Source organism: Leptinotarsa decemlineata, unplaced genomic scaffold (genome assembly GCF_025532065.1).
Source record: "Leptinotarsa decemlineata unplaced genomic scaffold, Ldec_3_MD MMD2_tig00000026_RagTag_RagTag, whole genome shotgun sequence".
Taxonomy (NCBI): Eukaryota; Metazoa; Arthropoda; class Insecta; order Coleoptera; family Chrysomelidae; genus Leptinotarsa; species Leptinotarsa decemlineata.
Genome location: NW_027412539.1, coordinates 79,690 through 151,778, shown reverse-complemented (window position 1 = coordinate 151,778; position 72,089 = coordinate 79,690). Strand labels below are relative to the sequence as shown.

Below are 72,089 nucleotides of genomic sequence, written 5' to 3'. Positions count from 1 at the left end.
AAACATTGATCCTGGCGCCACCTATGAGTCACTAGCTGAACTATCTATGGGTTGAAGAAGGATATTGTAAACACTAATCCTGGCGCCACCTATGAGTCACTAGCTGAACTATCTATTGGTTGAAGAAGGGCACTGTAAACACTAGACATATGGGTGTTGTCATGCGACGCAGTGTGCGCAGTTGCTGGTTTTATGACGTCTGTCAATACGGATCGGTGTCTGTGCAACTGTCAAATGTCAATGAGGGTGTGGGACGGTGTCTATGAGGGGGAAACGTCAAGGCTAACAAATTGACCTTCATCGGCTGCGGAATTAAGGATCGTGCACGCCACCTATGAGTCACTAGCTGAACTATCTACTGGAAGGCGTAGGACGGTGCATCTGTCAAATGTCAGCGTAGGACGGTACTTCTGACAGAGGGGGCTACGTGGGACTTTCCTACAGAATTGCTTGTATTATGTTGTCTTCTGACTCCACCTAACCTATCGGCCCCCTTGGTACTCCACCTAACCTATCAGCTCCCTTAGTACTCCGCCCTCGGCCCCCTTAGTACTCCACATCACCGCTCAGGCCCCTTTGTGACTCTTCCTCACCCCTCAGCCCCCTTGTCACGTTCCAGTCACGTGATTTTAATTGAAAAAAGTTTACAGTTATGAGATTCGAACCTGGGTCGTCCGCGCCGTAGACATTGTCCTTAGCCTCTACACCATCGTAAGATATTGAAGTTAACTGCGAATGTTGGGTATTTATAGCGTTAGTTTTGTCGGGACCAAAACTGACTCATTCATTATACTTGACAGCATTTTTATTTTTGATTTCCGTAGAATGTAATCGTCATTATCATATTGAAAATAGGAAAATATACTTAGATTTGGGAAATATTAATATTTCATGTAAAGATGTGCATGTGTGTGTAAGAGCGAGAGGCGCGTGTGACGTAATCGATGCAAAGAGAGATGGAGATCGAAGTTTTACCGGTTGCTAGTGCAAGCAGGTGTTGCCAGTTGTACAATAAATCAATGTTTATGGAGTAATGTAGCGTTGCCGGTTTGAAAATTAAGTTATAGAACACACAGAGTCATCTATGAGTCACTAGCTGAACTATCTATTAGTTGAAGAAGGACACTGTAAACACTAAACTCTTAAGACTTGCATCTGTCAAATGTCAATACATGCCAGCATGGCAGGTTCGGCGTTGCCAGTTGTACAATAAATCATTGTTTATGGGGCAATGTAGCGTTGCGGTTTTGGAATTAATCGTGAACTACTCGACGAAAATTGGAAGCGCGAAAATGATATATTAATAATGATGAATCAGATTTAAGGTAAAATATGACAACTTAACCTGCGATCCGTCATTGTATACGGGGTGTCTCAAAATACATCATTGAAAACAAACATAACGTCGAAGTGTACAGGGTACGTCAAAATATATTTAAGAAAAAACATGTCGGTTTAACAGAAGTCTAGCATTCCAACATGTCGGAAGTCTCGTATCTTTGTTAACCAAGTTAGCATCATCAGGAGAAAAAGTAGATCCAAAAGTGTCGAGAGGTTAAGCTTTGTGGACTCAACGTGAGGGCAATGGGGGAGCGAAGTATTTGACAATGACATTTAAAAATACGTGGTTTTCCGTGCGTTTTCGATCGTTATTCGTGCGTTCACGATCGTTTTTCGTGCGTTTACGATCGTTTTTCGTGCGTTTTCGACCGTTTTCCGTGTGTTCATTCGTTATCGTTTCATCGTTATTGTCGTAACTGTTTTTCGTGTTTCAATATGACAGTCATTTCCATGCTTTGTCATATGAAGATTCATTTTGCGAATTTTCAGACTCTTGAACGGAACCTTGTGGAACACCCAACCTAACTTCTGTTACAGAGTAGTGTCGGTCAGCCAATCAGAATGGAGGAATCAAATATCGCTCGATTGATTGTGCTAGATGAAATTGAACTGGAGAATGAGGGTCGAATAATGATAATAATAGTGATAAAACATTAAACGCTTGAAAGTGACGTAGTCAGCGTGATAGGTGGTGGCGTGTGTGACAATGAATGAGTTATTACAAAGAATAATAGCGCAACTGTCAGAAGGGCACTAATAATGATCGGATCGTCGCATACAGCACGTCAAATGAAAGGATAAGAAATGGAGAATTCATCGACAGAGAAAAAACAAATATGGTTTAATGAAGATAATATCCAACGCCTAATGTGAAATAGCATAGGAAGAATTGCAAATTCAACAAAAATCAGTGAACAAACTTGGAATTAAAAAATGTTGGGTTATCAACAACTATAAGTTTATTCCAATTGCAGAAGCTTGATTCAAAATGCAGAATTTATTGACAAAGAAAATGAAAAAAATCATCGTATACTGAAACATAGGATATATTTGGATTTCTTAGGGTGAGAAGGTTTCGAATCCATCAAAAAACGACCACTTCCGGTTTTCACTTCCGGTCCTCCGATTTCGATGATTTCGATATCAATGCATTCGTTTAGATGCCAAAAAACATTATTAATCATTTTACGAAGTCAAAAGGACCGTATAACCTATTTTCATTATACTAGCAGCAACAGACCGATGTGGGTACTCATTTCAAATGATTTCATTTGTAGATTATGAAAAGTATAATATCTAGCGCCTAATGTGAAATAGCATAGAAAGAATTGCACATTTAAAGAAAATCATTGAACATATTTGAAATTAAAAGTTGTTGAGTTATGAACAACTACGAGTGTAATGTAATTGCAAAAGTTTTATTCAAAACACATAATTTGTTGATAAAAAAAATGGAAAAATCATCGTATACTGAAACATATGGTATTTTTGGATTCCTTAGGGTGAGAAGGTTTCGAATCCGTCAAAAACAGGTCACTTCCGGTTTTTACTTCCGGTCGTCCGATTCCGATGATTTTGACATCAATGGATTCGTTTAGATGTCAAAAAACATAGTTAATCGTTTTACGAAGCCAAAAGGACCTCATAACCTATTTTCGCTATACTAGTCGCAACAGGTCGGTGTGGGTACTCATCTCAAATGATTTAATATGTAGACTTTAAAAAATATAATATTAAGTGCCTAATGTGAAACGGCATAGGGAAAATTGCAAAGAGAATCATTGAAAAAACTTCGGATCGTCACGTACATCATGTCATATATAAAGAAAAAAAAAAATCTGGCGCAACATTTCAGAAGGGCACAAAGCCACATTTTCGTTAATAATTGTCGAATCGTCACGTACAGCACGTCAAATGAAAGAAAAAGAAATGCAAAATTCATCGACAGAGAAAAAAAACGGAGACGTTGTGCCAAGAGGGCACAAAGTTGTATCTTCACTAATAATAGTCGCATCATCACATGTAGTACTTCGAATAAAATGGGGCAGAATTCATGTGTTTGTTGCGCTATTCAAATCCAAGGTGACATGGATCAATGTCTACGCTGAATAGGCATCTAACAAAGACTCTTTGATTTTCTTTTGTTTCATTTCAGAATATGTCATCACTAATTTTTATATTCAAACCCAAGGTGACATTGATCACTGCCAATGCCGAATCGGCATCCAAAGATATGCAGTTCTAAAAGCGAGGGAACAAAGGCTCTTTGTTTCATTTTAAAATATGTCACCACTTATTTCACTATAAATACGTTATGCATGGCGAAATGAGTTATTTGCATCCGTTGAAAGTGATACCAGTGACAAGTGCACCGATTTCTATTTGAAAGTAAGTGTTTTAAGTTTGACTTTTCCTCAGATGAATTTATTCAAATGTAATTCAATTGAAAGTTGTTGAGAATTGTTGAATCCTTTGATTTCCACAATTTTTCTCGATATATATATGTTGGATGATTTCAGTCGAATGTTTTACATGTCGTGGTTTGTTTGAGATAGTATTCGCATATATTGTGGATCAAAACATAAAGCTTTCATTTTTTATTTTTCGCAGATGGATTTACAAAAGTTGAATGCAAGTTCGATCGTGAAGAGAAAGCCAAGTATCAAAGTAGCAGATTTGCCTGTGGAGATGCCGCAGAGGATATTCACTGCCAAAATCGTGAAAGGAAAATTTGGTGAGGCGGTCTTGTTGGATTTGGGAGATAAAGTTTCATTTCTACCCCACCGAGTGACGAAGGCGTATCGTCCTCCCTTAGACGAATTTTCATCAGGAAAATACGCTATTGTATTCAAAGGGTTAATGGACATTGGGAAACCGAATCTTGTCGTTTCATTTGAGATTGTACAAAATTAAGGTTATTATTGTTTCCAATTTTTTCTTTGTTTTATAGGCAAAGAGTTTTTGGGTGTATACAATATTTTTCTTTCGGGTCAAAAATTCTCATTCATAGATATGATCTGCATAAAGTAGTGTTTTCAATATTTTTCCTTCACTTATTACGTGCAGAATATGTGTTTTAAATTCATTATTTTTAATGACACTTGATTTTCTTTATTTTCATTATAAGTGTAGCAATTACTTCATGAAAGACATTACCCCCCTCTCTGTTGCCAAAAAAAATTTTTTTAGTGTATGTTTTTATTAAAAAATCGAATTCATTTCAGTGTATGTTTTTATTGAAAAATCGAATTTATTTCAGAATAATACATCAACGTGTGCAGTATCAGTCAGAGTCATCTCAACAACAACATTCAGAACCGTCGCAGCAACCTTTCCAGAACGAGTTTAAAATCTCAGCAGTTTCTATTTTTTTCAGTCTATAGTTGCACATTATGAGGCTATCAGGGATTTGTTGGACAGACTGCGTCTATTCAATATATACACAACCGTAGTGAATTTGAAAGACTTTGAAGATTCATGGTGGTGTATTCAAAAATTCAGAAAAATCGAATTTATTTCAGAATAATACATCAACGTGTGCAGTATCAGTCAGAGTCATCTCAACAACAACATTCAGAACCGTCGCAGCAACCTTTCCAGAACGAGTTTTAAATCTCAGCAGTTTCCATTTTTTTCAGTCTATAGTTGCACATTATGAGGCTATCAGGGATTTGTTGGACAGACTGCGTCTATTCAATATATACACAAACGTAGTGAATTTGGAAGACTTTGAAGATTCATGTAGTGTATTCAAAATTTCAAGAAAAACACGCCGTTCTGTATGGGTCATTCCAAAGGAAATTTGTTCAGCTGCAGTTTCGATAACGTTGATATTTTATATAAATGGCTTTATAATATACTACCAAAATAAATAAAATACATATCACACAAATCTTTTTTTGAAAATGAAAACTTATACAGGGAAAGTTGTCAAAAATATGCAATAACATAAAATTACATACCAGATTTTATAGTGATGAATAAACATCATATTGAAAGATACAAGGTTGACAAAAACAGGACATTTTAGAAATGAAGAAAATAAGTTTGTCTGTCATTTTAAATTCTGATTCGTTGGATCGATATAACAAAAAGTGGCATTTTATATCTTGAATTTTATTTAGGACATTATTATAGATGATTGACATTTGACATTAAATTTCAATTGTGATATTTGGAAATTCATTTCGTATTGTAGTTTTTTCGAAATTCCCATTCAAAATAGCATCCTTTGATATAGATACCGGACGAGTCTATTATGTGTAGATAACCTGAGTTTCAATTGTTCGGAGTTCACCACGCCACCACCTCCTACGCTGACTACGTCACTTTCAAAGTTTTAATATTTTATCATTATTATTATTATTTTTTGACCCACATTCCCCAGTTCAATATCACCTTACACAATTATTAGACCGATATTTGATTCCTCCATTCTGATTGGCTGACCGACACCACTCTGTAACACAAGTTGAGTTTTAATGTTTAATCACTATTATTATTATTATTCGACCCACATTCTTCAGTTCAATTTCATCTGAAACCATCATTCTACTGATATTTGATTTCTCCAGTCTGATTGGCTTACGACACCACTCTGTACCAGAAGTTAGGCTGATTGTTCCTCAAGGTTCCGTTCAGGAGTCTGAAAATTCGCAAAACGAACCTTCATACGAAAAAGCGTGGACTTTAGTCATCTCCTGATGATGCTTACTTGGTAAGCGAAACGCGTTAAGTGTTAAATGACTGTCATATTAAATAGGAAAAAAAAACGACAATAACGACGAAACGATAACGAATAAAGGCACGTAAACTGTTCGAAAACGCACGCAAAACCGTCGCACGCAAAACTGTTGAATACTTCACTTTTCTCAATTTCGAACGTTAACTCTACAATACGACTCAGCATTATTTCTGTCAAAATTCGATAGAGAAGGGTTATGGGGGGTTCCAAACGACGTATTTCAAATATTGATTCACTCTGTATGTATGCGCTTATATTTCGTAGAATTTTCAATACGATTTTCACCACACTATGGCAAAATTTCCAACATGTGTGGGAAACTCACTTTTCATATGTAACTGAAAAAATGAATCGCAAACGTGTTATGATTTCGATATATTTTGAGGTAATAATATTTAATATCGAACGAATAGTCATAAAGAAAATTATTTGCATTGTATTCCGAAAGCTTTGGACACCGAATGAATTTCTTAATACCTGTTGATGATCTTGACCTTCCCTAATATTTATAAACATTCATATTATGCTGAAGTTGTAACTTTTCCCCGGTCACCGTACTACGACAATATCTTTCAATTCATGTATTCACTTGAATGGATTTGAATTATTTTATGACGATTTTTCATATTTGTCTGTATCGTTACTTTGTTATGTTTATATGTACAAGAACTCAGAACTCCGAACAATTGAAACTCAGGTTATCTACACATAATAGACTCGTCCGGTATCTATATCAAAGGATGCTATTTCGAATGGGAATTCTACAATACGAAATGAATTTCCAAATATCACAATTGAAATTTAATGTCGAATGTCAATCATCTATAATAATGTCCTAAATAAAATTCAAGATATAAAATGCCACTTTTTGTTATATCGATCCAACGAATCAGAATTTAAAATGACTTATTTTCTTCATTTCTAAAATGTCCTGTTTTTGTCAACCTTGTATCTTTCAATATGATGTTTATTCATCACTATAAAATCTGGTATGTAATTTTATGTTATTGCATATTTTTGACAACTTTCCCTGTATAAATTTTCATTTTCAAAAAAAGATTTGTGTGATATGTATTTTATTTATTTTGGTAGTATATTATAAAGCCATTTATATAAAATATCAACGTTATTGAAACTGCAGCTGAACAAATTTCCTTTGGAATGACCCATACAGAACGGCGTGTTTTTCTTGAATTTTTGAATACACCACCATGAATCTTCAAAGTCTTCCAAATTCACTACGGTTGTGTATATATTGAATAGACGCAGTCTGTCCAACAAATCCCTGATAGCATCATAATGTGCAACTATAGACTGAAAAAAATGGAAACTGCTGAGATTTGAACTCGTTCTGGAAAGGTTGCTGCGACGGTTCTGAATGTTGTTGTTGAGATGACTCTGACTGATACTGCACACGTTGATGTATTATTCTGAAATAAATTCGATTTTTCTGAATTTTTGAATACACCACCATGAATCTTCAAAGTCTCCCAAATTTACTACGGTTGTGTATATATTGAATAGACGCAGTCTGTCCAACAAATCCCTGATAGCCTCATAATGTGCAACTATAGACTGACAAAAATGGAAACTGCTGAGATTTAAACTCGTTCTGGAAAGGTTGCTGCGACGGTTCTGAATGTTGTTGAGATGACTCTGACTGATACTGCACACGTTGATGTATTATTCTGAAATAAATTCGATTTTTCAATAAAAGCATACACTGAAATGAATTCGATTTTTTAATAAAAACATACACTAAAAAATTTTTTTTGCCAACAGAGAGGGTAATGTCTTTCATGAAGTAATTGCTACACTTATAATGAAAATAAAAAAAATCAAGTGTCATTCAAAATAATGAATTTAAAACACATATTCTGCACGTACTAAGTGAAGGAAAAATATTGAAAACACTACTTTATGCAGATCATATCTATGAATGAGAATTTTCGCCTTCGTCACTCGGTGGGGTAGAAATGAAACTTTATCTCCCAAATCCAACAAGACCGCCTCACCAAATTTTCCTTTCACGATTTTGGCAGTGAATATCCTCTGCGGCATCTCCACAGGCAAATCTGCTACTTTGATACTTGGCTTTCTCTTCACGATCGAACTTGCATTCAAATTTTCTAAATCCATCTGAGAAAAATAAAAAATGAAAGCTTTATGTTTTGATCCACAATATATGCGAATACTATCTCAAACAAACCACGACATGTGAAACATTCGACTGAAATCATCCAACATATATATATCGAGAAAAATTTTGGAAATCAAAGGATTCAACAATTCTCAACAACTTTCAATTGAATTACATTTGAATAAATTCATCTGAGGAAAAGTCAAACTTAAAACACTAACTTTCAAATAGAAATCGGTGCACTTGTCACTGGTATCACTTTCAACGGATGCAACTAACTCATTTCGCCATGCATAACGTATTTATAGTAAAATAAGTGATGACATATTTCAAAATGAAACAAAGAGCCTTTGTTTCGTCGCTTTTAGAACTGCATATCTCCGGATGCAGATTCGGTTGGGTTAGGTTGGGTGTTCCACAAGGTTCCGTTCAAGAGTCTGAAAATTCGCAAAATGAATCTTCATATGACAAAGCATGGAAATGACTGTCATATTGAAACAAAAAAAACCGTTACGACAATAACGATGAAACGATAACGAATGAACGCACGGAAAACGGTCAAAAACGCACAAAAAACGATCGAAAACGCACGAAAAATGATCGTAAACGCACGAAAAACGATCGTGAACGCACGAAAAACGATCGAAAACGCACGGAAAACCACGTATTTTGAAATGTCATTGTCAAATACTTCGCTCCCCCATTGCCCTCACGTTGAGTCCACAAAGCTTAACCTCTCGACACTTTTGGATCTACTTTTTCTCCTGATGATGCTAACTTGGTTAACAAAGATACGAGACTTCCGACATGTTGGAATGCTAGACTTCTGTTGAACCGACGTGTTTTTTCTTGAATATATTTTGACGTACCCTGTACACTTCGACGTTATGTTTGTTTCCAATGATGTATTTTGAGACACCCCGTATACAATGACGGATCGCAGGTTAAGTTGTCATATTTTACCTTAAATCTGATTCATTATTATTAATATATCATTTTCGCGCTTCCAATTTTCGTCGAGTAGTTCACGATTAATTCCAAAACCAGCAACGCTACATTGCCCCATAAACAATGATTTATTGTACAACTGGCAACGCCGAACCTACCATGCTGGCATGTATTGACATTTGACAGATGCAGTCTTATGAGTCTAGTGTTTACAGTGTCCTTCTTCAACCAATAGATAGTTCAGCTACTGACTCATAGATGACTCTGTGTGTTCTATAACTTAATTTTTAAACCGGCAACGCTACATTACTCCATAAACATTGATTTATTGTACAACTGGCAACACCTGCTTGCACTAGCAACCGGTAAAACTTGGATCTCCATCTCTCTTTGCATCGATTACATCACACGCGCCTCTCGCTCTTACACACACATGCACATCTTTACATGAAATATTAATATTTCCCAAATCTAAGTATATTTTCCTATCTTCAATATGATAATGACGATTACATTCTACGGAAATCAAAAATAAAAATGCTGTCAAGAATAATGAATGAGTCAATTTCGGTCCCGACAAAACTAACGCTATAAATACCCAACATTCGCAGTTAACTTCAATATCTTACGATGGTGTAGAGGCTAAGGACAATGTCTACGGTGCGGACGACCCAGGTTCGAATCTCATAACTGTAAACTTTTTTTAATTAAAATCACGTGACTGGAACGTGACAAGGGGCTGAGGGGTGAGGAAGAGTCACAAAGGGGCCTGAGCGGTGATGTGGAGTACTAAGGGGGCCGAGGGCGGAGTACTAAGGGAGCTGATAGGTTAGGTGGAGTACCAAGGGGCCGATAGGTTAGGTGGAGTACCAAGGAGACCCCTCTGTCAGAAGACAACATAATACAAGCAATTCTGTAGGAAAGTCCCACGTAGCCCCCTCTGTCAGAAGTACCGTCCTACGCTGACATTTGACAGATGCACCGTCCTACGCCTTCCAGTAGATAGTTCAGCTAGTGACTCATAGGTGGCGTGCACGATCCTTAATTCCGGAGCCGATGAAGGTCAATTTGTTAGCTTTGAAGTAAGCAACACCCCGACGTTTCCCCCTCATAGACACCGTCCCACACCCTCATTGACATTTGACAGTTGCACAGACACCGATCCGTATTGACAGACGTCATAAAACCAGCAACTGCGCACACTGCGTCGCATGACAACACCCATATGTCTAGTGTTTACAGTGCCCTTCTTCAACCAATAGATAGTTCAGCTAGTGACTCATAGGTGGTGCCAGGATTAGTGTTTACAATATCCTTCTTCAACCCATAGATAGTTCAGCTAGTGACTCATAGGTGGCGCCAGTGTGGTGTACTCGCGACGATGCATCTGGGTCACACGACAATTTGGAGCGCTCTGATTGGTGTACTCGCGACGATGCGTCTGGGTCACGTGACAATTTGGAGCGCTCTGATTGGTCGCAGGATCCAAAATTGCCAGAATGAACCTCCATAAGAAAATACATGGGGTTTTGATTTGGAAGCCCTGCTGTATATATACTCAGTTCTTATATTTCTTATAGTCAAACTTTGAATGATAATAAACACAAACTTTTAGAGGACCTAACTGAAGTTAAAATTCACCGGAAGTGTCGAGATGATTATTATTACACTGCCAGACGTGTTGCTACAATGCCAGAACCTTCTACATCTCGTTCTTCATCACGTGGCTCCGAGGATTTTGATTTTTCACAATTGTGTCAAGTATGAAGGTATCACAATATTAAAAGTTTTATTAAAATAGAATAAATTAAAAAAAAACACATAGTTACTTTTATTATAGAACAAAGTATTGAAAAATAAATAGAAGAATAATTTGTTTATAAAATTTTTTTTGAATAAACAATTAAAAAAAGAATTGAAAAAAAGTTTTTCCAAAACCTTGAAGAACAATAGAATTTATGATTAAAAAAAACGGTTCCTTGATTTTAATATATAGTTGCAAAAAACGATTGTTAATTAATAAACGCATTTTTTAGCAAAAAAGAAATGATTTTAAGAAACCATTTTTTTTTAAATCATGTTTTTTTTCAATTAACATAATGCAAAAAAAAATTTCGAATTGCTCATAAACAATGTATTTGTTTATAATAAATTTATTAACAATAGCTGTAAAAAATTAAAAAAAAATTATTAATTAGTTTTCAGCCATGAGACATTGAAACAATGAAAAATTTGAAAAAAAAAATTGTAATGTATTTTCTATAAAATTATAATTTTCAATTGGTGATACAAAAATTGAAAATGGGAATTTTTTCATTTTGGAAACGATAATCTATTTTTTTGCCTATTGAGGATAACTTCACCGAAGGAAAAAATGCCAGGGTTTCAGTTTAATAATTATAGGGATTTTTATATTAACTTTCAATTCAGAAAAAGTTATTAATTACAAATTTATAATTAACGTTGAAATTGGGATAAAAAATTTTTTACTGCGAATTATTGTTTATTGATGTATCCCAACATTACATGAATTTTTTTATTCCTCAATATGTACATTTAATATGTTTAAATAATTTTTTTTGTTTTTATGTCAGAGTGACGAAAGGCGCGCGGAAGCCAGACTACCCGCTTTTTGCTCTATTTTCAGGGCTCTGTAAAAATTATAAATAATCGAGATACAGTTTCGAGAGTCGTGACTTTTTTTACGCAAATTCATTGATCTTTTCGAATCTTTTTTTAAATTTCCAAAATTTTGAAAACTCTCCGAGATATTAGGAAAAAACTAAAGCCCAATTTTTTTTCACTTAATTGTTTATAACTTTTGTAATTTTTATCGGCGCGTTTTCGGACCTTTCCTTGAATTTTCTTGGCAAAAATACGAATCGAATGACACCTTGGTCGTAATTTTTGGACAGGGCTGAAAAATGTCACCAAAATAAGCTAAATCGAGCACATGTGAACCAGACTATATTTCCAAAATTACAATATCAACCTGAGATTTGGGCAACTTAGTGCTGGGAGAATAATTCGAGGGTGAAGGAACGTCATTGGTCAGACAATTGAATAGGCCCACCCCATTGATGAGAAGATTCACAAATACCAACTTAAATTTCTACAGCTAGATGTGAATATTCTTGAAAAGAAATAGTACCGAACCAGACTCAATCCTTTGGATAATCTTAGGAAAACCCAAAAGGGGAAATACAATAGGGTAGTTCAATAATTCTACTATTTTCAAATATTTCTTGAAATTTGTGATGGATTACGGAGCAATAAGGTGAACTGACCATTTAAAATTCTTTAAGGATTTTGAGGGATACAATCTTAGGTATAAAATCTAATCGAAATTTTCTAAAAGTAACAATCTTAAAGCTTGATATTTCATGACTCAAGGCACAATATGATGAAAATAATAAAATGTAGATTGAATAAAAATTGTACTAGCGATGCAATATTCGAGATGGGACTCAACATGCCGCCCCCCTTGAACTATTGAGTTCAAAGAAACGAGATGATTGGGGAGCCGTTATTCTATAGGCAGTGGGCATAGTTTCTTGCTGCACCGCTTATATTCGCCGTTCTTGGTCATCACGGTAGCAACTCGTATGACGCCATCTGAGCCCGGATGTGCAGCTATGATGCGGCCATCGGCCCAGGCCAATGGTGGCAGATTGTCTTTATGCATGATAACCAGATCGCCAACTTGAAGTTTAGTTACTTTGGTTTGACGGTGAAGACTGATGATATTGTTGAGATACTCATGATGCAATCGATTCCAGAAATGCTGTTTCAGCTTCTGAACGTGCTGCCAAGCTGAGAGACGGTTTGCAGGAAGGTCCGCGAAATTTGCCTGTGGAAAGGTAGTCAGTGGACCACCAATGAGGAAATGACCAGCGGTCAAGGGAAGGAGATCGTTAGGGTCGAAAGACATGGCGGAAAGTGGCCGGGAATTTAATATCGCTTCTATTCCGATAACGTATGTCTCCAGTTGATCGTAAGTTAATAGGGTTTCGCCAACGGTTCGAGTCAAATGTGACTTGAAGGATTTCACGGCAGCTTCCAAAGCCCTCCAAAATGAGGTACTCTGGGGGGTATGAAACGTCAAAATATACGTTCATGTTCAATAAACTTTTGCATAGCAGTTTTATGGTCTGCGGATTCGAATAACTCTTGAAGCTCGCGATAAGCTCCTACGAAATTAGCCACGTTATCAGAGTGAATCTCTTGGATTTTCCCCGTCGGGCGGAAAGATGCCTAAGGCTAGCTAAAGAGGCCCTGGTGGTAAGGTCACACACCAATTCTAAATGTACGGCCTTGGTAGACATGCATACATATATATCTACATAAACCTTTATCTTTCTTCGATTGCGGAAGCGCTTCTCTTTTATAAATAGAGGGCCACAATAATCAATTCCTGTTTTTAGAAACGGTCGCGAAGCTACTCCCGAGCTTCAGGCAGAATGCCGGAGCCGGTCAGCCAAGCGGGGTTTAGCACGAAAACGGGTATACAACGATGAAGTACCTTGCGCACGGTATTACGACCGTTAACAATCCAATAGGTTTTTTCTGGTAACTCCGAGAGTTGGAGTCGCTCACCAACCCTGAGTAAGCCAACATCATCGAGATAGGGGTTGAGTGGGATTAGCCGCTATCCGTGAAAAGACTTTCCTTTCTCTTGAGGCAATTAATTTATTTGGAGAATGTCGAGCACTAGCTACGCTTGATAATTAGCGTATGAGCCTTCGAAATTTCATTCAATGATGAATTTTCGCGACGAGGCTGGTTTTTATTACGTGTGTTGAAAATAAATCGTAGAATATATGCTACTACGCGCTGTAATATACCAAATATCGTTCCAGAATGCTTGCCCCTATTGACATTATTTTTTCAGAGCTTGTTGTGACCATAAAACATTTTCAACGAATTCGCTAGGTAGCTGGCCACGAGATATGTAATCGGAAGATATATAATCGGCCACTCCAAGCAAAAAAGACTCACCGTGCTGACGGGCGCTACGCGAGATTTAGAACATATGAGAATAATACGCACAATACCTTCGCAGTTTGTGATGCGCAAATAAATACTAGGCATTTTCACTCGCGTCACAGAAACCATGCATTTGAATATTCACAACATTCGGGCTAGTGAGGCAACGAGAAAAGCATAATTTTTCAAGGAGTGGAAGTTGTTTCTGATATGCGATCCATATATTATGTATGTTTTGAGGGATTGATTCATCCCAGGTAACCTCAGACTTCCAGCAGAGTTGGATAATTATTATCGCATATACTATCACTGGGCCTAGCAAACCTAGTGGATCAAACAATTTGGCAATTTGATTAAGGATCTATCGCTTGGTGTATGATCCTTACGCTGTAAAAAAGCGTATCTTCCCGAGCATTCCACCGTATACCGAGAGTTTTGATAGAATCTTCGAGGTCTAGAGACATAACTGTAGAAGTGGGATGTTCGGCACAATTAACGATTAGAGAGGGTGCGTTTGAGGCCCATTTGCGCAAGTAAAACCCTCCCTTTCTCGACGAGCTCGCCGAGTTGGCATGCAGGACGCCTCCTCATGGGTGTTAGCACCAGTGAGCCGCCAAAGGGTATAGATAACCTTCATCCTGTGCCAACCACAGCCAAATGAGATGCACAAGCTGTACCGTAAGTGAGAGTATTTAGGATATAGATGGTAATGACGGCCCGCGGATGGTCTTGATGAACAATTTTTTGATAATGAGCGTCAATTGGGTAGACGAGAATTTGCCTATACATCTTTTCGATGTCAGCGGTGAATGCATATATGAGATCGAAACCGAGTCAAGATAACAAACAAATCATCCTGCAGCTTGGGACCAACCATTGAGGTTTTATTTAGGGAGATACCGGTTGAAGCTTTGCTGATCCATCTCACACGACACGAATCTTGGTAGTGACACTATCTTGCTTAAGCGTGGCGTGATAAGGAGGGTAGAAACTGACACTATTGTTCTCATGCTCCAGGATTATCAACATATGATTGAGATCCTTGTATTCAGCTAAAAACGCTGAATAGTCTCGCTGCAGCTATAGGTTCCTAGAAAACTTGTTTTCTAATATGTGGAGGCGCCTGAGGGTAGCTGAATATGATGTACCCAAATTTTTAATTTGGTTATTGAAAGGTAATCTTACTACATATTTTCCGGAATCATTCCGCGAAGTAAGCTCCTTCTTCTGGAGAAAGGGCCTTGGATGAAGGCAGCTCTTCAATTTCCCAGAACCAAGTAAGATCTTGCTCTGACTATGTTGAATGAAGGCCGAGATGGCAAACGATGCTTCGAAATAAGGGTTGTTTTCTCAATTCCCCTGCTATAATCCATCCCAGCTGTGTTTCTTGTAGCACAGAATAAGGGTGATTTTTTTAGAGCTTTCTGACCTCAGAAGCTTATAGAAAAGCTTAACTCCGAACAAAGCGTCTACTGGCGACACTTTGTAGAACTCGGGATCTACCAGGTGAATATTTATTTGGAATTTCGAGGAAAGACTGATCAATAGTAATAGATGGCATAGCAGCGCTGATTTGAGGCACGATAAGAAATTTGATTATCCGTTGAAATTTGTTGTGACGAGATTTTGTGATTGCTGTAGTAGCCTGTTTTACGATGGTTGATGTAATATCAAGACCTGAGACTACGATTGTTATCGATTTGCGATCTAAATTCAAGAACCTTGCGATGCTCTCAGGAATGAAGTGAGCCTGAGAAGGCTTCATTTGTTTTCGATTATGTATTTTGAGATACCTTGTGCACATTGAGGGATTGCACGTTGAAAACTTACAGCCTCGTGGAACTGTTATGTTTTTTTCTTGAATGATGTATTTTGACGCATCCTGTACACTTCGACGCCATGTTTGTTTTCAAAGATGTATTTTGAGATACCTTACAACATTAAGGGATCGCACTTTGGAACGATACATCCCCAATAATCTGTAATGTTTTTTCTTGAATCTGATTCATTATTATTAATATATCACTTTCGCGCTTCCAATTTTCATCGAGTCGTTCACGATTAAATTCAAAACCGGCAACGCTACATTGCTCCATAAACAACGATTTATTGTACAACCGGCAACGCCGAACCTGCCATGCTGGCATTGACAGCGTATAACCTCGATACCATCTCCATTTCTCTTTGCCTCGATTATGTCACACGCGTCTCACGCTCTTACACACACATACACATCTTTATATGAAATAATAATTATTTCCCAAATCTAAGTATATTTTCCTATCTTCAACATGATAATGAGGATGACAACTTTCCTAACATTCTACGGAATTCAAAAAAATGCTCTCAATTATATAAAATGAGTCAATTTCGGTCCCGACGAAACTAACGCTGTAAATACCCAACATTCGCAGTTACTTTCAAAATCTTATGTTGGTGTAGAGGCTAAGGACAATGTCTACCACGCGGACGATCCAGGTTCGAATCTCATAACTAAAAACCTTTTTTTAATTAAGATCACGTGACAAGGGGGCCTGAGCGGTGATGCGGCGTCCCAAGGGGCCGAGTTCCATGCTTGAATCGCTACGATACTCGTTCCATCCTGCGTCGATGACGTCACACGTTTCCCCCACTCCTGTTTGAACCAAAGTTTGCAAAAAGTTTAGCTCCATAAGAAAATACATGGGATTTTGGGCTCGAACCAAGCTTGTTCATTTACTCCCATGCTCAATTCCTAAAGAGATGGAAGGAATCAAAGGATGCAATCTTGCCAGGATCACCCTGGGCGTCCCTGGGAAGCTGGCACCAGGAAAAATCTACGCTTAACATTGTGATTTCTGACCGTCCACTGTCTACTAAGAAAACGCCCCATAATACGGGGCTAGTGGACTCACCTCTATGCAGGATGTGTGAAAAGGAAGATGAGACTGTCAGGCATGTCCTATGCGACTGCCCGGAGTTATCGTCAATAAGAGTGTGTGTGTGTGTGTGTTTGGCGAGTCCTGGCCTACACCTGCCAATATAAAGGAGATGTTTCCCAGTGAAAACGTTTCTACAATATCTGTGATTTGTTATTTGTAATTTGAGGTGAATTTCAGAATACTCAAGGAAACTTGTGAAATTTTGTAAGTTCAATGTGTGATTTATGTGAAAATTAAAGCTGTGTGAATTTTGTGAGAAATACGTGATTTATTTATGAGTTCTTCAAAATATTCGAAATGAATTCGAGACAACTATCAGAGAATTGAAAAAAAATGGTCAATTTTTTGTTGTTTGTGTTTAGTCTAGGTTATTCTGTGAAAAATTTGGTTGATAATGCACAACTTTCTTTTTTCACACCGTTTCTTCGATATTTGTAACAATTTGAGATGAATATTCCGAAACTGAAGAAAATTTGTGAAATTTCGTGAATTTTGCGTTTGATGTGTGATTTATGTGAAGAACAGTGAATTTGAGTGAATTATATCAGCAATACGTGTTTCATTCATAGGTTTCTAATATTTGAAATGAATTCGAGTGAACTATTAAATATATTTTGGAATTTTTTTGTTTGTGTTACTTGAGTTTGGGTTATTTGATGAATAATTTCGTCAATAATTTAAGAAATACATAATTTTATCCTTGTAAGGTGCCGAGGGCGGAGTACTAAATGGTTGATAGGTGAAGCGGAGTATCAAGAGGGCCGAGTTCCATGCTTGAATTGCTACGATATCCGTTCCATCCTGCGTCGATGACGTCACACGTTTTCCCCACTCCTGTTTGAACCAAAAATTGCAAAAAGTTTAGCTCCATAAGAAAATACACGGGATTTTGGGCTCGGACCAAGCTAGTTCATTTACGCATGGTGTGACATGTGGCTAGTTCCGCCATTGTCGAAGTCATCAGGCCGCAGGTGCCGCTGGGTCCTGAAATTATTAGTCCAGCCGCTTTCTTGGCTAAAGAGTCGGCCATGCGATTACCTTTACTCCTGTCGTGCCGTTTAACCCACCTCAGGATGATAATGTTATTATCCACTGAGGCTTTGGCTGAATCTTGATAGCACTCTAGATAGCCCTGACGTAACACGTTGTCTGTTCAAGGCTAATAGGGCTTCTCTGCTGTCAGTGCAGATTGTTATGTTTTTGCCAGAAATTCCTTTCCTGGTTATTTCTTTTGTGACGATTCAGATACCAGCTAGTTCTGTTTGGACCACTAAGGATTAACTTTAAGCTTAGTGTTCCCTCTTAGCTCAGTTGAAAATTTGTGAAATTGAAAATTATACTCACAGATTGAGATTTGATTGTTGATACTTTTCCTTGGCTTGTCGGTTCAACTGTGTTCACTCGACAAACTTGGTTGGGAAGGAAAGTAAGGATAAGGAAATATGAGCAATTCCACAATTTCTTCAAATCGAAAGGACCAGCTAGCCGAATCTAGCACCGTTGTCGAACTTTTGCAATAACTCATTAAAAATAAAGAAAACCGTCGAAAAATGTACACCCGTTGTGCATTGATGATAATATAATATTGAATTGTTTTCCCACTGTCTGGTCAGCCGAAGAATACAATGTTGCCGGACTGTCCTTAACTAAAAATAAAAGAAAGGCGAGAACATACTCCCGACCCTGAAAAACGTTTATTCTTCACGAATTTGTGAAGAAAGAAAAAAAAAACAAAATAACACTCAGTTTTTTGAATAACCATAAATTATAAATTATAGATACCATTCAGTTCTACATTCTAGAAACCCATCTCCAGACCATCTGGAGAGAAAAATAATAATAATTTTTTATTAAATTTCCATTGAATGGACAGGCTTTTTACTGTGAGGTCAGTGGACACAACTTTAGCACCGGTCACGTAAGAATGCCTTTGCTCGTTTTTAAAGTTACGTTATGCACAACCCCATCGTTACCCTGGTGAAACGCGATAACTACGACTAACGGCCAATGCAATGGAGGCGAGATATTGGGGGGTTGATTATTCCATCTTTTCCGAATTTGTGAACTACCTAAATATTCCAACCTCCAACGGTTCCAAAAGTCTTGAACCATTCGATAAACTAGTTGAAATCTGTCTAACCGGTTGATAGTAATATTATCGACTTTTTCAGAAGGAAAGCCGCGTAGAGGATCCAATGTCAAAAAATGTGCGGGAGTTAAAACCTCTGGAGCAGTTATATCCGCTGATAACTGGCACAAAGGCCGTGAATTTGAAAGTGCTTCAATTTCCGTCAACAATGTTGAAAATTCTTCGTATGTTAGTAATTGGTCTCCAATGACCCGGTATATGTGATTTTTGACGGCCTTGATATTGCTTTCCCATAAACCTCCTTGTTCGGGCGCGAAAGGGCAATTGAAATTCCACTCAATTCCGTGAACAACGAGCTCCGTTTCAAACGCACTAAAATATTCTGGAGAATTAACAAAGTTATTGATATCGGCAAGAACCGATTTAGCGCCGACAAATTGGTACCTCTATCCGAATATAGAGCACGAACAGGGCCTCTTCGAGATATAAATCTTTTAAATCTCTGTAGAAAATGATCGGTGGACAAAGAGCTAACCAGCTCCAAATGTATTGCCTTGACAGACATACAAATGAACAGACTCACATAACCCTTATATATTGAAGCATTTTTCCGCTTACCGAAAGCAATTTTGACCGGCCCAAAATAGTCCACCCCAGTGTTAGTGAAAGCTTTGGCTTTTTGTACCCGTACTGAAGGTAAACTAGCCATCAATGGCTCTGAAATTTTGGGTTTCAACCTAAAACAACGATTACACTTTTGAATACGACTCCTGATCAAATTCATTTCGCCATAAATCCAATATTTTTGGCGTAATATGGCTTCTAATAAATAGGCACCCCTATGTAAATATATTTTATGATAGAAATCCACCAGTCTTTCAGTAAAAACATCTATATCCGGTAATCCGGTAATCCCAAGTTAGAATTCCCAATTTGACCCCCGTCTCTAAGCAATCTATCTTGCACAAAAGGGTCTAACCTCTTTAAATTAGAAATGCATTTTTTATTTCCATTCAATAGCATCAAATCAGACCTAAAATGTCTGTTTTGTACTAGTTTGACAGAAACGTAGAGCAAAAACAGTAATCCGTAAAATTTCAGAAAAAGAGGAAATCCTCTCCATTATATTAAAAAAAGGATCGTAAATGTCCGCACTTTCAACAATTAAAGTTTCTAACTTTTCATTTTTGCGTGAAATCTCAACCCCGTTTTCCGAAAAATCAGGCCATTCGTCCTCTGGACGACCAATCCATGAGGGTCCGGTGAGCCATATGGAGTGATCCATCAATTGAGAGGGAGTAAGACCACGCGATAGGGCGTCCGCAGGATTCTGATTACCGTCAATATGGTGCCAAAGGGCATTTTTTACATTCTCTTTGATTTGTGAGATACGATTTCCAACAAAAATGTCTTCTAAATATGATGTTCTCAACCAGCTAATTACGGTACAAGAATCCGAGAAAGCCAAAATTTTAGAAATCAATACACGATCCTGATAAGTCTCCACCACTAGTTTTACTAATTTAGACAACAAATGACTAGCAAGAAGTTCGAGCCGAGGAATAGTCATTGCCTTTCTTGGAGTAACTGGATTTTGCACACACCAGCTGAACAGCAATACCATTTTTTCCCGAAAGATGAAAGTGTTATCAAATATACTACCGCACCGTAACCAGTTGTACTCGCGTCCGCGAATGCTAAAATAATAATAGGTTGTTTAACGATCGCTTCTAGATGTCGGGGAACTTTGAAGTCTATAAGCTCTCCCCATTGTACACATACAATTTGCCATTTTTCACAATACTCTCAGGGGTTTCTCATCCCAGCCGATCTTCAAGAGCCAAAGCTCCTCAATCAAAGACTCCAAATATAAAATGAATGGAGCTAATAAAGAGCTCGTTCTGTGCATTTTGACTCTGGTGTTTTGACCTCAAAACTGAAAGTGTCTTTCTCTGGATACCACTGAATTCCCAAAATTTTTTGTGTCCTTTTTGAAAATAACCGTATCCGATGCTCTTTTCTCTAAAGGAATATATTTTAATACCGAAGCTGAGTTTGTTGACGCCCACTGAACTAAGTCAAAATCGCCTGACTTGAACAAATTAATCGATTCGTAATACAATTAGATTGCTTCACCTTCCGAATCTATGCTTTAACAATAATCATCCATATACAGATCACGTGAAATATAATTTGCCGCTATAGGAAATATATCACCTTCCTCTTTAACTAACTGTTTTATAGTCCTCAAAGCTAAATATGGTGAAGATTTCAATCCGAAACGCCACCACCCGCATTTCATATGCTTGGATTTCATTATCAGCATCAAACCGCCATAATGATCTTTGGAACCGCCAATGTTCTGGAAGAACTTTCATTTGCAAATGATTTTTTTTTAAATCTGATGTCATAGCAATCCGAAATAACCAAAAATTTAGAAATAAAGAAAAAATATCCGTTTGTAATTTAGGGCCGTTGTATAGTATGTCATTTAGTGAAACATGATTATCACAGGGGGCACTTGCAACTAATACAATTCTTACCGGCGTACTAATGCTACTCAATTTGATTACCGGATTGTGCGACATATCATTATTATTTTTCGTTGTCACTGAAGCCATGTGACCATTATCCAAAAACGCTTGCATCGCTTTATTATACGAGACGCGTAAATCTGAATCCCTAGTTAACCGCTTTTCCAAAGAAACCAACCGAAATTGTGCATGAGTCCTCGAATCACCCAAACTCTCCGGTGAAGTTTTGAAAGGTAACGCCACTGTAAAACGTCCAGTTCCGTCCCTACTATAGGTCGAACTATAAATTTTCTCGCACTCTATTTCGTCAGGAATTAATAAAGTTTATTTGGCACCTGTTCTACTTCCCAAAATTTAGTTAATAGATGTTCATTAGATTGATTTTCTTGCAAAGAAAAGTATACCAAAGGATTTTCTTCCCTGGACAACACTGGAATTTTCCCATCACAACATATCCAAATTCTGTTTCCACCGCGACTGGAGAACCTGTTGTCCCCGTTATCCGATTTTTCCCCAAAATCATTCCGAAAAGTTCAACTCCAATTATTCCATGTATTTCTCCAGGTTTGTGAAAATTATTGTCAGCTAGACAGACACCACCTAAACCCGGAATCACACTAACATCTACAAATACTTTAGCCACTATATCGGTAATCTTTTCCACCAAAAGTGCACTTATAGTATATTTTTTACTTGAATCATACCGTGACGCAATTGTGAGGGTGGTAACCCCACGTACGGATTGTTTATTTCCACCTAAACCATTCACTGACGAACAATATTTAGAAACAGTCAATCCCAATTATTTTCAAAAATTTACTGTTATTAAGTTTGCCTGACTCCCGGTATCTAGGATAAATCGAGCCGTGCTCTTGGAACTACCACTGTAGACAATAGATTTGTATAATTCTAACCATTATTGCCAGTCAAGGCAGAACATAAATGTGTCTCAACACTTTTCTGAATATTTTCTGTATTATTAGTTGTTGCAGAATCATCTCTTTCTGTAATATTATTTCTCCGAGAAGGACAATTTCGTACCCCGTGAGCCGAAGATAGACACAAAAAACACCAGTTGTTATCTCTCACTATTGCATATCTCCTATTGGGAGTGAGTTGCTTGAATTTATCACAGCGTTCTAAATAATGTGATGATTTTTTACAATATATACAATGATTGTTATATTTTGTGTGTCTATTATCAGCAACGAAAAAACTTTTAACCGCCGATTTTCCGCCCGTCCTCGTAGGCGTTTTATTTAAGTAGCAGATTACAGCCGGTTCTGGGCCTCCCCCCACCACTATGACGTATTATTTGCTTTTTTTTTGTTGTTTTTTAGTAACATCAAGGCGATGTGAAGTGGAAGGGTCTGATGCAGGGATCGTTCAGTTTTTTTTTTTCATATGAGCTTTTTGGGTGTGTGTGACATAGTGACGTAATTACATTTGATTGGTGTGTGTGTGTGTGTGTTGTGTGTGTGAATGAATGCATGTACAGGGTTTCATCATGTGCTTGTCTATGTACAAACATACGTCTCGCATATTCAAGATCCTTCAAGTAATGAATGTTCCATCGGTGTGAGTCCACCACAGTTAGTAGTGGTGTGACGTCACAGCATCATCCGTCCAACGGTAAGAGAGCACTCCACGACGTGTGGCTGAGTAATGCGTATTCATCGTCTGCCCTCACCTCTCCCGAAGCGATGAAGGTTGTGACGTAACGCATCGCTCTAGCCCCGCTATCGATGGTGACACCACGGCAGCCGAGGACCGTGTGCCTAACGTCTACCCTCTACGAGAGCGCAACGACCACCACTGCCTTTTCGTTTATCCCATTCAGTTAGGAGGTAATCTTGGCGCATGTAGTTGAGAAGTGGGGTTGGCTATGACGTCTTGACGGGTCCTATCAGAGTGTATTTAAGAAGCGGACGAGTGTTGGTTATGTCAGTTTACAACAAGTGAGTTAGTGAAAACTATTATATAAAATGTATTCCTGTGACTGTGGTAAATCTTTCACTCGTAGTGATAATCTTCGTCGGCATCATCAGAGTTGCTGCCAAGGAGGGCCTGCTGTGAAACGGATGAGAGTTGACAATGTAGATAACAGAATTGATGTTAGACTCGTTACACATTGGGAAAATAAAGGAAAAATAGGTGCCAGCACTCTCATATCCAGACCAAACTTCAAAAATTGTTCAATTTTCACAGAAAATTTTATTGCCATTCAATTGGGTAAAGTTAAAGTCCATTATCATAAATCATTATATTTGGGATTTTCTATATTAGAATTATCAAAAACAGTCATGTACGACTTTTTCTATGGATGCATCAAACAGCACTTTGGTGAAAATGTCTCTTTACTGTACACAGATACCGACTCACTCATTTTGAAAGTAAATACAGAAATTTTTTATGAATTCATGAAAAGTAAATAAGTAGGTTTGATACATCCAATTACAGTATAGTTAACCAATTCAATATTCCAGTAACAAGTTCAATCTTGGGTAACTTCAAAGATGAATTTCCGAATGATCCAATCATGAGCTTTTATGGTACAGGTGCAAAAGCGTATTACGTGAAATCCGTTGATGGTGAATTTAAAAAAGCCAAAGGGGTTGAACAATCAGTTATAAAGAATGAATTGACATGTGAAGATTATCAAAAAATCGTTGAAACATGGTGGTATGATATTTAGAAAGATGAATTCGTTTAGAGGCGTGTTGCATTATATGTACACTGAATTGAAGAATGAAGTTGCATTATCATACCATGACGATAAACGATTTATCATTCCGAATACTACCCACACTCTTTCGGGGTCATAATGATATTGAATTTTATCAAAACGATCCAAATGATAACATTCGTTGGATAACCAATATAATTCAACAATCACAATCTCAGGAGACTCCATTGGATCAATTGATTAATTTATTATCTGCCGAGATCAATGATTGAAATATCATTCAATATCTTCAAAACCGGATAATTCAATATTGATATTTATGCAGCCATTTATAATTAATAATATATGACAGAAGTATCGTGATATTAATGTATTATGTATGTATGTATATGTATTACTGTAATGAATATAAAAATGATTAAAAATTTTATTTGTATTATTTCTATTTCCCTAATCAATTACTGCAATATATAGTATAATGTGAATGAAAGGAATATCAGTTTGAAAAGAATCATTGTGGGTGCACAATGTCTAAAACAATCGATAAATTTGGCAGAAAAAAAAATGGGGTGGTAATGTCATCCGAGGTCCACCCGGCAATGTATTTAAATTAACAAAAGATGGTCATTATGACATGCAAAGAAAAATATTGAAAAATACAAGCGAACCAATTGACAAGAGTGATTGTGTAACTGTTATCATATCTTGAGGGGAAAATAACGGAACAAAGGAGGTTATACTTCTAGCCCTACAAGCTGCAATACAATCCACAATAGGCAATATTGCTCGCGATGCCCGTCAAGCATTTGACGATAAAATTGCAGAGGGTCGGATAACTGTCACTCGTAAATTTGACAAACTTACAAATGATGTAGACATAGAAATGTCTGACATAACAGCGTCTACAAATAAACAATTTGATGCTATGTCAATGCAAAGTCAGGCCATCAGGTGGACTGGGATATCCAGGACTTGACATTGATCCAAATGTTAGAATAATAGAACCAAAACCAAAACCAACAGATGACGTATTAATTGAACCAACATGTTGAATTTACTCCCGCGTTAGTTGTTAGGTTAATACATACTGTAGGTTAAGGTCATGAATACGTTAGGTTAGGTGTTAGGTTAGATTAGGTTAATACTTACGATAGGTTAGGTTAGGTTAGATTAGGTTAGGTTAAGTTAATACATACTGTAGGTTAGGGTCATACATACGTTAGGTTAGGTGTTAGGTTAGGTTAGGTTATTATTTACGGTAGGTTAGCTTCACACATACGTTAGGTTAGGTATTAGGTTAGGCTAAGGTAGGTTCATACATACGTTAGGTTAGGTGTTAGGTTAGGCTAAGGTAGGTTCACATATACGTTAGGTTAGGTGTTCGGTTAGATGTTACGTTGGGAATGAATGGTGAAAGCATTCCGCGCGAGCGCGAAGCGCGCGTTTACTAGAGGCCAGAGGTCCCGCCTACCAGGGGCCGGAGGCCCCGTCGCCACCCACTTTTCGGAGAGCCCGCCCACCTTCCCGAAGCCCCGCCCCTTCCCGAAGCCCCGCCCCTTTCCCGAAGGCAGCCACTTTGGGGCCGGTGACACCAGTGACCAGGCAACCACTTCAGGAGTTAGGTGCAGATCTACCAGCCCTGACTTATTTGAGGAGGAGGAAGTCAGGGCTGTGAAGAAGGTTTGCCAACGACCTGCAGTGAGGCTTGGTCCTAGTCCTAAGTACAGAGCTACTTGCAATAGGACTAATCCTTATGCAGGTAGTTGGTCGACCTCTCGTAAGAGGGCCTCTACACCACCTGCAGCAGCACTGGAAACTCCGAGGGCGTTTTCTCCGGAGTTATTCATATTGACTCCGTTGGTGGCGCCACTACCACCGCTGCCAGCGACACCGGCGGATCCTGAGGTGTTGTTGCCACAAGTGCGACAGCCTATCGGAGAGGTGAGTGAAAAGATGAATACTTTTCTACAGAGGTGCAAAGAAATAGAACATGCTGCCCGATCTAGTGAGGCCGCGTTGGCTAACATGAACCGCCTAAAGGGTGAAAAGGTTAAGCGACGTAGGGAATTAGAGAAAGAATGATGGCCGAACTAGATCGTGATATTGCATCTCTGGAGGAAAGGTGTGAAGCGGCGACCTCTTCGATGGAGCTACACAAAGGTTATGTGATACTATGGACTCTTTTTTGTAGATTAAGTATAAATATAAGATTAGTTTTAGGTTAGTTAGGAATATTTAATTATGGTAGTTTTAAGTTTATATTTGTTGAGTTTATATTGAATAAAGGAAAAGGAAGTGAAATGAAGGGTGTACATTGTTTTTTTGGTTTGGTACACACTGAACAATGCGATGGTTGGAGCATTTATTCACTTCCTCATATTATTATTATTTTTTTTTATGTCAATTCCAAGTTCTTCTAGACAAATACCTCACATCAATTTTGGTGTTCTCTAATCACTTGTAAATAATTTCATGTGAAGAAAATTTAAAAATAAAAAAAATAGACATGTTTCAAAATGAAATCGACAGGTATATTTCATTTGTATTTTATCCATTCAAGTATCTCTTTCATTGAATATGTCTTATGTCACTTTGCAATTTACCCCTACTCAATCCCCACTCCTCTCCCACTCCCTCTCAAAAGTATAAAAGTAGAAATCATCTGATGAAACATTCAGTTGATCAGCTAGCATCGAGATGGAACCTGATTCAACTACTGAGCCCTATAGTGTCACGGAGCCTCAGATGCCTTACTATGCATCTATACAGGAAGGATTCGTGCACTCCACAACGGCACCTCATGACATTCCCTTCGAATTCATGAATAATGACTACAGGGTGCAGGTTCAGCATGTCACTGGGAGTGATGAAGCTGACCTATCGGACGGGGATTATCCGGATCCCAACCAATGGTATGACGAATTGGGTGACCCACCGCCTGGAGACACCACAGATGATGACGATGACGACGATGACGCTGGCGACATCAGACTTCTACCATCCCCAATCCTTATCGAGGACAGTCCTCCACCATCTCCCATCCTAATGACGACGACGATGTCCTAAATTCCGACAACGATATGTATTCGTTTCCCTGTTTCTTCCCACCCTTTCTTTCCTTTCCTTTCCTTTCCTTTCCTTCCCTTTCCTTTCCTTTCATTTCCTTTCCTTTCCTTTCCTTTCCTTTCCTTTTCCTTTCCTTTCCTTTCCTTTCCTTTCCTTTCCTTTCCTTTCCTTTCCTTTCCTTTCCTTTCCTTTCCTTTTCCTTTCCTTTCCTTTCCTTTCCTTTCCTTTCCTTTCCTTTCCCTTCCCTTCCCTTCCTTCCCTTCCCTTCCCTTCCCTTCCCTTCCCTTCCCTTCCTTCCCTTCCTTCCCTTCCCTTCCCTTCCCTTCCTCCCCTTCCTTCCTTCCCTTCCCTTCCCTTCCCTTCCCTTCCCTTCCCTTCCCTTCCCTTCCCTTCCCTTCCCTTCCCTTCCCTTCCCTTCCCTTCCCTTCCCTTCCCTTCCCTTCCCTTCCTTCCCTTCCCTTCCCTTCCCTTCCCTTCCCTTCCCTTCCCTTCCCTTCCCTTCCCTTCCTTCCTCCCTTCCCTTCCCTTCCCTTCCTTCCCTTCCCTTCCCTTCCCTTCCCTTCCTTCCCTTCCCTTCCCTTCCCTTCCCTTCCCTTCCCTTCCCTTCCCTTCCCTTCCCTCCCTTCCCTTCCCTTCCCTTCCCTTCCCTTCCCTTCCCTTCCCTTCCCTTCCCTTCCCCTTCCCTTCCCTTCCCTTCCCTTCCCTTTCCCTTCCCTTCCCTTCCCTTCCCTTCCCTTCCCTTCCCTTCCCTTCCCTTCCCTTCCCTTCCCTTCCCTTTCCCTTCCCTTTCCCTTCCCTTCCCCTTCCCTTCCCTTCCCTTCCCTTCCCTTCCCTTCCCTTCCCTTCCTTCCTTCCCTTCCCTTCCCTTCCCTTCCCTTCCCTTCCCTTCCCTTCCTTCCCTTCCCTTCCCTTCCCTTCCCTTCCCTTCCCTTCCTTCCCTTCCCTTCCCTTCCCTTCCCTTCCCTTCCCTTCCCTTCCCTTCCCTTCCCTTCCCTTTCCCTTCCCTTCCCCTTCCCCTCCCTTCCCTTCCCCTTCCCCTCCCCCTCCTCCCCCTCCTCCCTCCCCTCCCCCCTCCCCTCCCCTCCCTCTCCCCTCCCCTCCCTTCCCTTCCCTTCCCTTCCTTCCCTTCCCTTCCCTTCCCTTCCCTTCCCTTCCTTCCCTTCCCTTCCCTTCCCTTCCCTTCCCTTCCCTTCTTCCCTTCCCTTCCCTTCCCTTCCCTTCCCTTCCCTTCCCTTCCCTTCCCTTCCCTTCCCTTCCCTTCCCTTCCCTTCCCTTTCCTTCCACGGAGTACACACTTTTTGGTTGGCGTACACGAGGCACTGCGAGGCTGGGGCAGTGTCTTCCTTCCTCTCTCTTATCAGTTTTTTCATAATAATCACTTAGAATTTCTCATAATAATCGCTCAGAGTTTCATGAAGATCGTCATTCTTAATGTTTTCGAATCTCGAACACTGTTCTACATTTACACTTCACCCCCTCCGTTTTATTTCTTCCAATATAAATATAGTATCAATCCCAGTTCTATATCATTCTTCCACAATGTCGAGTACAGGACCCATCCAAGTACATGAAATAGATTCAACCTCTGATCATTTGAGTACAACCTTCGCTCAATTTCTGCAGCGAATCTATGATCTTCCTGATAATTTCGCAGAACGAGTAGAACAAGGTATTCAGGAGGATATAGATGCAGAGTTTGAGATGGCTGTTGACGATAACAATCTAGATGATTATGCGGATGATGTGATTAGTATATCATCTGATTCAGATGATTATGACGACGACGACATCATGAGTATATCATCTGATTCAGATGACTATGAGGATGATATCATTAGAATATCATCTGATTCAGATGACGATACCATAATTATTGTTTCTGATGATGAGGAGCGTTAGTCCATTTCAGGGCTACAATTAAAGACTGAAACAATAAAAAAATAGCTCTTTTCTGAGCTATCATTATACTTTCAAACAGAAACAGGTTGGATAGCTTTCAAAAGTTGCAATTTGATTGGATCATGAGGGAAGATTCGTTTAACTTTCAGTTCAATATTTTCAATTTCCAGCTTAACTTCAGTCTTTGGCGTACCAGGAGTCTCTTCTATTTTGAAACAGTTGCTATCATCTCCAGCTCGTACTAATCGGATGGTGTGTTTACCATAGGAAACACATTGATAATCATTGAAAATATTCAAGAAATGCTTGATAGGTATAAGCATGTTAAACGTTAAAGATGTAGTTTGAATGATGCCGAAGCTGTTGGGGTATGTCCATCCTGAGATGGCTAAGTGTTTGATATCTTCATCGGTGTAGGTGAGGAAGCCTCTGACAGTACTAACAATTCCAACTTCACGAACTGCTTCCAATTCTTTACCATTTTGCTCATAGGTAGCAGATTGAAACATGAAAGCACCAGCATTATTCACAAAGGTCACTCGACCCTCTCCTTTAGTCCTCTCAACTTTTCCGCTGATAAATAGCAGGCTATCGTACAAAGCATCATAGGCATCGGATTGATTAATGTTGATTTCGATGACGTCATTATTGCGAAAAGATTTGACATACGGGTAATAGGTTCGCCATTCTACATTTTGTATGGACTCATCGTTTTGCGGTTTTCGGAAAATGTTGAACACTTGATTGGACAACATGATAGCCAAGAGATTCAAAAAATAATTTATTTTCCGTTGACAGTTGTTGACGCTGTTTGAAGGTCTTGGTGAAGACTGACGTGGTGGTTGGTGATGAGTTATTCTTATAGATAGCCAGCACCATACTTTCGCTTCAATTCCAAGCGAATTATTATTTCTTCGTTGCGAAAATCAATGAGCCTAGAATGTTGGTCGAGCACTCGCAGCGTAATATTATTTATTTCGTCTCTATGTGCAATAGGTAGGTAGATGAGGTGATTAGGCGTTTCGTCAATTGCGTATCCTGGATCAACATCAACAGCAAATTCATATATCGTATGAGACGGTGTGTCGTTGTAGAAGGCTCCAAACGTAATGTTGCTATCTATGTGTATGGTACGTACTTTAATGATATCAACAGGTAGATCGGATGCGTAATGTAAGTTGGATTTGAGAACAGTAGACGAAAACCCCAAAATGTGAGCCAAGCTATTTGCAGGTTGGAAATCAATTGAATGTTTCAAACAAAATATTTCACTCTTTAGCGTATTATTGTTCGGCTTGAGATAGAAAAATTCTTGAGGATTTTTCTTGTATGTTTTAGGTACAATGTATTTGCTGACTAAAGCTTCAATATCACCAATTTCATAAGATCCAGAGGGGATATCGATAGTTTTTTGTTTAGTTTTGTCACCATTTTCGTAATAATAGAATTTCGTGTCTTCTTCAATGTTCGGTATACTGTTGTACGAATGGAAACTGAGCAAAGCTAAACTGTATTGTGAATCGGAATCCAATCGAATGGGTGGATTGAAATCGATGGAAAGTGTCGAAGAACGACTCGTTAGAGTTAATATCATAGACATGACTGATACATTTTTCACATGCACACACCTTAAATAAACAACAACAACAACAATATTTCAAATCATTCATTTCTACAATAATAGCATTCTCTTTGTGAGCTAACAGGACCATAATACATTGCATTTTGTAGCGATGATGACGCAGCTTCATGTCGATAATGGATGAAACATGGTAAACGAATCTGCAAAGCGAATCGATGTTGGTAGTCCTTTGGTAATTTATGCCATACATCCAATAATTCCCAAGGTTCAGCATTCTCAATCAAATATTCAATCGATAGAGTTTTCAATTCAGAATCGGTTAGATTCCGCAAAGATTTATCTCTAGACATTTTTGCAGGTATTGTGAAGTAGAAATTGTAGGCACAAATGTCCACAATTACTCTGATCAAAGTTTTGATGTCGATCATTGTTATATGTAATCGTTGTACCCCTCCCAAATATCGAACCAATTCCATTGGGGGTTTGAGATTACCAAAACTATCAAAATATTGTACGGCATTGCCGTTTTTAATATAAACTACCCAATGAGTGCCTGCATTCAATTGAGAATCCAAGTTCAAAACAGCGCATTCTCGCAGCCGTGGACCACAAGTTGGCAACGTATCACGCATAAAGACTCCACGAAAATGTGGTATTTTCAATTGAAGGGCACATTTTTTGATTTCCGAATCATATAATGCTCTATGGGGTAGCTTCACAAGCAGTTTTTTTTCTGCTTTTTCAAATAAAGACCTCGTCCTTTGTTGCGTTGATGTTGTTTTTTTAGGAACAGACCATATCCTCGAGGTGTTTTGCGTAGGTACAAACCGGAGCCCAAATGTTCCATAGCTTTATTGTGACGTTGATCTTCTTCGAGTTTCTTTTTGGCATTTTTTGCATCAATCACAGTTTTTGCGATAGCGCTCGCTCCCCCTACCAATGAACCCAAAGCTGAAAGACCTGCAAATATGGGTATGAGTGGTAAAATTCCTCCGGATTTTGCTTCGAATGGAATAACTCTCGGTATACGTATCTTCTTACGTCCTCCAGCTTTGTGGTCAGCCATTTTTGCTGCCTTAAGAGCTGATGATGCGGATTTCTTCACGTCATTCGTTGTGGGCTTCCAATTTTTTATTATATTTTGCAAAATGCTGCGTCGAAATGATTTCACACTTCCCATTTCTAATTTGCGTTTGGACTTCATTACTCCGGTGACGAAGAGAGCGCTCGCTTTCTCGCCAAATGTTGCGTCTTTAGATTTCACTCGTTGCCACGCTTTTTCTTCCAGATATTTATCAGCTCTATTTCGGGCTTCAAGAGACTTGTCTTGTGAATATGCCAAGTCGTGTTGTTTACAAGCCGAGTCTAGTGGATTAATACCAGGATCTCCTCGTGCAAGACGTTCTTGTAGTTTCGTACCAGGACCGCAATATTGATAACCAGGTAAGTGTAATTCGAATGGCAGCTTATTGATTAGCGTATTGACGACACCTTCTCCTTGATAAGTCAACATTAGGAATGATATATGGCATCAATGTGCACGCTACATATTGAAGTGAAACTCCCAAACATCAATCAGAACATGGAAGTCGTTCCACAAGACAATACATTACCCATAGACAACTTGGACTATTTAAATGATGGCGTCAAATATCGAAATAAACATGGCAAGTTGTTGCCCAATTCGTTTCGCGCCATCATATGTGGTCCATCACAGCATTATCAATATTATTTCATCCGAATGGAGTCAAATTCGAAAATGTCTATGTGTACTCAAAGTCGCTTTATCAACCCAAGTATCAGCTGCTTAGAGAGATATTAGAAAAAGTCAAAGGAGTTGGTTATTTCCCATTTCAAGACAACGAAGAAATTATGAGTCCAGAGATGGCCAAGCAAAATTCCATATTCATATTCGATGATGTAGCCTGCGATGGTCAGCAGAAAATTCGTGAATATTATTCCATGGGTCGACATAAGGACATTGATGCCATCTATTTGTGTCAGACATATTCCAAGATACCCAAACAACTTATACGTGACAATTGCAATATGATTGTATTGTTCAAGCAAGACGAAATGAATTTGAAACATGTATTCGATGAACACGTCTCCCCCGACATGTCTTTCGATGGATTCAAGAAAATGTGCGCCGAATGTTGGCGTGACAAGTATGGAACTTTTATCATTGTCAAGGAATGCGATTTGAATAAGGGGCGATATCGAAAAGGTTTCGACAAGTACATAAGTGTGTGTGAATAGAGATGAAAACGTTATTCGTCAATATGAAACCACTCAGTAAAGAAGTCGATGTTGTGCGCAAGAACAAAATCAATGAAATTTCAAAAAGTATAAGAAAAAAGTATCTAGCTCTGAAATTGGGAAAGTCTGAAGAGGATGAATCTTTACAAAAGTTTTTTCAACCTATATCGAAGCCGTTGAAGGATATTGCTGAAATCTCCAAAAAATCGGTGGGCCATTTGAGACATGTCAAAAAGGAGGAGAAAGAGGAAATGAAGACGAAACCATCATTCGATCAATCTCGAGCATTTGAAGAAACACAATTTTTACCACTTGAAGATGTTGCAGAGACGTCGGGAAAGGATGATGAGGTATTCCACGAGTCGCCACCACCACCACCATCAATAGAAAATATTTCAGAGGAGAGTATGATGGAATATCTGGAGCAATATCCACCCATATCACACAAATATGTCATGAAACACTGGGCTAAAGACGACTCAATTGATAAAATATATGGACCAGTTTATGACGAGTCCTCTTCGAAATGGATTCTCGGTAGAAACTACATTGACTTTGATAAACGCGGTAATATTATAACTGAAGGATTCGCATTCAAAGGAACTCCAGGGCTATATAATTTGATCTTTCTCGATGAACCTGAAGACTTCAATAAGGAGGATCAAGCCTCTTATAAACGTTTGTTGGACGTAACACAAGCCCACCTGAATGCCAGAGGATTCATGAAGGGAACTCAAAAATGGAAATGGTCCGGCATAATAAGACCTATGTTTCGAACTCAAACACTTGGTAAAGGTTACGATAGCAATGATGTTGGTTCCAGCATTCTACAAACGAACGCCATCGATACTCATCGTTGGATATATAATGACAAACCCTTCGAGTATGTGTATTGGGATGATCCGAACGAGTTATGTGATAGATTAAAGCTGCTCATAGCTTCGAAAGATGCTGGAAATACGTCACTTGACAATGAAATTACAGCTATATTCAATGAACTCAGAGAAGCCAACATTAGTCAATAATAAATCATCTGAAAATGACATGTATTTTATTCCAAAAATATAATGTGATGAATAATGCAAAAACGACATGAAAATCACACCAAAAAAATGTCAAAAATTCGATACGAAAAAAAGGTTCATTTTATCAACTTTATCGTATCGAAAAAAACGTATTTTTCAAACCATCATTTCGTGCAAAAACCCATATGATTTGCATTGTAACACGCTTTGAAAAATAATGCAAAAATAACATGGAAATCGCACCAAAAAAATGTCAAAAATTTGATTCGAAGAAAGCATTCATTTTGTCACCTTTATCGTATCGAAAAAATGACAAAAATTCAATGCATGGAAACAAGCATTTTTTTGAACACTTTGATCACGTTGAAAAACACATATTACTAGAATCATATCGATGTGGGTCACATTTCCATCATGACTATCGACAAGTTCGGGCGTAGCTCCAATAGGAAGCGAAAGCATTCTACAACATCAACTGTAGGCAGTAGTGTAGGTTTGCTACATACGCCCGATGGCAACATCGATTTTGATAATTTGAAATTGTGTAATGTGAAGAGACCTACGAACGCATCTGATGCAGTCAACAAAGAGTACATGGATGAAGTTGAGAAAAAAATTGATGTGACTATACGGAATCAAAGTGGTCGATATCAAAAACAAATGGTTCAAGTGAATGAAAATCTGACAAAAATGCGAGAGCAAGTCGATCAATGCCAACTACAAATAACGCGAGTTAATGATAAAGTAGCAAACATGAGTAATGACATTAAAAAACAGGAGAATGTGAACAAACGATTCGATAGTAAATTTCAATCAATTAATACCAATTTTGATCAAATGGTACAAACAAATATGGTACGCAATAACGAGGCGGTGGCGCGTTTAAAAAAATTCAATCAGCAATATGTAAGTAATATTGAACATATTCAGGCAAATTTGCTGAAGAAAACAACAGAAATCACCGATTTGGTTCATTCGCACAACAAAACTTTGGAAATCAAACAAAACGACATGATGGAGCACTTTCAAAGTGATATTTCCAAACAAATTTCCAAAATAAATTCGGATATAGCGAAAATACAATCTGATATCAAGGAAATCAACACGATAAAAAAGGAAAAAAGTAACATGATGGAGCACTTTCAAGGTGATATTTCCAAACAAATTTCCAAAATAAATTCGGATATAGCGAAAGTTCAATCTGATATCAAGGAAATCAACACGATAAAAAATGAAAATAATAACAAAAATCCCCGATTTGGTTCATTCGCACACTTTTTGAAATCAAACAAAACGACATGATGGAGCACTTTCAAGGTGAGATTTCCAAACAAATTTCCAAAATAAATTTGGATATAGCGAAAGTACAATCTGATATCAAGGAAATCAACACGATAAAAAATTTAGTTTTTGCATCAACATAATAAAATAACAAGTTTGATAATCTCGACCATCAGTCGCGCCACATGGCTTCCAAAGACAAGATTCAACTTGTCCGTGAACTGCATAAACCAATTAGAAGAAAATTTCCTCGACGTCGTACCATTATCAAAGGCCTGGATGATCTGTGGCAGATGGACTTGGCTGAGATGAGATCCTACGCTCATCAAAATCGAAATTTCAAACTCATTCTCATCGTCATCGATTGTTTTTCGAAATTCGTGTGGACACGACCGTTGAAATCGAAAACGGGAGAAGAAATCACAAAAACATTTTCGGATATTTTGGAACATACGAAGCGATGCCCAAAAAATTTACAAACCGATCAAGGGACCGAGTTTTACAACAATAAGTTTCAAACTTTAATGAAAAAACCTGAAATAAATCACTACAATACATACAGCATCATGAAGGCTTCAATGGCCGAACGTGTCATAAGAACGTTAAAAGAAAGACTTTTCAAATATTTCAGTTTGAATGGCACCTACAAATGGTTGAATGTCTTGCCTGAAATAACGAAATCCTACAATGATACGCGACACTCGAAGACGGGCATAAAACCATCGAAAATCAACAAAACCAACGAAAAACAAATTCTCAAATCAATATACACCCACCTGAAAATAGCTGGACCGAGAAAATTCAAGGTCGGTGATGTTGTGCGAATCAGTAAGGCAAAACATGTTTTCGAAAAAGGTTACACACCCAATTGGACTACGGAATTATTCAAAATTATCAAAGTCAACATTACCAACCCCGCCACCTTTATGCTAGAAGATATGCAGGGTGCACCTATCAAGGGTGCTTTCTATGGGAAAGAATTGCAAAAAACTGCAAATCCCGATATATATCTCGTGGAGAGAGTTTTGAGGAAAAAAGGCAAAAGAATTTATGTTAAATGGCTGGGATTGGATAACAAACACAACAGTTGGATTGAAAATGTTGATTTTGTATAGAATCTTATGGAAAACAAGCACACTGACATTGTATTGGGAGGGCCTTTTGTGAAGAAATGATGTTCAACAAACACAATATCTGAATTCGACCACGTGATCTGAAGGTATAAGAACACATGCAAATACACATGGATATTCAGTTTGAAAAAAATGTCTCTCGATAGTGGTTATGGTAGTGAAGTCGAAGTAATGTGTGATAGTGGTGATGAAGATTATAACGAAACTCTGAGTGCAATAGACAAAGCATTGGAGCGTTACGAAATGTTGGCACGAAACGAACACCAATTGCTGTTGACGATCTTTCCTATGCAAGCATATGAAATTCGATGTGGGTTAAGTCCGTCCAGAGACTTTAGCTCATGCCTAATACTCAAGCAACAATTCTCTGTGCGTTCCATCAATTTCACCTCATTCGAATGGGAAACTCTGATTGGTATTTTGCAGAAGATAAAGGAAAATTTCTTCGATTCAGAAATCGATGATTATTTGGATGAGTATGATCCAATTACAACACGTTGCGGGGACTACATATACGTCACACAGTACATCGAGAGTGATACCAAACAAATTTCCATTTCCAAGGATACAACAAATATGGAGCTGTCTCAATAAGATGTCAACGACGTTCTCAAAACTCACTTGGGGGTGCTGTCAGACCGTATAGCCATGCTGGATGCATTGAATTTTTGTGATTATTATCGAGGTGTTTTCCATATTATTCAATCTTGGTTGCGTGAGAATAAAACCAATTTAACTTTAGAAGAAATTATAACAGGTTTCTGTCAAGCCTCATCATTGGATAGTTCGTATGCTAATGGCTTGCGAGAATATTTATTTTATTATAAGCAAAAATTTGTACATGACTTATGTAATACATGAATAAAACACATGAAATGATTTGTTTGTTTTCTATTTATACATAAAGAAATACAATAATATAAATATATAAAGAAAAACATGGAGAGATTTTATGATTATATGATTATATGAGCAAATATATAAAGAAATACATGAAGAGGAATACAAAAATACATGAATGGTTTATTGCACATAGTTGAAATATAGCCGATACTTGAAGTGTACAAACAAAATTATTCTAGTTTTTTTTCGTTCTTTTCCTACAATGTAAATGATAAATACAATCCTTTTGAATTTTGAGTTTGAATAAAACGTGGGTGAAGCAATTCTGACACCATCGTGATTTATCCTTAAACAAAGTATGTAGCTCATGAGAATGGAAATTTTCATGGTAGAAACTGATTTGAAATTTTGTTTTTTTCTTGTGCATTACATCGTACATTATATCAAACAAGTCTGCACAACTCTCGCAAAACCTGACATTATAATGTTCATTTTCATAAAATTTTTCCCAAACGCAATATGAGTCATACTTGAGGTATGACTCCAAATTGTTAGAATCTAACAAGGCTTTGCGAAAATTGGTAGGTATATTTCGACAAATTGAGGTATCAATTTCAAAATCGATAAGTATGTTCACATCATATGGAGTTTCAACTTTATTTATTTGAGACCATTTATAGTCTCTAAAATTTTGAATCACTTTTTCTGTTAATTTTAATGGCAATGGCGACCATGTTATGAAACCCCACGTAGAGGATATATTTTCGCAAATGACTTTGATGCACAATTGCTTCAAATTCATGGCTGAGAGTGTGCACCTAGAAATGAAAAAATATTCAGGTTAAGCTATAATGCCCCCACGGCAGGGTTTCATAAGACTCAGGGATGAGATAACGTTTGTCATCATCTGGACTTAGGGCCACTTTCGCCTGCTCGATACTGAACACATTGTGACCAAAAGATCTTATTGTACATTGAGAAATGTTTTTTTTCTGCTTGGAATTTTTCAAACAGTCGACATAATCATCGAATGTGATTTTATTCTTTACCACACTATATTTCACCCCTTTTGCCTTTTTGATGACTTTACCACCCTGCACTTTGTAGGCGTACATTTTTGAACGCAACCCCGCAAAGTGCGTGATGATTTTGCCGTTTGCTTCATATTTCATGAGGCCGGGCACTTTTTTATTCACACGAGGGATTCCATAAATGTTATCTGTGCCATAATCCGATGTGTCAAATTTCTCAATGTGTTTTTTGATGATTTCCTTGTATGCATCGTCACATACCAATTCATATATATATATATGAATCAGTATCACTATAGAGGACTCTACATTTCTCCACACCCAAGGTGGGTAGCATGAAATTGTAATGGAATTTGAACATGCAAGTTTTTGATATATCTAAAACTGCCATTCCCACATACATCGGTTTATTGAATACAAGTTCGGATTTTTTTAATTCAATAGCCATCAAATCGGCATCGAAAACTGTACGGTTATGGAATCGAGGACTACCGATGAGATTTTTGGCACCATATCGACCCTCGTAGGAGGTGACTAATTTTACTATTCTGTGTAACCGGATGTTCTCCATTGTTTTGCCGAAAATCGCGTTATTTGCTAATTTGAACTGATTCTTTTCAAAAGAACTACTAGCTGCAGTCCTCAATCGAGTATTCAACTCGATATAAGGACGCAGCCATGCAGACTGTTTGAATTTCAAAACTTTATGAATTTTTCTAAGTATCAAACCATGTTCTAGAGCCTGCTTTAAATGTCTGTAATGAAGAGTATATTCATATTTATTGTGGAGAGTTGGCATCAATTTTTTTAATTTCGAGTTTGGTGGTGTCCGATGTTCGGGGCAAAAAGGGAAATCTTTATGTGAATCATGAAGGTGTGCAGGGTACTCTAAATCAACTTGTAAAATATTGCCTTCGGGGTTGTCGTCAGGAATTTGAGTTACATCAATGTTCGTATCCGTCCATTCGAAACCTCCATATGGTAGGAACTCTGACATTGCCCATCCATATAGATTATTGACGTCAAAATACATGAGATACTTGGACTGTTTCGTGGGATCGTATGATGGCATATACTGGTTATTTGCTTCCGAATATATATTGCAACAAACTGAAATTCCTCCCCTAATACCTTTTCCACAAACATAACCATATCGACGTCCTTTAAAATTTGTAATTTGCAACCGGTATATTTCAACATGCAATCTCACGTGTACCCGGCATTGTGTAGTACCAAGCAGGATCCAGCCCATACGTCTTCAAATCAATCTCACGGAAATTTTCAAAAACATCAGCCAAAAGAAGAATGTCTGTTTTCATATACAAATCGCTGTATTGACCTAAATTTTCGATACTGAATTGACGCCAAACGTTTTGCGCATGAGCATACTTTTCATCATCAATTTCTGTGTCATTGAGTTTATTGTAGAATTTTTTCTTTGATGGAAGCTTAGTGTCGAGGGGTTTTTCAATATTATTGATATAATCATACGGAAATACACCCTTTTTGGTTAAAAGAGCAAATTTCTCGTCATCTAGTAAAGCAAATTCTTTTTTGAGTATTTTCAAATTGTTTGGATTTAATGTTGAAACCAACTCGTCGAGACTGGCTCCCATGAATCGAAAAGAATCTATAAACCGGAATTAGTTTCACTATCAAATTGGGTAAATGAAATGTATTTTTCCTTGTTGATGGAAAGTATGCTTACACGCCCTCTTTTAGCGACATCTCTAATTATGAAATGAGAATCATAGCCTGACAGATTGTGAAATGTGATGGGGACGACAAATAGCTTCTTAAATGACAAATTGCACCCTTGATGACTCCACCCCCTTAGCAAACCTGTAAAATAACTGTGATCCCTTACAATGATATCTTTTTTCGTGAAGGGTTTCTCGCAAATATGACATATTCTATCAATGACCATATTAAGAGGACATATCATCGGTTCAATATTTTTGATTTTGGACTCAACAAATTTGGCGATATGGGCCATTTCATCAGCAAACCATTTAATGCAATCCTCACCTCGATGGCTATTGAATCTGGATAGCGTGTCATCATATGAACATTTCAAGTAGTAACCTGCACTGAAAGCTTTATGTGATTGATATTTTTTACATTTGTCTGAAATTTTCTCCTCACAATTCTGTAGAACTGATTCGAAATCCGCGTATAAAACAAAAGGACACTTTTGTTTGTAAACGTAATTCCGAAATTCTATGTGATCGAATTTCGGGAAGGAAATTTTGCACTCGTTTGCATTTTCACACAAGATGACATGTTCATTCAATTTCTGTTCGCTATAAAAATAATTCAGACATCTATCACAAAAATATTTCTTTCCGCAATGTTTGCTAACCTGTGCTGCAAGAAGTCTGGACATGTTTTTTATCCAACAATAATGATACTTGATTTCAGAACTATCTGTATCTAAAGGTAAAGCATCATATTCATTCAATTTGGGAAAGTATTTGTTTTGAATTAAAAGTAAACTAACGTGACGTAAATTAACGTGACGATCCAATTTATGTTTAGTTAATCGTGCAGGTACTACTTCGTAAAATGATTTTTCCTTGATGACATTCAATTCCAAACTATATACATTGACTGAAATGTTGTTTAGTTTCTCAAATTTTGTTATTTGGGGAATTTTCATGGGAATTTCCAAACCGTTTGTATTCAAAACCGTGTCATAATGGGGATATGAAGATGAGCGTGTAACATTCTGTTTGGCAGGGTATAACGCACTCACAATTGCTCTGAAAAAACAAGCATCATCATGATTAGCAATATTTATGCAGGCACCTTTGTTTTGAATTTTTTCAGGTAGTCGTATGAATGCTCTACCATGCCCACTCAGTTCATATTTATTAATGGCAATTTCAAGCAGAAGAATTTTACTCAACGCCCAACCCGAATCACGTTCCTGAAATTCTTCAAGTTTATTTAGAATAATATCGACAACGTGTTCCTGAAACCACGCAGGCAAATCCGTCCCCAAATCAATGACCGCATTAGGGGTGTTGAAAAATTTGCGATCGCATATTTCCCCTTCATTTGAATTCTTTATGAAATCCCCCAACAAAGTGAAATTAACTTTAAGACATTGCATCTCATTTAAAATTTTTGAAACTTTCGATTTGAAAAGGAAATATGCGTCAACTAAAAATTTCCGCACCTCCTTATGCGTCAAATTGATGATGATTCCCGTCCTAACTCGACCCTTGAAAATTGCATTAACATTTTCCCATTTCACTATGTTGCTACGTTTCAAACCTGAACCTTGTTTATCATTTTTCATATTGATAATCAAATATTTAATCCGTTTCAATTCCCCAATTTTACTCATGATTTTCTTTTTCCCCCCACTGAAAAATTGATTTTTTCCATTGCCAAATTACACTTTCTTATATGTCTGTTTATTAGGTTTAAAGACTTTCTCACAATGGAACTCGAATGATTTTCTTTGATCACTTCAAGTAATTTATCAATTTGAGAAAGAGTTTCGGAAACTGCCATGGCTATATTTCAACTTACTCAAATACTATGGATGGACAATGGTAGTGTGGGTTGCTGCAGTGACTGCTCTACTGGGAAGCTGATATTATGACGATAATTTGCTGCTGATACTATGGATGGGCAATGGTGGTGTGGGCTGCTGGGGTGACTGCTCTTTTGGGAAGCTGGTGATGTAATGGCTATGATTTGATTTCCGTCTGAAATGAAAACGATTTTTAGAGCCAATCAAAACAGAGAATACTTGAAATAGAAACCTTTTTCCAAAACTGGAACACAAAATTTAAACAAATAATAGAATATAAGCATTTCTTCAGAATAAAAGAAGAAGATAAATGAAAGAAGAGGATAACCGCAACATTTTTCCAAAAAAGTAGAATTATGCATAGCTCACCTTAAAATTCTACTATGACGAAGGATGCGGCGGGATTTGCTTTGCCCACCTCGACGAGACCCTTAAAGACAATGGCAAATTTCCCCTCTTCAAAATGGTGAATATTCGGCCTATAGTCTTCGGTGACCCTCGCCGGCAAGAAAACAATATTGTTTTTTAATTCCAACAATACGACCTCTCCAAATTTTCCTCTAACGATTTTTGCTGTCTGAATTTGTTGCGGCTCCTTTATTGGCAAATCATGCAGTTTGATTGTTGGTTTGGCTGCAAGGGAGGAGCGTGCATTCATTTTGTGTAAGTCCATCTATGGGATAATTTTTTTTTGCAATTAATTTATGCTTTTTCACAAAAAATGAAAATTATTTCCAATCAATCGCTTGGTGGTTATTTATTTTTCAATAGTAATTGAATTCAAAAAAAGAAAAATTCAGTCTTAAAACAAAAAAATGCACTTGTAAAATAAAAAAAATACGTTAAAAACTTGAAGAAAATCACTAACACTTTCTTGTACATTTAAATTGAAAATATTCAACATGAACGTTATTTTATTGTGAAACATATAAAAAGCACTTGTAGAATGGAAACAATTCTCATTCAAAAATTCAGCCGTGAAACATAAAAGACACTTGTACAATATAAAATGCAACTTACGATTTTTTATTGATATTGTAGAGTACGCAAGGAACTAAAGCACTAGTGACACAACACTGCTGTCGATCGTAATACCGATGTTTTTGACTGATACGATTGTTTTTTTATAGTCAAAGCCTAATGTTCGAGAAAAGAATGGAAGCATAAACATGTTTATTTTCACGCATGTTTGCGGCTTTATGTGCCATTCTCAAACAAATATTGACAAAAACAAGTGACTATTGGAAAACAATTTTGTATGATAAATAAAAATCATTTCATATTGAATCATTTAATTCATAACTATATTCTACAATTATTATCTTTGAAAGTATTACACATACTATTACCATGAATACAATGATTGAAATTATACATAAAGTAAAGTCTATTTTTCTGCGCTTTTTCTCTTTCCTCACAACTAATGGTACGGCAACGATGATAACTGCACTATCTTTGCTTGGAAGATTCTGAAATTTACACTTGGATGTCGTTTTCTTGGGGGTAGTGCTGACAAATAGCGGCAATTTCGTTCTTTTGCTACCAGATGCATACATATTGATGAATGTTGCCATGAATCTCATCCCAACACTTATTATGGGATATTCACTGACGCAACTATGATTTACTAATGGGTTGAATTCTTCGTAAAGGGTATCTGCTTTGCGGCAAATTTCGATTGAATACTCTATCGTTAGTATTCAAATTATTCAACTGCTTCACAACATTCTCTTTTTCTTCATAAAATTGAATATCTTTACTCAATTCTCGAACACGTCTAACAAATTCCTCCAATTTTTGACTGTAGTCTTCGGTTGCCATTTTAATACTATTCCAAAGTAACAAATGCTTGTCTATTATCATAAAATTCAATTACCTCCCCCCTTCTAAGCGAATTGATTAGAAAACGAACGAATTTGCGTTCGACGGTTTAAACGACGTAGCATCGCATGCTAAAATATGGGGGCCGCCTCGTCACGCTGCCTTTTGCCCCCCATTCGACGCACGAATATTTTCACCGAGCGCATGGTAGGCATGTTTTTTTCTTTTCTTCAATGTTACACACCCTGTATACTACAATGGAACATAACCCTGCCCCCCATGGATTTTTTTTTCTCAAACGTCGATGGCATATTTCAACTATTTCACTTCATCATCATTATTATTATTATTTCACGATAGGAATGCTTTTTTTTCTTTAATGTTGCACACCCTGTATGTAGGAATGTTTTTTTTTCTTTAATGTCGCACACCCTGTATATCCCCATGGATTTTTTTTTTCAAAACGTCGATGACATATTTCGATTATTAAATTTAATCATCATTATTATTTCACAATAAGAATGTTTTTTTCTTTAATGTTGCACACCCTGTATATCCCCACGGATTTTTTTTTCTCAAATGTCGATGACATATTTCAATTATTAAATCTAATCATCATTATTATTATACCACTTTACCGATCGAATATTTTTGTTTTTTCCGAGCGCTCCTACTGATAAACTCGAAGTCAACAACAACATCGCGACGAAGTCGCCGAGTGAACTTGAGCACTTCCGATTTGGTTCAGTCATTTTACATTTCAACACTTTTGAGCTGGATCTCTCATTATGGATTTGAGCACTTCCGATTTGGTCCAATCATTGTAGATCTACTCAAAATGCCAACTTCAACTTTCATTTGAAGTAGTACTCATCATATGCATAGATATTCAATGACTATCAAATTCCAAATTTCGACTTTTCAATCAAAGTAGTAATTTATTTGTCATATAATGTATAGATATTCAAAGACTAACAAATTTCCAACTTAGACTTTTTATTAGTCAAAGTATTCATTTGTCATATAATCTATGAATACTAATACAACTAACTACTGTTTGTGTGAATAATGTAGACCTGAAAAGGGCTGTTGTTTTTTTTTTTGACCAATAGGTCCAGGGTTATTCTGCCACAGGTTTCACATTATTGCATATTACGCAAGATGATACTCTCGTGAAATTCGTAAGCGGTCTTTCACATGCCTCACACCAATATTGACCCATTTCCATCATAGAGACCGTATCGTGGATATTAACGTGTTGATACCAGCCACCGTTATTGTTCCTTATTGAATAAAATCGGAAACAGCACCAACATAACTTTTTTATGCTGCCATCAATCGTTTCGATCTGCACATGCGCATTCATCACGCCATAAAATCGGCAGGATCTTCTAAGGTATCGGTGATGTTGAGCATTCGGTGACCGATTCTCAAAGCGCTATCACCTTCAGATGAGTCTGCTACAACCCCTTCATATTCACCTTCACCATCCACGACTAGCTCAACGACCATGTCTTCATCTTCATCGCTCTCAGCCTCAATTTCAACTTCGTTGACTTCAAGGTCAATCTCCACTCCATCGACTCCAACACCTTCTTCAACTCCAACACCTTCTTCAAGTATCACTTCCTCTAGCGGAATGTTGATATCCTCATCATCTGTCTCGTCTATCCAATTATATTAGTATCAATAGCAGATATTCTGTTTAATGCAGCAACTATTTTTTGAGTATTCATCTTAACGTTTTCTCACAGATGCAGAGTGAATTAATGAACTCTAGGTTTGCAAGTCGACTTATATAGGTAGTGGTGGTAGTGCGACTCCCACTTGACTCGTTTAGAGTGGAAGAGAAGGAGAAGTTATCCCACTATCCTTTCACATGATGTTGATTTGTATAAATAGAGATCGTCGGTATAGGAGAGAGTATTCAGAGTTTCTGTAAGTCATCTCTTAATATTTCTAATCGAATTAGTAAAATGCCGTTTCCAAAAGAGTGGAATGAAAAACCAAAAGTGTGTGTCTACCCAATGATGATTGCAGGGGCTATTGTGTGCTACTTTTGCCAAATAAGTAGACCTACGGATTCAATCAATCCATGTACTAGTATGTGTAGTAATTGTGTGTCGCGGATTCAACTATCGCCTCCTTCTCATCCGCCGAAGCGAACAAAATCGGATTATCGTCAACAACAGTTACAGTGTCTGAAGTGTTCCGAACCTATAATATTCGATAATATAGGTATCTGTAGAAATATTTGTGGTACCTGTGCTGCCGTTCCAGCTCCACTGCAACGTTGTTTGCATTGTGATACATATTCCATGAATTGTTGGAATCATGTATGCAATACATGCATGTAGAAGTACTTGGGATCTGTGTGAGAAGGTTGGTCAACTCTACCCAAATAGGAGAATTCATTTTTTTCAATGTTGGTGTCTGACGCATGAGCAACAAATATTGAGGAATAGAGTCAAAGAATGTTCCACATCCACAGAGACATATTAATATTTTTTATTATCGTTATTGTCCTCTATTATTAATAAATATATATATTTTGAGTTTATTTGTATTATTTTCTCACATTTAAAAATACATGCATGCAACACAAAGTTTTCCTCTTAAATGACTAAGATTGTTACATGCGTGAATAGTTTAGTGAAGGAGCGCATGTGCCAGTTGATGACAGAGCGCATGCGCTAGTTTATTTTCTTCCATAAATGGTGTGGTCTCAGTAACATCATCACCTTTCTTCACCACATTCTATTGCTATCACATATCATTCCTCAGACCTTAATAATCATTATCATGAGCTCTATGCCGCTATTGATTGCTGAAGATGGTTCACCACTTGTTGATATCGATCAGACTGATTTTGAAAATATTCCAGTATTACATTTATCGAGCCAAGATTCGATAAATGATTTTGATATTAACGACTTCGTTAACATTGCAGATGTGCCGGAACCAAATGAGCAAATTATTATTGAAAATCCTATCGTTTCGCAATTATCATCACTCAAACACTCTTCATCTATCATTCCTCTTGGTGTTGATAAGAAATCTAGAACAATCAAGAGGAAGGTTACTAATGCATCTTCATCGATTGTCACTGACTTTAAAGAAAAGAAAAAAGCCGCAACGAAAAGTGACAGATCTAAGAGGAAGCCGAAAGGTACTCCTAAAGAAATGGAGAGTGATTTGAAAGCTGAACCGCTATCTTCTTTCAGTCCACTCCATCGGTTTGGAGAAATGAAAAGGAAAGCAAAATGCCGTCTTGTAAAGGCACAGATGACTATTGCTGAACTTGAAAAGAGTGAGCGAGCTATTAATGCTAATGATGGAACTTTTGAAGCATTAGATGCCAAGATTGCATTAGCGAAGGTTGAATTGGCTAGAATGTCTAAAGATGTTGATGAACTCCGTTCAAAAATTGGTAAAGATAATCAATTCCATCAACGTTCGAGAATGCAAGCTCAGGCTGACCTTGAGGTGTCGACTAAGCTTTATGAGACGGCATTATCAGTGAGAGATAATTGGCAAAAAGAGTTGGAAACTGCATTTCAAAGTGACGATGATTAGTTTTGGGAATGATAATGTGTTTTCAATATCGTGAGTTGAAAAATATAAGCGGGAATGGAGTATACAATTCATTTGGTTTGGTATACACAGAACGTTGCGAATGGCTGGGGCAACGTTTACCGCTGCAATATTTTTCAATACACATACTTATAATTGAAATGAAAACAATAATGAACTTTAATATTACTTTATTCATAAATACACTATTAGATACATTTAAACCATATTTGATTCATCAATCCAAGAATTTTGTTCGCTAGGAAGGCCTAACCACTCCACATATACTTTATTTTTTCTTCTCTTCAACACCTTCTCAATCAGATATACGTCAGGATTCTCGGTTCGTAATTACTCTTCTTCGTAAAAACATCCTCTAATCGGTTGTTCATTCATATCTTCAAGATTATAAGTCGTTGGGTTGGTTTTATTAATTGTAACAATCTTGAAGAGCTCCGTGGTAAAATTCGCAGTGTAAGACTTTTCAAAAATATTTTTGTATTTGCTCATACGTACAATATCATTCAATTGGAATTTGGGTTTACTTTGTTTTCCTTCAATTCCATTGATACCTTCGAATTTCAATTTTGTTGTTGAATCAACATTGATGGGGGCCATACCTATTGTACGATGAACTTTATTGTTATATCTACTAGTTATAATTGGAAGAATATCAAGCCATTTGTGGTGACCTCTCATCGAAAATTCCTTGTACAGCCATGCCTTTATTGTACGAATCACTCTTTCTGCTATAGCTGCCTTCTTTGTGCTGAATGTTGAATAATGATTGATTTTATATTCTCGCATGAGAGATGAGAAGCTTCTATTGAAAAATTCTTTCCCTTGATCGCTTTGTATTTGTTTGGGGGATAATTTGGCTTCCTTCAGTACATATTTCATTGCATTAGTTATTGTACTACCTGTTTTATCTTTAACTGGCACAGTCCACAGATATTTTGAGTAACAATCAATTACTACAAGTATATATCGGTATCCTTTATTACTTTTTGCATAAGGTTGTAGTTCAGCTAGATCTATTTGCCATAGATCTGCAAAACCTTTGATGATGGTTATTCTTCTACGAAAATTACGTCTTGCAGGTCTATGTAATTCATTAACAACTTGTCGTTTGATATCACTTATTTCATTCGTCATTCTATTTCAATATGATTAAAGAGGAAAAAAGTGATAATGTTACTGCACAGAATGATGATGTGACAATGATCATTACTTATAGATATATATTAATATATTATACCTTCTTCACGTAATTCTTCAATTATTGAAACTATTTCATCATCATGTCCGGTATGTCCAGCTGACTTTGAAGCTACCAATAGTCGTAGGCGAGCAACTAACTCTTTCGGTGAATTCCAGTACACATAATTCACAGGTTTAGAATTATATATTTTCTCCATTTTCACTCGTTTGAGTGCTCCACCAATTTTACTTCTACTTCTTATTGGATATTGTCGTGAGTCTAATAGAGGTTTGATAACTTCACGAAATTTTTCAGAATTTGTATTTTTAAAACCATTCTTCAGATGATATTGTTTATATGGAGCATTCGTTATTTTCAATATTTTGGAGTATACTTGACGAGTTTCTTCATTATCAACATCTTGTGGATTCTTCAAAAAGATCATATCATACAATTCTGGACTACCTGCGCATTCATATTTTTTCACTTTATTAGCATCCCAAAATGAAATGTTTCCATCTTTGAAATGCACCACTAGACTTCCCATTTTCAGCTTTTGTGTAATAGGATCCATACGTACGCCAAATGTTCCATCATATGCTGGATTTCTAGATTTTACATTATTCAAATGTTTCATCAAAACATCTTCACCACTTTCATTCATATCAGGTGAGGTGTCAGGATCCGAGGAATCGATGTGGGTCGATGATGGTGTTTCGAATAGAGTTGTTCTCATATCGTCTTGAAGTGTGCTCGTGTCACTATTCACAGATGGTACACTAGCAAAAGATTGTTTTCTTCCTATTGGAGTACTCATGGGATAATTTGAAGTAGATTGAACAGTTCCATGATTTGGTGATAACACTGTGATTTACAAGTAGCGTTTGATGATAAAACATTCAGTGGTTTCATTATGGGCTCATACAATCTTTCAAGTGTCGTACGATTTTCAATATTATCATTCTTGATAGGCTTGAATTTCTGCCTGCCAGCTTCTGTTGTCTCTACTAGTTGACGTTTCAAATTCATTTCATTGTTTTTATTTTCAGAATCGTTTTTTGTATTCATAATGCCCTTTTTTAAATTATAGCTTAATTCGCTGATGGAGTGACCTCTACAATATTCAGTGATCGAATAAGTTTCAAAAACAAGATCATGGGTATATAAAACTATCGAATCCTTTGCGATATCTACCTTCATCTATTTTTCTATCCTTATCAATGACTAGAAATCCATATTGGTCCTCCCAGCATTTAACACACATCAATTGGAATTGTTTGAATGTTACATCGGGTGAAACATGATCTGAATAAATGTGATGTAAATTCGTCTCATCTTGTTTGAACATTATAATGAAATTGGTATTGTCACGCACTAACTGTTTGGGTACCCGTGAATATGTCTGTGCTAGATAAAAACAATCAACATCCTTATGACGTCCCATACAGAAATATGATCTAATAATATCTTACTTTTCACATATCACATCATCGAAAATGAAAACAGAATTAGGCTTAGCGTCGGAGGGTTCCACTATTTCTGCATTATTGCTGAATGTATAAAAACCTAATCCTTTTATAGGTTCCAAAACACTTCGCAAGTACTGATATTTAGGTTGATTGAGTGATTTCGAATAGAGATACACATTTCTAAATCTCAGTCCTTGTGGATGTGTTAATAGTGATATCATTGCATTCGTCTTTCCACAATTTGAAGGTCTTATAATGAGTCCTCGAACTGATGATGGAAGTAGTGGACCATGTCTGAATACCCTTTGTCCATTCAATCCACACCCAAATTTCTCATCTAGATTATCTACAGCAAACTTTTCTTTCTGTTTTACAATGCGCATCGTGCCGTGGTTGGAGACTATATAAATGTTATCAGCTTATTCATTTCAATGTGTACCATCAAACGATACGGACGAATTGAAAGTGATCGTAAAATTAAAAGAGGTTGTGGTTTTGTTAAGATTTAATAAACAAACTTCCTTTCGAATTACATCTACCTGGAGGTTATCAATACTGTGGACCGGGTACAAAATTGAAACAACGTTTAGCTCGTAACGATCCTGGAATCAATAAATTAGATATTGAATGCAGAAAACACGATATTCAATATTCTAAGCATCCATCCGATCTTGCAGCAAGACATTTAGCCGACAAAGAACTTGAATACAGCGCTTGGGATAGGGTTAAATCAAAGGACGCGAGTATTGGGGAAAGAGCAGCTGCATTACTTGTCACCAACATTATGAAAGCGAAAAGACATATGGGCATGGGTTGTAGTACCAATAAGAAAAAATGTAAGAGGAAACAAACGAAGAAAAATAAAATTAGAAAAGTTGCATTTGGTGCTGGGATAGTCCATAAAGTGCAAAATGTATTGAATAAAGCTGGTGGCAATTAATTTGTGACGAATAATAGCAAAAAAGCGATCACTGTGGCATTGCAGGCAGCACGTAAATACCTCAAAGCTGCCGGTGGAAAGAAGAAAATTCGCACACCACGCATAATTCCTGTTCCAAGATCGGTGGACTTTTACCATTGATACCAATTTTTGCTGGACTATCCGCACTAGGAAGTTTGGCGGGAGCCGCTGCTGGTATTACCAAGACCGTGAATTCGGCAAAAGCCAGCAGAGCGGCTTTAATGGAAGCCAATCGTCACAATAGCATTAGGCTGTAGCATTAGGCTGTAGCATTAGGCAAACGCGGAAGTGGAATACCGTAAAGGTTTAGGACTATATTTAAAACCATACAAAGCCACAAACAAAACAAAAAACTAATTGAACCCCTACCTCAGAAGCCTCTTACTGATCTCGATCTCAGTTATTATGCACAAAAAAAGAAAATTCCACATTTTCGTGGTGTTTTTATGCGTGATAGATTACCATCTTCAGGTCTAAAACAAAACGAGACAGCTATTGTTAATTTAGGTGGAATAAGTAAACCAAGAACACATATAAAAAATGTGGGAAAGAAGTCGCATATTTCGATAGTTTTGGAGATCTACCCCCACCATTGGAATTGACTCGATTCTTTCGAAAATGTTCGAATGTAAAAATCAAATATAACTATGATTGACAACAGAAATTTAATACAGTTCTCTGTGGTCACTTGTGCTTGCAGTTTCTCTCTAAATAATTTTCCAAATAAAAATGGATTCAACACCAAAACTGGATCGGGAGGCTATCAAGGGAATGAGGTTTTCACTTAGAATGTTTTCAAAATATGGTACCTTGAAAAAAATGGATGAGGTGATGCTTGCAAAGATGCCTAAGGAAGTGATACTTGCATGTGTTGCACATGAGATTGCATATGTTTGGGAAAAGTTGCCTAAGCATCTGCAAGATGACATCGATATAATGGAACATAGATATTGTTATGAGCATCACCACGATGAAAATTCAGATTCAGATGTTAATGATGGTCCTAAACCTCGAAAATATATGTGTTGTATTTGTAATATAGAGGATGTGAATATTGGTATCAATAAAAATGATACTTATTACAATACAACACCTTCCAAAAAGTGTAAATTGTCTCAAATGTGCTGTTGCTGTGTACAATAATAAATTGAAATGTGTTTCAAAATATCCATCAGTCATGTCACGAAAGTTCGAGCTACAAGCTGTCGGGACAAGTGTCTTGAGTGCGGATTTTTTTCCACCAATTGAATTGGATAGGAAGAGTCGTTATGGATTAGGACTTTTGGGATTCTATGGATGCAATACAATCAATAATATAACTGAAGAAAAAAAATTTATTACCATTCATTCAAAGTAGAACTCATGTGAATGATGTCTGATTCTTATTCCTCCACGAATGTTCGATATACAAACTGAATAGAGAAAAGTATCTTCTGTATAATTCAGTATTCATATAGAAGTATTTGTTTCGAAAGAATTTTTTCTTTCGTGTAATTCAATGTTTATATGAAAGTAGCTGTTTCAGGAGGACTTTCTTTCAGTTTGTGTCTGAAAGTTACTTCTTTGCATGATCTACACATCCATGTATAGAGTTACTTATTTTCAAATTGATTAATCCTTCCTTTCTTTGGAAGATTCTCTCATCCATTTTTTTGTATCAGATGGAGTAGTAGAAAGCCAAAAACTTTCTTTCCAAAAAATTAATCACTCCTAAAAATATAATCCTTTCAAATCAAAAAAAAAATTCTTTCGAAACAAATACTCCTATATGAACACTGAATTATACAGAAGATACTTTTCTCTATTCAGTTTGTATACCGAACATTTGTGGAGGAATGAGAATCAGATATCATTCACATGAGTTCTACTTGAATGAATGGTAATAAATTGTACTCACATGGAACACTGTCACCCTAACTGGTATATACGTGTTTCGCCTTAAGACACTTGCCCTAAGGCTCTTCAGTACCAAATTGGATAACATTATAGAAAATACACACACTTCATTCATGAATTACGATTTTGAATGTCACGGAATAAGCTTGATCTGCTTATCGATGATATCGTAATGCCATTCATTCACCTATTTGATTTAATCCCAGCCATGAGGAATCTTATTTGATTCGAAAGGGTTATATTTTTAGGAGTGATTAATTTTTTGGGAAAGAAAGTTTTTGGCTTTCTACTACTCCATCTGATAAAAAAAAATTAATCACTCCTAAAAATATAACCCTTTCAAATCAAATAAACAATTTCCAACAGACAAATACACTCACCGTCTTCCTTCTATTACGAACTGAATAACTCATCGATACCCAAAAGTTGACAATTGAAATTCCATGTGGTGCTTACGAAATAGAAGAGATCAATGCCGTCATACAGAAACATATCATGTTCAGATTGTTTCATGATACAAAACCAAATGATGTCGTTGCAGATGATAATTTCTATCTGCACGCCAATAATAATACATTCAAATGTGAAATGCGATCCAAATATGAAATTGATCTGACACATCCAAATTCTATAGCAGAAATGATGGTGTTCGCTCATGGAATATTTCCACCAAATCAGATACATGAATCATCATTACGAATAAACATTACAACTGTGAGACTTATCCGCTTAGATTGCAATATAATATCTGGTTCATATATAAATGGTGAAGAATCCCACATTCTTTTCTCATTCGATATTGATGTTGAACCTGGCTACAATCTTACTAAAGAACCACACAGTATTATATATATGCCTGCCAGTTCAGAAGGTCGTCAATTGATTCACAACATTACAGTGCGTATTTTGGATGAAAAAAATAACCTTATCGATTTTGGAAGTGAAGAAGAGATTTTCATTATTTTGGAATTGAAGAAAATCGAATAACTGTTCTTCTGGGTTTCATTTATAATAGACAAAATCGCATTGAACAATCCCAAACGAGTTGCACTATCAAAAAGAAAGGTGTGCATAAAAAGAAGCTCATTCCACAAGTGTATGCTAAACAGTTAGCACATAACTCTCTGTCTGTGAGTGATCTTAAATTTTTGAAATCGATTGGATTGAAAGTGAGAAAATAACGATGGTGCTCGAAACAAACAGTGAAAAGTTGAATATATTCAATGAACCAGTGCTCGATCATTCTCTCATAAGTTCACATGAGCACACATATAAGCCCTATGGATCACCGCTATTCAGGAATTCGGATGAAATCAGAATTGCAATCAATAATCAAGATGTTATACTAGATATTGCCGAGAGCTTCATTTACATAGAAGGTAAATTCACCCCCAAAGATGTAGCGAAAACATGCTATCTCTCGAATAATGCAATTGCATTTCTCTTTGACGAAATTCGTTATGAAATGGGTGGTGAACAAGTGGCTGTTGTAAGAAAACCTGGGATAACATCTACAATGAAAACCATGATATCATTTGGACAATCTCATGCTAACACATTATTGACATCTGGTTGGGACTTTCACAATTGAAGCAAGATATCTTGGATACAATCAGTCATGTTTTTAGTAAAAAACTACCACTGAAATATTTGATGGGTTTTGCTGAAGATTACAACAAAAGTATCTTGAATGCCAAACAGGAATTGATTTTGATTATCGCTCGATCATTCAAAAACTCATATATAGGTGAGGTTGATGCTGATTTGGAAATAAATAAAATCGAATGGAAAATAAGACATATTGTACCAGATGATAAACACAAGATCAAACTTTTGAGTAGAATAAACAAAAGCGGTCTGAATGCCAAAATCAAGGTGGCGTATCGTATATGGGACTTCTATGAACTATCATCATTACGTGGGACTTCTTCAGACATATGGACCATCAAAACAACTAACGCATTGGAAACTCCTCGTTTTGTCATCATCGCATTCCAAAGTTCTACCACATCTGAAGATAGAACACAGGATATTACAAAATTCACAACTGCTGATATCAATAGTATTCGAGTATACTTGAATTCTGAAGTTTATCCATATGAGCGTTGGAATTTGAATTTCGATAAAAAACTTGATGCTCCTGCTCATTATGCTTTTGAGAGTTTCCAGCGAAGTTATTATGATAAAGATATGAGTGAACCTCTGATGGACATTGGACAATTTAGAGAGAATGCACTATTCGTCATCGATTGTTCCCATCAACCGAATGCAACAAAATCATCAACTATTGATATAAAGATTGAGTTTGAGACGAGGAAGACCAAGTTGCCAGACAACACTGAAGTGTATGCATTAATTTTGCATGATACAGTTTTAACATACAATGCATTGGATGGTTCAGTTCATAGCAGATATTGACACTTTTTTTCACTTTATCATGTACTGTTTTATGATCTTTTTTTTTTATTTGTAACTGACTTATATCATGTATTGTATTTTATATTATATTTATTGTTTTGTAATCATTTTCTATTGTATTTCATGAGATTTAAATAAATAAAACATGAAAATAATATAAAGTTTTTTATTTGATATTATTTATGTTTTGCAGGAACATACAGACTATCTAAAATAACTTCTCCCTCATAATCATCATTTTCGCGACCATCTTCAATTTCCTCTCGATTTTCTTCATTCAATTCAAAGTGATGAATAATCCATTCTGGCAAGTATGGTTGGAGGCTATACGAGGAATCTTCTTAGGTTCAGTTCAATCATAACCTCACAAAGTTGCCACAATTCCAATTCATTATCCAAAAATTTGTTACAAACTTCTGCACCACTCCAATAGTTCTCAGCATCACGAAGGCATAATTCGATTTGTTTTTCATCATAGCATACACTCATATCATAATTGCTTGCATGTTCGGTTCCATCACCCAACATCTTCAATTTAGACGACAAATGTTGAACCGATGATTTGAGATCTACAACATCGACCCAATCTTGACTTGCGTACTGCATCCACATCTTCAAATGGTGGAACTGAAATCGAATGAAAAAAAACAATAAGCAACCTCCAATTTTTCAGTGATATAATACTCACATTCCCATTTTACTTGTAGTTACAAAGTGAGTGCATTCAACTAAGTTAGTAATGTTTATATTTCCATATAATCATCATCTAATATATGAATATTAATAAAACAATAAGAAATTCATTATAATTACTATTATTATTCAATCATATTGAATTTGACTAGAGTTAGCGTTTTCACACCAAAAAACTTTGTAAGCTATGACCTAAAGAAATTCACTATAAATTATTACTATTATTATTCAGTCATATTGAATTTGACTAGAGATCGCGTTTTCATGCCAGCAAAACTTTGTTGGCTCTGTCCTAAATATATCATCGTATATTTACCACCTGATGAGTTTATACAAGATATATCGTCTCACTGAATTGCAACGAAATACGTTTTGGTAGCCATGTTTTAAATAATTTATCATTGCTCATATCTTGCAAAGTTAATAAAATTGATTTACCAAATCGTGTAGAATAAGTTGACATATTTTTAATTATGTATACTTCATCAATTGGCAATGATGATAAGGCCTTTTGCTCTAGTATTTCAACCTCCTGTACAATCAAATTATTAATTTTATTCAAGTCTACTTTTGAAACGAACATGATGAAAATATATATGAAAAAATATAAACAATTTCCAACAGACAAATACACTCACCGTCTTCCTTCTATTACGAACTGAATAACACTCTACCAATTGCTAACTGCTGCAGATATATTCGTCTACTGATTTCATAGTGTGCCAGGCATTTCTTTTATATTAAACAGTGCGAGTCACCCCCACCATGAAACCGTGAAAGGTTCACGTTGCTAGTTGCTATCCACTAGAGATGCCTGACGTCACAGCCAAGCCCATCTCCCAACTTGATGCGATAATAGTTGCCGGTACGAGCAAGCAGTGGTCGTTGCGCTCTCGGAGAGGGCAGACGTTTGCACAGTCCTCGCCTGCCTGCGTGTCACCATCAATAGCGAGGGTAGGGCGATGCGTTACGTCACATCATTCACTGCTTCGAGAGCGATACAAACAAGCAGTTGTCGTTGCGCTCTCGGGGAGGACAGACGTTAGCACAGTCCTCACCCGCCTGCGTGTCACCATTGATGGCGAGTCTGGGGCGATGCGTTACGTCACATCCTTCACTACATCGAGGGAGGTGAGAGCAGACCGATGAATACGCATTACTCTGCCACACGTCGTGGAGTGAACATCTTGCTCTCTTACCGTTGGACGGATGATGCTGTGACGTCACACCACTACTAACTTGGTGGACTCACACCGATGGAACATTCATTACTCGAAGGATCTTTGAAGTATGCAGACGTATGTTTGTACATAGACAAGCACATGATGAAATCCTGTACCGTGCATTCTCACACACACACACACACACACACACACACACACTAATCAAATGTAATTACGTCACTATGTCACACACACCCAAAAATCTCATATGAAAAAAAAAATTCTTAACGATCCCTGCATCAGACCCTTCAAGGTCACATCGCCTTGATGTTACTAAACAACAACAAAAAAAAAGCAAATAATACGTCATAGTGGTGGGGGGAGAAAAATATATTTGACAATAAAGTTTGACTAGTTAACTAATTATCATACATCCAAGGCCTTTCCTGATACAGTTGTGACTGATAAAAATGGGGGGGTTATATTTGTTTAGAATTTTTTCTCACTAGTCAGTGTCGTGTCTAAGTCATTTGCATCGAATAAAATCTGCTATCTCTTTGAGAGTGTGCTGCACCGATACACTTATTTCATTGGTTAAAAATGACATTTGTCAAAATTTAACCTATGGTATAGCTAGAATTAGAAGTCCCGACGCAACACACTCAAACAGAAAACACGTGAAATAACATTTTTATCATATAGACATCTGAACAGTCAATTTGTACCGTCTTTCCTTCACCATGTCACTGTCTTTATACATATCGTACAGAGTATATCGTACTTCCATTTCCTGCCCTTCAGGTAAATCAGATGTTTTCTTTTTGATACGATGTCTACTTTTCCCTGGAGTTAATGGAATGGGTTCGTGTTTATTTCTTTGTTTGATGTTGAACACCGTTTTTTTTTAGATATTTTAAATGCATCTGCAACTCTCTAAAATACAGTTAAGAAAAGTTATGACATTTCTTTTATCATTTTAATGGTTACCTTTCGAACAGATGAAAATGGTAACAAAGGTCCTCCAAGCGCCCTCTCCCTTTCAAAAGTTCAATACAAATTGTTGTGTTTGTGAATTAAGAATACTTCCAGGCATAATCTAGAAAGGAGTATAAATATATTGTACATGTTTGGCATGACTTCATAGATTTAATTAATGTTATTTCTCTCATTATTGTTTCCACACTCCCTATTACTCTTGTATAATATCCCGGTAATGCGGAATTATAGTCACAAATATCAATTGTGAGGTTGGAAATATTAAAATTAAAGAACCTTTATGAATAAAACACATTGTATTGTACTTACTTTGAAAGTAATGATGATGCATTTAGCTTTGAAAAAAACTATTTTTGTAATATATTTGACTGCAAAATACTGTAAAACTGACGAAAACAATACCCAATAACATAAAACAACGATACTGTCAACTGTCAATATCATGTCTGACAAATGTAGCTTAATTGTAAAACACTGTCGGCTGTCTGGTTATCTCTTTCCACTGTTATGAGTATTAATGGATCATCACTATAACATATATATATATCTTCTTCAGGAAGTGTCACGAAACAATAGTTTCGAGATGGTTGTGAGAGACCCCTAACAAATTTCACCCAAGTGTCGACATGTATAATATGCAATAATGTCAAATCTGTGACACAATAACCGTGGACCTACTGGTCAAAAAAAAACAACAGCCCTATTCAGGGCTACATCATTCATACGAACAGTAGTAGATTATGTGACAAAGGACTGCTTTGACTGAAAAAGTCGTGGTTGGGAATTTGTTAGTCATTCATCATAGATATGACAAATTACTAATTTCACTGAAAAGTTGAAGTTGGGAATTTGCTAGTCATTGAATATCTGTGTATATGATGAGTACTTCTTCAACTGAAAGTTGAAGTTGAAAATTTGTCATCATTGAATATACATGCATATACTGGCGTCCGAAATTATCCTCAATAAACCAGAACGTTATATCTGCGCATACTCCTGACGTCCTGGGACCTGAATTTTGTAGAACCAGAAAAAACCTGATATGATCTGTGTTGAAGAATATAAAAATCAAATTGCTTTGATCTGTTATACAGGCTGATTCACGGTGGATGGCACATTAGACGTTTCTGGTGAACCAGACAACGGATCACTTTGAAAATTTAATGGAGGGCATATTCGGACATTCTCTAGCCAACTAAAATATTTTCGACAATGCGGTGTTGCCGCTTCTATTAGAAAGCAGTAGCAACTTTGATTTTTCAAATGGAACACTCTATATATAATATTATTTTTGGAATCTCCAACAATTGCCCGACAACTTTTCTTGATATTTCCCTATACCTATCTGTTACCGTTTTCGAAATAAAAATTAATTTCAATTTTTTTCTTCGAAAATCATGACTTCTAAAAATGCCGATATCTTTTATTTAAAAAGTACTATGATATCAAAATTTGGTTTGGAGTTAGGTGATACTTGGACACTTCCCACACGTCAGCCTAATCTCCGTTACTTCAATACAGGGTGGTAAAAAAATACAGTTTTTTCGTTTGCTTGAAAAAGTTGCTGAAATTTGATTATTTTAAATGGAACACCCTGTATAGTATTAAAAATTCGGAAAGCTGCTGAAATTTGCTTTCTTTCTATGTATATCATACCCATACCTAACTAGTCAAGTTTCGGACTTATGAACATTTATTTGTGAAAATGTCCCTTCAGAATGGTATTTCCATTCGGTATTTGGTAAGCAGGCCATGATTACTATTTGACAGTAGCGTTGTGACATTCTCCTAATAATATCGACATTTTCGTCACTTCAGAAGTTGCAAATACCTTCAAAACGATGGAACAAAACTATTCAAACGAAGTTCTTATGAATTTGTTTATTATTTTTGGACAGTGTGACAAAATTATCAGCAGAACATGTAGAAAGTTCAATGAAATGTATCCGAATCTACCGTCAATGAACCTCAAGAAATTTATACGAATTCAGAACAATTTCAATGCTTTTGGATCAACTTTAAAAGCACCAAGAAACTTGCCTCGACCCGTAACTTTCGAAGACAACCAGATTAATGTCTTAGCATATTTTCACGCATTTCCCGAGTCATCGATAAGAAGTGCTGAAGAAGATTTGGGTATAAAATATTCATCGGTTCAAAGAATCTTGCGAAGACATAAAATGCATGATTATAAATTCACCAAAATTCAAGCAATGAAGCCTCAAGATCCTCAACAGAGAGTAGAATTTTGTGAAATGTTGACACGCATTCAAGAAGATCCACTTTTTTTAAATAAAATTATTTGGACTGATGAATCGAAGTTTTCGAGAGAAGGGATTTTCAATAGAAAAAATCGTCATTATTGGTCCAGTGAAAATCCTCACGTCACAAAAGAAGCTGGATTTCAAGAAAAATTCAGTTTTAATGTCTTCTGCATGTTGATGGACAACAAATTGAGGTACATGATATACGAGGAGTCATTAACATCCAGAAGCTACCTGAATATTTTGGAGAATACTGTAGACAGTTCCGTGGATAATCTGCCACTCGAAGATTATCGAAACTGTTGGTACCAACTAGACGGAGCTCCTGCACATTGCACAAGAGAAGTGAGCGCAGAACTGGATAGACTATTTGACGATCGGTGGATGAGGCGCTTGGGACCATGGAATTGGCCAGAGAGATCACCCGATCTTAATCCATTAGATTTTTATTTGTGGGGAATGTTTAAAGAAAAAGTTTACAAAATACCCGTGCGTTCGAGAGATGAATTGTTAGAAAGGATTGCCCAAACATTTGAAGATTTGGATCCCAATGAAATCAGATCTGCCACCACGAAAGCAGTCAACACCCGCATTTTAAGGTGCTTGGAAGTGAACGGCCAGCGATTCGAACATATTTTGAAATATTCCACATGATTGTTTTACTTTTTTATAATTATTCATATCAATATTTCCAATTTCAAGTTTCTTGGTGCTTTTTTAAAGTTTATCCAAACATATTGAAATTGTTCTGAATTCGTATAAATTTCTTGAGGTTCATTGGCGGTAGATTCGGATACATTTCATTGAACTTTCTACATGTTCTGCTGATAATTTTGTCACACTGTCCAAAAATAATAAACAAATTCATAAGAACTTCGTTTGAATAGTTTTGTTCCATCGTTTTGAAGGTATTTGCAACTTCTGAAGTGACGAAAATGTCGATATTATTAGGAGAATGTCACAACGCTACTGTCAAATAGTAATCATGGCCTGCTTACCAAATACCGAATGGAAATACCATTCTGAAGGGACATTTTCACAAATAAATGTTCATAAGTCCGAAACTTGACTAGTTAGGTATAGGTATGATATACATAGAAAGGAAGCAAATTTCAGCAGCTTTCCGAATTTTCAATACTATACAGGGTATTCCATTTAAAATAATCAAATTTCAGCAACTTTTTCAAGCAAACGAAAAAACTGTATTTTTTACCACCCTGTATTGAAGTAACGGAGATTAGGCTGACGTGTGGGAAGTGTCCAAGTATCACCTAACTCCAAACCAAATTTCGATATCATAGTACTTCTCAACTAAAAGATATCGGCATTTTTAGAAGTCATGATTTTCGAAGAAAAAAATTGAAATTGATTTTTATTTCGAAAACGGTAACAGATAGGTATAGGGTTGGAGATTCCAAAAATAATATTATATACAGAGTGTTCCTTTTGAAAAATCAAAGTTGCTACTGCTTTCTAATAGAAGCGGCAACACCGCATTGTCGAAAATATTTTAGTTGGCTAGAGAATGTCCAAATATGCCCTCCATTAAATTTTCAAAGTGATCCGTTGTCTGATTCACCAGAAACGTCTAATGTGCCATCCACCGTGAATCAGCCTGTATAGCAAAAATTATAAGAAATGCTAAAAAATATTGGAAATAATTTTTCAAAAGACTGATAGGTGGCGCCATCTTTTGTCACGCTTTTTATTTCTCATTGACTAATTAAGTCAATTTGTAAACGATTTCTCGTTGTTCCACAATTTGGCATGAGGGTGACAACTAGGGATTAGAGAGCATAGTCCCCAGGACAGGCCGCCAACTTTTAAACAGTGAAGAAAGGCGTGGGTAAGATGAAGAGTAGAGCGCCACCCGCTTTATCAACGCTGGAGCTTATATAGCATACTAAACAGAAACGGGAAATTTATTCCAAACGGTAACCGATTGAATCAAACTCAGATCCAGGTAAAATATCTATATTTCCTTTTCCTAACATCCACACCTTTCTCAGTTGGTTCCAAACTTGTTAACAAATCCCTTGATTCATTTGTCAGTTTATAAATTGTATCAACTGTTATTATAAGGACTCCTCCTACAATACTGGCAGGAAGCCTTGAGCTCCTGAGGCCACAAAGTGTCAAATGTGAGAAAATTCTACTTTTCTAACAGATTTCCTAATTTCTGACGTCACAAGTAGGCGGAGCTTAGCGACCTTTTCCAAACAAATCGATTTTACATCTTAAAACGCCATAAGAAATTATTTATATATGTTTATTGTATGTGCTTGCATTGCTATTGAGGATATTCGCGTACATTTTTGATTTGGCGTCAGTTAGTTGTACATATTTTGAAAAAAATCTCCATTGGTAGGTAACGTTTTCAATGAAAATTCAAGGGTTGTCATGTTTGTTCAGGTTATGTTATTTTTTCAATTCAAATACAGTAACTTAACATATATTGTTTCAGATTTCAGATGTAGAATGGATTCAAAACATGTTTTAAAACTATCCTCTATAAATGATTTACTGGACAATGATAATAAAGTCATGAAAAAGGCTGAAAATGCCTTGGAATCGAATCATGTGGAAAGTATACAGTTTGATGCTGACTTTCATGCAAGCATGAAAGATAAATTCCATCATGTTGAAGTAAGTCGTATGTCATGTATAAGTTTTCCATTTTTACCGAATAGTATCTTTGTTGCAGATCACACTGAATAAATTTTAAGATATCATATATGCAAATTGTGCTTGTCCTATAGAGGAATAAAATGTCATCATATCGCCACATCAGCTCTTTTTGGACACTACAATATATCTGTGATGGACAAGAAATCTGATCCACTGAGGGCAGAAAAATTATCGCTGCTAGAATATTTTCATATGAAACAGTACCTGCCAAAACTTACACACAATCTTATATCAGCTGAAACTTGACTCAGTATATAAAACTATACCCAGATAATCATGTTAAGGTAAAGTTTATTAGATATATGTAATAAATATTCAGAATGTACCTTCACCAATATTTCTGTAATAGTATTGAATAAAGTAACTGTTGGGGACAAGCTCAAAATAATGGAAACCAAATCGATCAGTTGTAATAGATAGTAATAATTTTTTTAAGGCCACTACTGTAAATAGTGAATAAAATTCGAAGAATTCAATCAGTAAAATCATATATTTATTCACCAAAGGAGTCAAAAGTATCTATGTGGAAATGATACCATTTGCAGATTTAAAATGGCAAGAGTCTCTGTTTCAGATATTTCTGAAGGCCCTGCTGCTTCTGAACTTATGTTGGTTGCTTCCACCTCAACCTCTTGCCTTGACGGTTCGTTTACTGAAAACAAAGTTATTGAATCCAAGAATAGTGATATCTCTTCTCATTCCTGTGAACATGCCGTTTTTCTGGAGATTTAAAGTCGAACTTTCTCTTCACATAGAATTCAAATGAAGTTCTATTTTTTTATCCATGTTAACAAAGTGACAACTGCAAACTAATGAATGCTTTGATGGCTCTCGATCTTGTCTCCTGCAAATTAATTCAACAATAAAATGCATCATCTATGTATTAAGTATGCTTATCAGGTACCTTATGAGATTAATCTACATTTTTTCTCTCAGCTGGGTCTGCAGAAAATCCAAAAAATTTACAAATCCTCTGTTCACTGTAGTGTTTACAACCAGGAACGAAACACATAACAGCATTTTATATGTTATTTTCCATTTGTTTCAGATTCCTGAACTGTAGTAAACATGGTTATGTGTTTCGTTCCTGGTTGTAAACACTACAGTGAACAGAGGATTTGTAAATTTTTTAATTTCCTGCAGACCCAGCTGAGAGAAAAAATGTAGATTAATCTCATAAGGTACCTGATAAGCATACTCAATACATAGATGAAGCATTTTATTGTTAAATTAATTTGCAGGAGACAAGATCGAGAGCCATCAAAGCATTCATTAGTTTGCAGTTGTCACTATGTTAACATGGATAAAAAAATAGAACTTCATTTGAATTCTATGTGAAGAGAAAGTTCGACTTTAAATCTCCAGAAAAACGGCATGTTCACAGGAATGAGAAGAGATATCACTATTCTTGGATTCAATAACTTTGTTTTCAGTAAACGAACCGTCAAGGCAAGAGATGTTGAGGTGGAAGCAACCAACATAAGTTCAGAAGCAGCAGGGCCTTCAGAAATATCTGAAACAGAGACTCTTGCCATTTTAAATCTGTAAATGGTATCATTTCCACATTGATACTTTTGACTCCTTTGGTGAATAAATATATGATTTCACTGATTGAATTCTTCGAATTTTATTCACTATTTACAGTAGTGGCCTTAAAAAAATTAATACTATCTATCACAACTGATTGATTTGGTTTCCATTATTTTGAGCTTGTACCCAACAGTTAGCATATTCAATACTATTACAGAAATATTGGTGAAGGTACATTCTGAATATTTATTACATATATCCAATACACTCTACCTTAACATGATTATCTGGGTATAGTTTTATATACTGAGTCAAGTTTCAGCTGATATAAGATTGTGTGTAAGTTTTGGCAGGTACTGTTCCATATAAAAATATTCTAGCAGCGATAAGTTTTCTGCCCACAGTGGATCAGATTCCTTGTCCGTCACAGATATATTGTAGTGTCCAAAAAGAGCTAATGTGGCGATATGATGACATTTTATTCCTCTATAGGACAAGCACAATTTGCATATGTGATATCTTCTGATTTATTCAGTGTGATCTGCAACAAAGATACTGTTCGGTAAAAATGGAAAACTTATACATGACATACGACTCACTTCAACATGATGGAATTTACCTTTCATGCTTGCATGAAAGTCAGCATCAAACTGTATACTTTCCACATGATTCGATTCCAAGGCATTTTCAGCCTTTTTCATGATTTTATTATCATTGTCGAGTAAATCGTTTATAGAGGATAGTTTTAAAACATGTTTTGAATCCATTCTACATCTGAAATCTGAAACAATAGATGTTAAGTTACTATATTTGAATTGAACAAATAACATAACCTCAACAAACATAACAACCCTTGAATTTTCATTAAAAACGTTACCTACCAAAGGAGATTTTTTTCAAAATATGTAACAACTAACTGACGCCAAGTCAAAAATGTACGCGAATATCCTTATTAGCAATGCAAGCACATACAATAAATATATAAATAATTTCTTATGGCGTTTTGAGATGTAAAATCGATTTGTTTGGTAAAGTTCGCTAAGCTCCGCCTACTTGTGACGTTAGAAATTAGGAAGTCTGTTAGAAAAGTAGAATCTTCTCACATTTGACACTTTGTGGCCTCAGGAGCTCAAGGCTTCCTGCCAGTATTGTAGGGGGAGTCCTTATAATAACAGTTGATACAATTTATAAACTGACAGATGAATCAAGGGATTTTTTAACAAGTTTGGAACCAACTGGGAAAGGTGTGGATGTTAGGAAAAGGAATTATAGATATTTTACCTGGATCTGAGTTAGATTCAATCGGTTACCGTTTGGAATAAATTTCCCGTTTCTGTTTAGTATGATATATAAGCTCCAGGGTTGATAAAGCGGCGGCCTTTCCTGGAAACTATGCTCTCTCTAATCCCTAGTTGTCACCCTCATGCCAAATTGTGGAACAACGAGAAATCGTTTACAAATTGACTTAATTATTCAATGAGAAATATAAGGCGTGACAAAAGATGGCGCCACCTATCAGTCTTTTGAAAAATGATTTCCAATATTTTTTAGCATTCCTTATAATTTTTGCTATATAACAGATCAAAGCAATTTAATTTTTATATTCTTCAACACAGATCATATCAGGTTTGTTCTGGTTCTACAAAATTCAGGTCCGAGGACGTCAGGAGTATGCGCAGATATTCAATAACCAACAAATTCCCAACCACGACTTTTTTAGTCAAAGCAGTCCTTTGTCACATAATCTACTACTGTTTGTATGAATAATGTAGCCCTGAAAAGGGCTGTTGTTTTTTTTTTTGACCAGTAGGTCCACGGTTATTGTGTCACAGATTCGACATTATTGCATATTATAGATGTCGACACTCGGGTGAAATTGGTTAGGGGTCTCTCGCAACCATCGCACGAATTATGTCCCATTTCCATCATGGAAACGGTGTTGTGGGTGTTAAATAACTATTGTTTCGTGACACCTCCTGAAGAAGATATATATATGTAATAGTGATGATCCATCAATACTCATAACAGTGGAAAGAGATAACCAGACAGCCGACAGTGTTTTACAATTAAGCTACATTTGTCAGACATGATATTGACAGTTGACAGTATCGTTGTTTTATGTTTTCGGGTATTGTTTTCGTCAGTTTTACAGTATTTTGCAGTCAAATATATTACAAAAATAGTTTTTTTCAAAGCTAAATGCATCATCATTACTTTCAAAGTAAGTACAATACAATGTGTTTTATTCATAAAGGTTCTTTAATTTTAATATTTCCAACCTCACAATTGATATTTGTGACTATAATTCCGCATTACCGGGATATTATACAAGAGTAATTGGGAGTGTGGAAACAATAATGAGAGAAATAATATTAATTCAATCTATGAAGTCATGCCAAACATGTACAATATATTTATACTCCTTTTTAGATTATGCCTGGAAGCATTCTTAATTCACAAACACAACAATTTGTGTTGAACTTGTGAGAATATTTCGAAAGGGAGAGGGCGCTTGGGAGAGGGCGCTTTGTTACCATTTTCATCTGTTCAAGAGGTAACCATTAAAATGATAAAAGAAATGTCATAACTTTTCTTAACTGTATTTTAGATAGTTGCAGATGCATTTAAAATATCTAAAAAAACGGTGTTCAACATCAAACAAAGAAATAAACACAAACCCATTACATCAACTCCAGGAAAAAGTAGACATCGTATCAAAAAGAAAACATCTGATTCACCTGAAGGGCAGGAAATGGAAGTACGATATACTCTGTACGATATGTTTAAAGACAGTGAGTACACCTTCTTAATACATGGTGAAGAAAAGACGGTACAAATTGACTGTTCAGATGTCTATATGATAAAAATGTTATTTCACGTGTTTTCTTTTTGAGTGTGTTGCGTCGGGACTTCTAATTCTAGCTATAACATAGGTTGAATTTTGACAAATGTCATTTTTAACCAATGAAATTAAGTGTATCGGTGCAGCACACTCTCAAAAAGATAGCAGATTTTATTCGATGCGAATGACTTAGACACGACACTGACTAGTGAGAAAAAATTCTAAACAAATAAAACCCCCCATTTTTATCAGTCACAACTGTATCAGAAAAGGCCTTGGATGTATGATAATTAGTTAACTAGTCAAACTTTATTGTCAAATATATTTTTCTTTTACATTTGAAGGTTCACTTGTATCTCGTATTTGAAGTGTAGTTATAATATCAATTCTCCTATTCTATGAATTTTGAAATGTACCTATATTAATTTGAATATTTTCTTCCAGAAAAAAATCTTACCCTTCGATCTTTGAACGATGAGCTGAAAAATAAGGAAATTGTTTCTATGTGCAAATCGTCTTCAAATGTTTTACTGAAAGAGCTGGGATTTAAATTTGAAAAAGATGATAATCGAAGAGCTTTGATTGAAAGACCTAATATCGTTTCACGAGCATTTTTTTACGCAAATACCGGGAAAACTGAAGAAGAGGAAATAAAATAAAGTCTTGGCAGGATAATAATGAAAAAAGTGTACGCAAACCTGAAGGATATGATGGTAAACGATTTATTGTTGTGCCTGCTGATTCTTTGAAAGGGTTTATTCCAGAAGCCAGTTTATTGTTCTATTCAAAATCTTTGACCTTAGATTACCATGGAGAAATGAATAGTATAATTTTCATCAAGTGGATTACTTTACAGTTACTTCCCAGTTTGGAAGAATCATCTTTAATTATAATGGACAATGCACTATACCACAGTGAAATTTTGAATAAACAGCCTACCAGTTTTTCAAGAAAATCGGAAAATGTTAGTTGGTTACACAAAAAACAACATTGATTTTGATAAAAAAAATTAACAAAACCAAAATTATTGCAATTGGCTAAGATGAACCGAAAGGAAAATATATATATCCTGGTCCCTGTTTAACTAAAGATGATAGTAATCGGATACAAAAAGTGCAGAATAGTTGTTGCAGACTAATTTATGGAATACGAAAATATGACTCCATCTCCCATAAACTCAAAGAGTGCAACTGGCTGAACATGGAGAATAGACGGCAACTCCACTTGGGTTCATCCACACATGGACTCGTAAACAAGTCCAACCCACCAGCTCTATTGCATAAATTCATTCCACGTTCTAGAATACATTCAAAAAATGTCACAATCAGATCTGCCCTGACCATGCCCCAGCACAAAATTGCGATATTTCAACGATCTTTTATTTTCAACTCCATTCGAATGTACAATCTTCTTCCTGACCAATTTAAGTTATATATTATTTATAACTAAATTCAAATATAAATTGAAGAACTATTTATTACTCACACAATGATGTAATATAGCAAATTCTGATGATTTACATTTTACCTGACTGCAATTATTCAGGCTAGTAAGTTTTCAATAATGTATATGTGATGGTGATTTACCTGTATAACTTATTTATGTTTACTGCGCCACTCAATTATTTTTGTAATCCACAAAGTACAGCCATTTACTAAAATTATCGTTTACCTAACTTGTGAACTTCCTTTTTCAAATCGGGGTTCAAACCCTGTTGGTTGAGTAGAATAGCTCTGAGCTAGACTTCGCCAACACTTTCATTTCATTTGTATATCATATGTCATTTAATACCATAAAGACGTTTATTATTATTATTATTATATATTATAGATGAACTGGTACAAGAACATGGACATGAAGTATCAAGATTATCACCTTACCACACATATTTTAATGCTATTGAAATAATTTTGGTTGATTGCAAAACCTACTATAACAAATATATTGGTAGAGTTGGATACAGTGATGAAAAAGTATTAAGTATGTGGAATGAAGCGTTAGAGAAGTGCAACGCTGAAACCTGGGCAAAATGTGTGAAACACACTGAATCACTCATAGAAAAATGGTATGAACGAGAAAAGCTTCTTTGTGATATGGATATTACACTACACCTATTATTATGAACATTGGTAAAAGTTTTGAATCTGAAAGTGATTAATATATTATTTTTTTTCAATAAATGGTAGGTGCATAATTGTACGTGCTCGCAATGCATACACATATGTATAAATAAATTTTCAGTTGATGATATGTTGAGTATTTCCTGACCAAATATATTTCAACTGGTGTTGAAATATATTTGGTTATTTGATATTGGGTTTTCTACTGACGGAAAGATGACGCCACCTATCACTCTTTTGAAAAATGAAACGATTCGATTATTTTTTTCATAAATTCTGTACCTCAGAGGTAAACTATCGTAACTGACATTTTGCAAATTTTACAGGAGAGCAGTTGCAATTCAAGTTACTTGAGTTTACCTCTATCATATCATGACAGATACATTAAAGTTACATTGGCTATGACGCCATTCATTAGCTGTGCAGATCCACTATCCACTCAAGACTATACACCTCGATAATGTAGTTACATCAATAACCCCAAAATCGAGAATTTTGTAGTTACTACAGTTTACCTCTCAAGTACAGAATTTAATACAATTTTTGCGTAGATATTATAGTTCAGGAATCGCAAAGTTGCGAAATACTAGAAAAATCGAGCAATTGAATTGAATACTTCAAGTAACACTTTTTATGGGATTTTCACCGAATATTTTGCAAAACCGAAGCACTTGTATAACTGTGTACTGTATACTATAGTTTTCTCTGGCGTATTCATACTAGATATATTTTTAAAGTGGTCATAGTCATAATTGGTTTCTAATTATAAAAAAAACTACTTGCAGTCCCTACTATTCAAACTGACACTTAATCCATTGTAACGTTATTTCCACATTTCAAGTTCTTCAACTTCTAAATACAGTGACTAGTTTTTATTCTGTTATTTTGTTCAAATAAAGAAGCATATTACTTCCAAATTACTTCAAGACCTTCACAACCGTACGAAAGTGAACACCATGCTTTTACACACTTTGGCGATCACGGTCTTCAACTTCAGTTCATAGATAGCGCAACTATATTTCCAGCTAATGCTTGTCCTGTTTTATGTTGAGAATGTATTGAAATACTCTTGGAGGACCATTTATATGTAATAAAGCTTAAAAATACCTACCTGGCGTACCTGACGTCACAGCTAAACCTAGCTCTCAGCTGTGGACGCGTTAACAGAAGTCGTTACGCTACCGTTTAGAGGACAGATGCGCTAACATAGTTCTCGCCGCCTGTGCGTCGCCATTAACAGCGAGGATGAGCGATGCGTTACGTCAGTCATCTCCGTATCTAGAGAGTTGAAGACCCACCGATGAATACGCCTTACTCAGCCACACGCCGTGGAGTAAACATCACGTTCTCCAATCGTTAAACAGTTGCTGCTGTGACGTCACAACACTAACTTGGTGGGCTCACACCAATGGAACATTCATTACTTTGTGGATCTTTGAAAGAGAGAGGGCGTTACCAACTTTTTTCCAATCGGAAAGGGGGTTTTCAAAATTTAATTCAGTTGTCTATTCAACACTGTATTACTTTTGGAATATCGAATTGATTCAATTGTCTATTCAACACTGTATTACTTTTGGAATTTCAAAGTAGCAATTTCTGTGTAATCAGCAGTTTCACATACGTTTTATGACAATGTAAACAAAATTTTGTAAGAAATATACTCAAGACGAATTCATCTCGATGCGCTCTCACATACTGAATGATGGCGTTTACGATCACAACTCGTTATGCAGACGTGTGTTTATTCTGTACAAACTGGTACAGAGTACATATGAACAATAATATCAAATCATAACTTCACCGTGAAAGTCAAACCCAAAACACTACTTCAAAGTCGCCTTGTCCGCATATAAAGACTTCTTCAAAAGTCACTTTGTCGACATCGTGTGACGTATGTTGATGTCATTTCAGAATTGAGAGTGTCTTGCGACCTCCTCACCATCACAACTCGATGTGTTGACAGATGGTAGGTTCTAACATCCCAAAACGTTTGGAAACTGCGCAAGACATGGTGCGTACAAACAAAAAATCTCAAACAGTCCGAAATAGTCTCGGACACTTGTTTAAATCAGAACGCTTTTGAGGAGACCACTGTGCCACCTATCGTATATATGAAGAAATGAAGACGAGAAAATACTATTTATTAATCATGTCCATTTTGTTAAGTAGCGTATCCTAACATAACATTTGAGTCATCTCAAATGTTATCTACCCTCAATCATCGATTTTTCAAATCAAATATATAAAAAAACATCTTAGCAAATAGCCCAAACAAATTTCCACATGAATGCGCATGAGCAACGGGAACAGTTCAGCCTCGAGAGCAAGAACGATTCGGGACGGTTCAAAACAGTTTAGGATCATTTCGCAGTCAAAACCAGAACAGAGGATTCATCAGTCTG

The 72,089-nt window shown here is 36.6% G+C and overlaps 1 long non-coding RNA gene across 2 annotated transcripts; it reads right to left on the bottom strand.

Annotated features, from left to right (window-relative positions):
- Positions 1-37,727: 37,727 nt before the first annotated feature.
- Positions 37,728-43,139, bottom strand: LOC141480865 (uncharacterized). 2 transcript variants are annotated; one of them, XR_012464601.1, is made up of 4 exons: positions 43,073-43,139; positions 42,422-42,725; positions 42,049-42,227; positions 37,728-38,295 (listed from the first exon to the last, which is right to left on the bottom strand). It is a non-coding gene; the product is annotated as an uncharacterized lncRNA (long non-coding RNA). The 2 variants fall into 2 exon arrangements; XR_012464600.1 differs by lacking the exon at positions 37,728-38,295 and having other exon boundaries at positions 42,015-42,227.
- Positions 43,140-72,089: the final 28,950 nt, after the last annotated feature.